General features: G+C 32.1%; 2 protein-coding genes and 1 pseudogene across 2 annotated transcripts; 2 read left to right on the top strand and 1 right to left on the bottom strand.

Annotated features, from left to right (window-relative positions):
* Window positions 1-14,555: 14,555 nt before the first annotated feature.
* LOC120189832 (putative uncharacterized protein DDB_G0271982) lies at window positions 14,556-22,106 on the top strand. Its single transcript, XM_039193001.1, has 2 exons — window positions 14,556-14,568; window positions 21,681-22,106. The coding sequence occupies exon 2, from the start codon at window positions 21,717-21,719 to the stop codon at window positions 22,104-22,106; it is 390 nt and encodes a 129-aa protein (XP_039048932.1). The 5' UTR covers window positions 14,556-14,568; window positions 21,681-21,716.
* A 120-nt stretch (window positions 22,107-22,226) lies between these two features.
* LOC120189834 (protein PXR1-like) lies at window positions 22,227-23,115 on the top strand. Its single transcript, XM_039193002.1, has 3 exons — window positions 22,227-22,275; window positions 22,475-22,687; window positions 22,805-23,115. Exons 1-3 carry the CDS (start codon window positions 22,227-22,229, stop codon window positions 23,113-23,115), a joined length of 573 nt encoding a protein of 190 aa, XP_039048933.1.
* A 1,868-nt stretch (window positions 23,116-24,983) lies between these two features.
* Window positions 24,984-28,232, bottom strand: LOC120189780 (annotated as a pseudogene).
* Window positions 28,233-72,089: the final 43,857 nt, after the last annotated feature.

Below are 72,089 nucleotides of genomic sequence, written 5' to 3' on the forward strand. Positions count from 1 at the left end.
CCAAGGGGCTCTCCAGACAATGTCCCTATCCTGAAGGTGTGAATACTTTTATCCATTTTTCTTTTGGGATGCCTTTTTTCCATTTCAATGTAAGGAATTCTCCCAAAGGAGAATAAGTGGTGCTGAATCGGCGGTAAGAGATCATGTTAGTCTTTTAGAAGTGACTATGGATCTAGACCTGAAGAAGCCGTGTGCATCCTATAAATCTTCCTCCGTCAGTCTTTCTACGATGGTTGAGTGAGTGAAAAGTTTTAGCTAATATTGATGGTGCAGGGTTTACTCGCTTCGGTAATTATTTGAACAATTCCACCATAGTTGCCTCCTCAATGTATCCCAACGTCTTTGGAAAGATAACCAAACCATAAAGGCCCAACGCAAAAAGGTACATCGCCTTCCATTCTTCGGGATGATTCTTCATTAGTTGCTTGACATGGGTCCAAGTAATTCATTCCCATTACCTTTGTGTTGAATTCAGTTAGTTACCCACTTCTCATCTACCCCCACAACTTTCGCCAACCCATTCTTGAAAGACTGACTTTTGATGTACTTGGTGTAAAACCGGTGCATTCTGATTCCTTTTAGTAGAAATATAACAGTCAGTGTCACGACATTTCAGCAGTTGAATAGGAACCAGATGCCCCAAGACTTGACAGAGTAAGTCGGTGGGTGCATGTTTCGATGCAGAATTTCGGATCTCACCTAGGACTACTCGATGGTAATTCTGTAGTACTAGAGGGATGCGCGAGCTCTGAGATGCAGAATCCCTCAGCTACACCATGATGTCAACCATAGATTAACAGCCCAATAGTTTTATACTCAGACATGTGCCACTTGTAGTTTCATTTAATGAATGCATATAGTATAGTACAGTTATTAGTGAGGCACTGAGCTTGTAAGCTCAGTATTCGGAATATGTTTCCATGCGCAGGTTCGTAGGGAGCATATCGTGGGGAGCTATCGTCATCAGACAATCTAGTGTAGCAGATCTGATTCCCAGAGGCCTTTCAGAGTACGTCTTGAGTCATTTTTAGAGGGCATGTGTTGTTATGGACTCATATTATGTTTTCAGTCGTAATTCTTTTTGGAACTCAATATTTTGTATTATTTTTGTGGATGTATTTTGGGAACTCCCCATTATTTGTAAACACAGTTTATTACTATGTTTTTATATTACATTTTGGATGTCTAAATTTCAAAGATTTACAAGAAGTTTTAAAAGAAGATTTTTGGGTTACTATTTCGGTAGCCTCGTGTAACATTGTAATCCATGGATCTTCTGTTTTAACTAGACTAGGGTGTTACAAAAAGATAATTAGAGGTAAATATATAAAAATCGTGCAAGATGAACAAGTTCATGTTTATATAAATAAAAGTTAGGTTAAATTTGACATAATAGTAATATAATAATAATAATAATAATAATATATTTTTAATTTTTAGCAATTTAATTTGTATTTTTGATATATGTATATATACTTTTTTGAATATTTTATATTTAAAATTTAAAATAATTTTTTATTTTTTCTAAAAATTCAAATTAGTTTTTTAAACTTTAAAAACCCAAAAAAATCAATTTAGTCCATTTGGAACATTAACCGGTATAAATGTTATATTTAACAGGCTAATTAACCAAACTGCTAATACTAAATAGTTTTGATTAACCGAACTACTAAAATTTATGGTTAATCGTTAATAAATTAAAAAAATTATAATTTATTATATTTTTACACAAATAACTTAATATAATTTTCTATTACTTATAAATTCTATATATTTTAAATAAAATTTGTATACAAATAACTTAAGATATTTTCATTATTTTTAATTTTTATTTATTTAAAAATATAGAAACATATTTATACTAATATAATTATGTGTTTATTGTTAGGTACTAAAATATTGGGAGATGTACATACTTACACCGGTGTAAGTATGCGTTAAGTGTTACACTTATTTTATTTTATTCACTAACATGAATTATGAATTTTTTTTATAAATAACTGTAATAGGTTAGCCGTAGGTTGCCCTGTAACCAAATTGTTAATAACGGTTAACCGTTAGAGGTTACCCGTGTCTTAATGGTTAGGTTAGGTTAGGTTAGGTTACGATTAAAAAAATCTTGTAATTTTGGTTAATCGACTGTTTAGGCTAAACGGTATGGTTAACAGTCCATGAACAGTCCCACCATCTGCCATGTCATTAGTCACCATAGATTGTCACATCAATACTGTAACTAATACATCAATATTGTAACTAATACATCAACACCGTGAAGTGTCATGTCAGCATCATAATAACCAACGACAAAAAATGTTGGTCAATGGATCACATTAAGTTCTTTTCTTAAGTTTGAGGAGAATATTGAGTGCAAAAATACTTTAAGGATTACATTAATTTTAAAAAAAAATACAAAAGCGTCAAGTTTTTTTCCTTTTTAATTTTAGGGTCAATTTGACATTGCTTTTGATAAGTCATTTTTAAAAGTGTTGTAGAAAAATACTTTTAAAAGTGGATTTTAAAAAGTGCAGTTTAAAATTTAATTCTTTCAGATAGATGTTAAAAAGTGATTTTGAAAAGATAAAATGTTCATTTTTGACATTATATTGTAAATTTAAAATAAAATATTTAAATTATATTTATATTTATTAATATTATGATATGTAAAATATATCAACTTAAACTATAATAAAAATATAAAAAACTATTTTAAGATTATTCATTAATAATATTTTGTATATAAAATATTTTATTAAGAAAACATATATTATCAATACTTTTCAATATTTATATTATTTATATTATTTTGATTTTAGTATGACTACTCTTTTAAATTTTAAAATAAAATAATTTAAATGATATATTTATCTTTTTAACTATTCTAAAATAAAAAGTAAAAAAGATATATATTACAAATAAATTTAAAAGAAATTATTGTTATATATGAAATATATCTATTTAAACTATAATAAAATATAAAAATAAAAATAAAAAATATAATTAAAATAAAAATATATTTTTTTAATAACTCGTTTTTAATATTTTAATATATGAATCATATTTTATTTACATTTAAGTAATTAAAATAAATTATTAAGCAATAAGTTATTTTTAAGAATGTTAGTATTAAATTATTGAAATAAAAATAAATACATAATTAATATAATAAATTGTTGAGTCAATCGAATCAGTAGAATGGCCAAGAGGGCGTGAATTGGCAATTAGAAAAATGATGGACGTTTTTTGCAAGAAAATGAAAAATTGACACAAGCAATTTTAGAGTGGTTCAACCTCTTCAATGAAGTCTACACCCACCACCTTAGCTTCCACACTAAGGATTTCAACAAATCCACTAATTTGTTCTAACCTTTTAGGACAAGGTGTGACCTTACAACACACTTAGACTTATACCCTAAAGTCTCAAGTGTACAACCTTTCCTAAGAAGAAATTACAAAGAAGCAAACTTTTTGAATATCCTCACAAGATAAAATATTTGCAAATTGAAACTCTCACGCACACCTAAGAACACTTAGAATGAAAAATACAAAGAATGGAATAATGTTCTATGTAAGAAAGACAAAATGGATTACAAATTTGGCTCTAAATGCTCTTTGATTGTTGGAATAACTTTTTTTTGGATGTTTGAATACCCCTTTTATATACCTTCATTGATTTCTAGTCGTTTGGAGTTGTTGGATAGAGTTTGGAGCAATAAATTTGCGCATTGAATGCAATCTTGCATAAAGTTTTCGAAACCATACAACGGGTTTCGAAACCTACCTTTGAAAAATCTGACCGTTGGGCAAGGGGTTTTGAAACTAGGCCCAAAAATTGCTTTAAATGACCTTGTTTCATATTTAAAAAGTTTTTTAAAACTTTAAAAAATTCATAAACACTTTTAAATTTATTTTTGACATTTTGAACATCAAATTTTTTTTACAAGCTTGAAAATTCTTAAATCGAATAAAAATATTAATTTTAAATAAATTTCAATTTAGTCTTTTGCTATATCAAAATCATTTAATTAAATTTATCAATCTCCCCCTTTTTGATATATCAAACCCATTTTGTAAAAATTTGTCAAAAATAAATTTTGAAGAGGTCAAAATTTTTATAAAGTAAAATTTTTCATTTTCTCCCCCTTTGAAAAGGAATTTAAGAGTGAATTTTGAAAATGAAAATTTTGGAATTTTATAAAACAAATTTGACTCGAATTTCCTCCCCTTTTTTGGATAAAAATCAATTACATACAGGAGAGAAACCAAGGTTATAGCAGAATAACAAATATCCAGCAATTATTAATATAACTAATAATCACCAAATTTATCAGTGCAATGTATTTAGCAAGTACTAGCAAACATCCAACAAAATATCCAAAGTATTAGCAACATAAAATATCCATCATTTCATAAAATATAAAATCATCCTAAAAGTCCAATAAACGATGCAAATGATCAATCCTCAAGGTCCGGATGAGAGGAGGAAGAAGGATTCGAACGATGATACAAGCCCGAAAAGTGATCTTCCAAAGCATGAATACTCGCTCTCATATCATCAATACTAGCTCTCATATCAACAACATTAGCTTTCATGGCATCAAAACGACGATCGACAAGATCAAGAAAAGTGGCCATGAAGTCATAGAGAGAGTCCAATGTGACGGAGGGCGAGGAGGAATGGCATCGGTGGGTGCATCCTCGACAAGGGTAGTTGGATCATCAACCGGATGAGCACCATCAAAGTTTTTAACCCAATTCCCATTTTCAAATTTTAACCCTATTTTCTTAACAGAGGTAAAATCGAGCGGGCTCGAAAGGGGCAAAGGAGGATCAAAAGAGGTATTGATGGAGTGGGCACGAAAAATGAGGCTTAAGACACAAGCATAAGGCAAATAAAAAGTGGAATTTGAGCCTTCAGTGATGGTGTACACCAATTCAAAAAATTGTGCAATATTAAGACGTTCCTTGGTGCGAAAATGATAAACTACCTAATATCTAAGGAACACATACGAGTGGTGCGACCACCTGAAGACGGAGGAACCAAGTGATGAAGAGTTGTAAAGACATTCCTCAAAAGCAAGATGATTGGGATAAATTTTCATTATCTTCAAAGGGAACTTTTTTATTCTCATTGATAGGGCCATCAAAAGGAATTTCTAAATCTTTGGCAATGGATTTTGGAGTAAGTTCAATTTCGACACCCATGAGAAATGATTTAATAGCAAAAAACTTAGTAGAGGGAATTTCCCTATGAAATGTATCATTGCAATAGAATGCTCGAACAAGTTGAAGGTGATAAGATTGCTCAATTGAGAGGAACTGAATTCATTTCCAATCAAGAAGAGCATGATAAAAACTAAATTGATATTCCAATGAATTTCGTTTAGGAATTTTCACAAACAGTTTATGGGTAAGGTTGAGTGTTGGGTTTTCAATGAAAATGGATGAGTGAATAAACCTCTTGCATCAAAACATATATATAAGATTCCAAATAACAACCTAATTTCAATAAATTGAAGCAATTTTCGCATAATTAAAAAAATTGAAACCCTAAATTTGAATAATTTTCAAAACCTAAAAACAAAGTCTTGATGAACATATAAAATCTTCACAATATTCAAGTTAAAGGATTTGCATGTGAAATAAACTTGAAATATGGTATAAAATTGAATGAAATTAAAGAAATTTCGAAAATTTAGGCATTTAGGGAAATTACCGTTAAAAGTGAAAATGGGAAGCAAAGAGGAACAATGATGGACTGAAGATGACTGCAGAGCAACGATGACAGTCGGAGGGCGGTGTTGACTTCCTTAGGACGGCGGACAGACGAAAGGGAAAAAGGAGGGTTTGGGTTTTTTATATTTGGATGGAGGGAATAAAGGAAATAAGAAATTTTTAGGTTTTAAAACACAAATCCTTGAATTTTAAAGATAGTTTTGAAACCTAAATGGGGGTAACACCCCAAAATTTAGGTTGGGACCAAAATGTAAATTTTTAATGTTTAGTAGCCAAAAAGATAATTTTCAAAAGTTTAAGAACCATAAGTGTAATTTTATAAAGTTAGATGTTTTTATCCCATAAATGAATATTTCACCCCAAAGAATGATGTTTTGGTGGGAATCAAATCTTTGATTCGAAATTATATTAAAAACTATAAAGTGTTAAAGTCTGATAAAAATTCAGTAATCGGATCGAATAAAAAATTGAGAAATTTGAAGGACATTAATTAAGCTTAAAATAGTATTTCATATTTAAAATAATGGAAAATAATATGGATCATTGGATATGAGAAATTATTTCCATGTTCAATTTGGGGTTGTTGGATGAAAATGGCATATGAAATTTTTGGAAAAGTGCATGGGCAAAGTTGTAAAGGGCAAAATATTGTTCATTTGACTTTGGAAATATGATAAGTAAAATGTGTCTTGGCATAGATGTATTATCAAGTTTCATTAATGGTAAAATTGTCATTTCCCATTAAATTAATTTTAAATTAATTTAAGCTTAAAAATGACAAATTAACATAAAATTAACTAGAAATTTCAAGAAAATAAGGCCTTCTTCAATCTCCATTTCGTTCTCCTTCATACCCTAGATGAGAAATTTTATTTTTTCATATTTGAGTAATTTTCTTTGGATTTTGGATCGAATCGTGAAACAGAAAATTGTTCTATTCGAAAAATGCTATCATTTGGTACCATTGTTGCATGCTAATATTTCTTGTATGTTAGTTATCGAATTTAGTTTTTATGTTCATGTTAGGGTTTCATAAATTGATGATGGATTTGAGGTTATTGAGGTTATAAAATCATTTCCAAGCTTGTTTGATGATCAAAACTCCTAAAAATGCTATATGATATTCGACCTAACCTTAAGATTAGGAGAAGTTTGTGATTTGATGAAATTGAATTAGGGTTTAATTGTAGATGTTTTGAAATGTTGAATAGAGGTTGATTTCATGCTTGAATCAATTGAATCAAGTGAAAAATCAAGGAACCCTGCTTTATGACTTTCGGCCTAAGCTTGTGAAGGTAAGAAAATTATGGAAAAATTATGTAATGGTTGAAAATGATGTATGAAGGGTTATACAAGCCCTAGAAAGTTATAGGACCCTTGTGTAATTTTTTAAAAGTTAGGGACATGTTAGGTAAGTATGGAAAATTATGGGATCAATGTATAATTGTTAATAGTTGTTGTACTATGATATAATTAATGTTAGAGTGTTGCGATAGGTGTTATAATGTGAAATGGTTTATTTGGAAAGTTGGAAAAGTTGAGGTTCAAATCACAAATATGGAAAAGTTGTAACTTAAGTGAAAATGTTATGTAAGTTTGGATAAATTGGATATAAGGAACTTTAATGGTCATTTGAAGTGTAAGGTCAACCTAGATTTTGGTGACGTGAAATTAGTATCGAATGAGCATCAGAAGATTTTTAATAATTTATTTTCTAATGTGGCCTATGTTAGTAAGATTCTAACATGTGGTTGAATTTTTATATGTTTTTGTAATGATGCTCATTTAGATTGTGTTCTTGAAATCAATCAAAAATTATTAAAGCTAAAGAGAAGCTAAGGATGAATGTGAATTTTTAAGGAAGGTTGCAAGACACCAGGTGAGCGCAAATTTAATTTGTACTTATGTTATTGAACAAACATTGGCTTATGATGAACCAATGGTATAAGTGACTCCTAATTGCTATGTGATTTATGGTTTATGCATATATGTGCATTTGGTGAGCTAATGGAATTAGTGGATAATCTGAAAATGTATATTGATGAAATCTACCTAGATTTGTGATATGAAATATAAGTTTAGAAAATGACCTTAAATTCTAAAGAAATGAACAAATGAACTAGAAGAATAACCTTATATATTTAGATTCATATTCAAGTATATTTTCTACTGGTATAAACATAAAAAATTTGAGTGTATATATTAATAAATAATAATTTTCTTTGAAGGTAGTGCAAACTACCAGAATATGAAATTGTGATAAATTTTGGGATCGAACCAAATTGAAAGCAAAGGATAAGGTTAAAGCTTAGTGAGGATTATATTTTGAATTATATACAGAGAGGAAAGTGAGTGCAATGCATGCATGACATTATACATGGATGTTTTATATATCATTAGGAAGACTTGCTATAAGTCCACCTTATTTATGTTGGCATGATATTTATGTCATTTATCATATACTTGACATAACCTAAATATGTCAAAGGTTGAATATAAAATGCACTGATCACTGGTTATTATATATGATGTTTATCATGAATATATATATATATATATATATATAATTTTTATTACGAATGTTATTTCTGGTATGAACTTCCCAAATGTTAAATTATTGATATACATTGCCAAAGAATGGATAAAATAGACTATACGCCCAAGTAAGTCATTGAGGGACAGGGTATAGTTGGCATGCCATAGAGTTCATTAGCAGCTACATAATCGGTAGTACTAGAGTGTCTAGCAAAGGCACATAGTACATGATTAGAGTGTCTAGCAAAGACACATGATGCAAAACACTATAGCATATACCCAAGACATTTAGTGGGTGGGACACGACCTTATGTGGAAGCACTACGGTGCATATATTTGACTCGAATACCTAGGGTCCTTAGGGTTTAAGTTGGACTATGGTTTATTGGTTAATAAATTATAAACATGTGAATAAGCTTATGAGCTTATGGAATAAATGACAAGTATATTTGTAAGAAATTTATATGTGATTCATATCATGTTAATATTAGTAGCATGATTGAAAATACATGTAAACTTATCATAATGCATTTAACATTGTTACTTATTTACATTTATGTGTTCATTGCCTTGAATATTTCTATGATTACCTTACTAAGTGTATACTTAGTGTGTGATAATTTTCACGTGTTAGTAAAAGAAAGCGAGAGGTAAGGAGTTGAGCTTGGCATCAATCCTTGAAGAATTTTAACAGGTAAAAGTAATGACATCCTATTATTGTTTTGGATTTCTAGCTAGCATGTATACAAGTAAGAAAAGTCTGTAAACTATTAATATAGTTAGTATCAAATAATTTAGTGTGAACAAAGATACTAAACTATGTTTTAAATATTACTTTAAATAATATTTTAAACTAGACAGTTTTATTTATTACATAAACATAGTAGAATTCACGTTTACTGCTTGAAACCATATTTGAAATAGAAGTCGGAACATTATATTTTGATTTTCTATGATTAATTATTTTATAATAAATGTGAAATTTGAAAAATTTTCAAAGAAACAAAATTTTACCCAATTAGGTTAAGAAATGTTTTGAATATTTGATGTGACATCTTTGACCCAGAATAGTACACATATACGGGTTAAAGGTGTTACAAGGGGTTTCAAAACCAACACCTTAGTTTTGCATTCATCTTGAGTGGTATCGAACCACTATGAAGGGGTTCAAAACCTTTAGCCCAAAATGCACTCTACCTGAATGGTTTCAAAACCACCTATAGGGGGTTTCAAAACCTTTACTCTAAAAGGTAGGATTTAATTGAATTTGAGTAATAATTTCATCCTGAATAAGAATATCATGCATGAATATTAAAATGACTTTATAATCATGCTAAAGTGTAATTAAGGATGTATGGGAATTAAAAAATTCAAAATAATTTATGAATAATTTGGTTTTGACATACAACATGAATTTTTGAAATGTTCAAAAATTAATCCAAAAGGTAATGAAATGACATGCATATCTCTCCTTTAATTTATGCATTGGATAACCATATAAAATCACTCAAACATGTATAATAATCAATTTTAAGCCAAACAATCAAATGAAAGCATAAAAATTCAAAAAATTTGGACTAATTTCGGGAATGTTATATAGTTCTAACTCTCTCCTAAGTGTCCAAAATATTTCTTTACCTAAAGGCTTGGTAAAAATACCAATTATTCAATGCAAATTTTCAACATATTCTAGAACCACATCTTCCTTAAGGACATGATTTCTAATGAAATGATGTCTAATTTCAATGTGTTTAGTTCTAGAGTGTTGGATGGGATTCTTAGTGAGACAAATTGCACTAGTATTTTCACACTTAATTGGGACAATACCAAGATCAATTCCATAGTCTAAAAGTTGTTGTTTCATCCATAAAACTTGTGCACAACAACTATCGGCTAAAATGTATTTTGCCTTGGTGGTTGATAATGCAACACTATTTTGTTTCTTAGAAAACCATGGAATTAGCATATTTCCTAAGAATGGACATGTACCGGAGGTGCTTTTGTATCCAAATTACAACCTCTAAAATTCATATTCGAGAAGGCCTACAAGCTAAAGTTTGAGTCTCTATGATACTAAAGTCCTAAACTAGGAGTATCTCTAAGGTATCTAAAGATCCTCTTAATGGCATGTAAATGATATTCCTTAGGACAAGATTGATATCTAGCACAAAAGTAAACACTAAACATTATATACGGTCTACTTGCAGTAAGATAAATCAAAGAACCAATCATTGACCTATATAATTTAACATCTACACATTTATCTTCTTCATCTTTGTCAAGCTTTGTTGAAGTTCTCATGAGAGTGACTTGAGGTTTCACATTCTCCAATCCAAACTTCTTGAGCATGTCCCTTATGTACTTAGCTTGATTGATGAAGATGTCATCCTTCATTTTCTTGATTTCAAGTCCCAAAAAGAATGAGAGCTCCCACATCATGCTCATGTCAAATTCACCTTACATTAACTTATATAATTATTGGCAAAGAAGATCATTAATAGCACCAAATATAATATCATCAACATAAATGTGTACTATTAACATGTCATTCTCCTTTATTTAATGAAAAGTGTAGTATCAAACTTCCCTTTAGAAAAACCTTTTTCAATTAAAAAAATTGATAATCTTTCATACTAAACTCTATGAGCTTGTTTCAAACCATATAAAGCTTTTGAAAGTTTGAAAACATAGTTTGTAAATTTTGAATCTTCAAAACTGGGAGGTTGTTCAACATACACTTCTTCATTAATAAATCCATTTATAAAATCACTTTTGACATCCATTTGATAAAGCTTAAAATCATTAAAACATGCAAGAAGCAAGTAATAATCTAATGGCTTCCATTCCATTCTAGCTACGGGAGCATATGTCTCATCAAAATGAATTCCCTCTTCTTGAGTGTAACCTTGAGCAACTAGTCTAGCTTTATTTCTCACTATGTTACCACTTTCATCTAGTTTGTTTCTATAAACCCATTTAGTACCTATAGTAGACTTATTACTAGGCCTTTCAACTTCATACTTTTACTTCTCTCAATTTGATGTAACACATCTTGCATAGCCATAATCCAATGCTCATCATTTAATTCTTTATTAACATTCTTAGGCTCTATGCATGAGATAAATGCAACATATTTACTAATATTCTTAAGAGAAGATCTACTGGTTACCCCTTTAGATGGATCACCCAAAATTTTACCACCTTTGACATAGTTGTACTCCCTTGGGTATGAGACCTCTCTTTCCTCTAGAGTTAGATTCTTGAGGGCATCTTGAGTTTCTTCATTCTTTATTTCTTTCAATGATGATTCACCAACTTTACTTGAATTTAGGATACCTACATCATCATCAATAAAAAAATCCTTCCCATAAGGGGATTATCATAGAAAACAACATGTATAGACTCTTTACCACTAGAGTTCTTTTATTAAAGACTTGACAAGCTTTAGAGTTTGAAGAATAACCAAGAAAATTCCTTCATCACTTTTTGCATCACATTTGCCAAGATTATCTTTTCCATTATTTAAAACAAAAACACTTGCATCCAAAAGGATGAAAATAACTAATGTTAGGCTTTTTATTTTTGAAAAGTTCATATGGATTTTTCTTTAAATAGCCTAATCATTACTCTATTAATCACATAACAAGTGGTATTTGTGGCTTCCACCCAAATCTAATTTGGCAGATTGTTTTCACAAAGCTTGGTCATACCCATTTCCTCTAAAGTTCTATTTTTCCTCTCAACAACTCCATATTTTAGGGGTTCTAAAGGATGAAAATTATGACTGATTTTATTAGAAATTACAAAAATACTGAAACAATATTTTTAAATTCGGTTCCATGGTCACTCCTAACACTTGAAATTAAGTAACCTTTTTATTTTGGTTTATTTTAGAGAAAGTGATGAAATTCTCCAAAGCTTCATCTTAGTACTTAAGAAAAGAACCCATGTGTATTTAGAATAATAATCTACCAAGACAAATGCATATGTTTTCCACCCAATCTAGTAGTTCTAATAGGCTCAAAAAGATCTATATGGATCAATTGTAATACTCTAGATGATACATCATTAATAGGTTTAAAATAAGTTCTTTTGTGTTTTCCCTTAGCACATGCATCACAAGTTTTATCAAGATCTAATTTTATCTTAGGCAAACCTCTTACTAGATTACCTTGAACAAGTTTTGTAAAACACTCATACTAGCATGTAAAAGTTTCCTATGCCATAACCAACAATCATGCTCATCCTTAGCAACCAAACAAACATTTAAAATATCATTATTATCTAAATGCATCATGTAGATATTTCCTGTCCTATGACCAACAAGCATAATCTTATTATGCAATATCAATAATTTTGCAACCATTAGACTCAAATAAGACACTGTAACCCTTATCACATAATTGGCTAATACTAAATATTATGCTTTAACTCATTAGCATACAAAACAATTTAGTAAGTATGGAAGAGTTGTTACCAATAGCACCAGTTCTTTCAATGTGACCTTTTGAGTTGTCACCAAAGCTTACTATTCCTCCACTTTTAGCTTTAAGCTCTAATAACTGGCTCTTATCACCGGTTATGTGTCTTAAGCATCCACTATCAATGTACCATGAATTTGAACTTTTGATTTGTCCTTGTAGCAATGCTCCACCTACAAACATAGATCAAGTATTGATTTTTGGTACCCAAATTATTTTGGGTCCATTGACATTAGTTCCCAATTAATCTTGTCCCCTTTTGTATTCATTTTCAAGGATATTTTATCATTAGTAGTAATGAGACCTTTGGGGACCCATATGCTTCTAATAATTTTTCTATATAATGTTCTTCGGGGACTTATGTTTGTAATAATTAAAGTTATTTTTAACACAATTGGGCTTTGAATTTTCACTTTTTTCAAATCTTTTTGTCCCAATGTGGTTAAAGAAAGCTTTAAGATCATCAAGCTTCTTTTGATGATCATCATGAACTATTGAAAGTAAATTATATAAATCTTGATTTTTCTTTGCAAACTCTTCAAGTTTGACTTGTATCCTTGACTTGACTTTTAAGTTCAAGATTAGTCTTAGAAATGAGAACATTTTCATCTTTTAATTTTGAAATATTTTTATGATTTGAAATCATGTTCTCCAATTCTAAAACTAATTCATCATAAGCCTCTTGTAATTCATCAATGGAATAATCATTTGAAATAGATGAATTAGAGGTTACCTTAGAGTCATCTTATATGAACATGAGACATATGTTGGCTACTTTTTCCTCTTCATCATTGGAGGACTCATCATCACTCCATGTAGTTACATGTGCCTTGTATTTCTTCTTGGAGGATCCATTATTCTTCAATTGCTGGCATTCAAACTTGGCATGCCTGGACGTTTTGTACTCATAGCAAATAATAGGATCCTTTTCCTTGGATTCATTTTTGAAGCCCTTATTTCTTTGAAATCTCTTTCCTATCTAAGACCTCATGAATCTCATGAATCTTTTGGCAAACATTGTCATTTATCCATCTTCATCATCTTAATTTGAGTTACTCTCTTTTTTTTGTAGAGTTTAGCAACACCAATCTTTTTCTTCTATTCAACTTCCTTCTTTCTTCATCTTTCTTCTCTTTTTCTCTTATTCCTTCACTATCAGTTCATGAGTGAGCAAAGACCCAATGAGCTCATCTAGATTGAGTGTCTTTAAATTATTTGCTTCAAGAATAGCAGTCTTCTTGGATTGTCATGACTTGATAAGACTATAGATCATCTTCCTAACAAGCTTTTCATTAGAAATGACATCTCCAAAGCCTTTGAGACCATTTACAAACTGAAAATCGATCGGTCTCTTGCTTTTATCCTCATTTGGTCTCATCTTGAAGTTTTCATAATTATGATTGAGAAGACTAATCTTACTTTATCTTACCTCATTAGTTCCTTCATGAGTAACTTCAAGTTTCTCCTAAATATCCTTGGTATTGGAACAAGATAAAACTCTCTCATATTCATCGGGGCCAAGTGCACAAAATAGAATGCATTGCCTTTGCATTGAGTTGGAACAATCTCCTCTCTACTTCATTCATTTCATCATCGGTATTGTTGGAGTAGAATGTCCACTTAAAAGATACTCCAAGCTCCCAAATCACTAGCTTGGATAGAAAGCATCATCATATTCTTCCAATAGACATAGTTGGATCAATTGAAGAAAGAATGTTTGTTGATAGGTTGGGAATCATTGATATTGTCGAAGCTTGGTGTAAAGGCCATGTATGACTTGAACAATGATTTGACTTTTCTAGGATCTTCTTAAAAGGTGGTAAAACCTTTCAATGATTCTAGCTTTGATACCAATTTTTGAGTCAATCACATCAATTCAATGGCCAAAAGGGGGTGAATTGACAATTAGAAAAATGATGGGAGCTTTTTGCAAGAAAAGAAAATTTTGACACAAGCAATTTTAGAGTGGTTTAACTTCTTCAATGAAGTCTAGATCCACTACCTTAGCTTCCACACTAAGGATTTCAACAAATCCTCTAATTTGTTCTAACCTTCTAGGATAAGGTGTAACCTTACAACACACTTAAACTTATATCCCAAAGTCTCAAGTGTACAACCTTCCTAAGAAGAAATTACAAAGAAACAAACTTTTGAATATCGTCACAAGATAAGATGTTTGCAAATTGAAGCTCTCACACACACTTAAGAAACACTTAGAATGAAATATACAAAGAATGGAATAGTGTCCCATGTAAGAAAGACAAAATGGATTACAAATTTGGCTCTAAATGTTATTTGATTGTTGGAATAGATTTCTTGTCTTTTATTGGCTGTTTGAAGACCCCTATATGCCCTCATTGATTTCTAGTTATTTGGGGTTGTTAGAGGAGTCTAGAATCGTTTGGACAATAAATTCGTGCATTGAACGCAATCCTGCACAAAGGTTTAGAAATCATATAGGGGTTTTTGAAACCTGCCTTTGAAAAATCTGACCGTTGGGTAGGGGTTTCAAAACCAGACCCAAAAACTGCTTAAAATGGCTTTGTTTCATATTTAAAAATGTATTTTAAAACTTTATAGAATTCATAAACCTTTTAAATTTATTTTTGACATTTTGAACATCAAAATTTAATTTTACAAACTTGAAAATTCATGAATCAAATAAAAATATTAATTTTACAAAATTTTCAATTTAGTCATTTGTTGTATCAAATCATTTAATTACATTTATTAGAAATTAAATTTTAATTTTTTCCAGGGAAAAAGAGTGAAGCCCATGTATCGGTAAGGTTAAAAATATAAATTGTTTCTAAACTTAAAGTTTAAAATGAAAAAGCTAGAAATCCTAGTTTTTACGGTGGTTTGAAACCATCGTTTCTATCATATTTTTCTTTAAATTTTACATGTTGACATTGCTTTTGCGGTCAAAATGAACTTTTTAACTAAAAGTACTTTTAGACAGTATTATCAAACGGACCCTTAATCTAAAATATGATTTAACTTGAAATTTAGGGTTTGCTTAGATCTAAATTATTTTCAAAAAATTAATTTTAGTTTTTAAAAAAATTAGAAAACATGTTTGGTTAATATAAATGAATAATGTAATTCAAAAATAAATAATGAAAACATATTTGTTATCTAATTTTTAAAATAAAGATGGACAAATAGTTATTAATAATTAAAATATAATTATTAAAAAAATTCATTATATAACCAACAGGGGTTGGTTCAAGTGGTAAGTAACTTGATATCGCTTAAGAAAAGTCTCAAGTTCGAGTCCATGCACAAAATCCCCGATAGGAGACTCACCCACCAAAACCATGTGTGTGACCCGAGTCGGTCCAGATTAGTCAAGGCAAAGCCTTGAAACTAGAGGACAAAACATTGAAACCAGAGGGCAACCAAAAAAGAAATTCATTACATAAGTTTAATGTGTGAGTTATGAAAATATAAATGATTAAATAAAGAATTTCAAAATAAAAATTGTTTTAGTTTATACTAAAATATAATGTCAATGCAAATTAAACATCAAAATTAAAAAATACATAAATATGTATGCAAGTACAAATATATGTTTGATACAGACCTCAAAATTTGAAAAAAATAATGTAGTTTTTATTTTTTTTCACTCAATGTAATCTTTAAATTGAGAAAAATCAATCCAATGCTTTGATCAACGAAATCCAATGTTAACTGTTACAATGCTTACATGATAGTTCACAGAACTTACTTGACAATCTTATGTTGAAGTGATAGTTCACGATATTGTTGTAACAGTATACGATTGATGATGATGTAATGGACGAACTTAATTGATTTTTTAGTTATGTTCAAGGACCTAATTGATTTTTAGTTATGTTCAAGGACCTAATTGATTTTTAGAATATCGCAATCGTCTTCGGTTGGATCCCGGAATTGGGTTTCGACTTGAATTGATTGGGTTAGAGTCGCCACCGATCATTTTAAAGCGATATTATGTAGATCGGACACCATCTTACCTGATCTGTGTTGTACCAGAAACGTGTCGGGTTTGGGAGTCGGTTACGGTCAAGGATGGATTAGCACCCTTGAACCGCCCTTTCGGTACCAATTAATTTGTTGGTTGTCTTAATTGCAAAAATTAGAAATTTAAATTAAAATTTGAAATACCCGATTCGAATTACTTACCTTTGATTCGTTGAAAACTTCTAAAATAAGGGATCGAAAATGTTAGACAAAAAAATAATAATAAATGAATAAGAATAATAAAATAAAAAAATAATATAAATATAAAATAATTAAACAAAATATATGTAAAATAATTTAAAAATAAAAAAGAATAAGTCGAAAAAATGAAGAAAAAAATATTAAAGAAATCAAAAATAAAATAAAAAAATAAAGTTAATATATATATATATATGAACGAAAAAAATATAAAAATAAATAGTAATAAAAAATAAAAAATATATGTATGTGTTTATATATATGTATATATATAATAAAGTGGAATATTAAATAGTAATAAAGAAATAAAATAAGTAATAATAATAATATATACTAAAATAAAAAGAACATAAAATAACAAGCATAACTAAAATGTAAATTCTGAATATTAAGGCTCGAAATGAAATAAGGTGAAAGTCCATTGAGTGACTGAAACATAACTTTCGAAAGATACAGGCCAGAAATAGGACATTAAAACTTCATTTGGTGACTAAACGAAGACCTTACAGAGGAGGAAGGATCAAACCTAAGATTTTCCCAAGTATTTCTGGAAAACACGGGTAAGGGATAGCTAAAACGACGTAGTTTCGTTTGATGGATATAAAGCCCAACCATAGGCCAAGCTTCACCCTACTCTCTCATTTTCTCCCATTTCACTCACACAGACATCTTCTCCCCTCTCCCAACTCTCTCAACATCACTCTCGGGCAAACCCCGGCCACCTCGCCGCCGAGCGCGGCCGGAAAAATTGAAACTCACCTACCCGACTCTTCTCAACCCCGTAAACATCGTTCCATAGTCCGTTTTCTCAAAAAACAACCGAATCAGCGTAGATCTACAGAAATGTCCTCGGGTTTTTTACCTTCGCCGATGGTGACTCCTCGGTTCTCCGGCGTTCTCGTTTTCGTGTTTGCTTCTTGGTGGACGTTTGTGTTGTGGTTTTGTTCTATTGATTTTTGTTTCGTGGGTATTTTTCGGTCTAGTCGTGGTTAATGGCAGCTTGTTCACTGTTGGTTTCTCTCGTTGTCGATCTTGGTTTCTGTTGTGTAATGTGATGGTTGTGGTTCTTTTGTGTACTCGATTGTGGTCTGTTTTTTCTTGATGTACTGTGGTTTTGTGATGATGGTTGATGTTCCGTCCGTTGTTCCTTTTTCCTCCCTTTCTGTATGGCCTCACCGAGGCTTTTATAGTTCGGTTATGGCTGTTTCTTAGCCCGAAATGATTGGGGTTATAGCCGTTGTGGGTTAACCGAGAACCCCGAGATGGTTCAGTCCGGAAATTTCGGCCGGAGGTTCTGGTCGTTTGGCACGTAACCTTCACGTGCACAATTTGTTCCTTTTACTGTGCGGCGCTGTTTGAATGATATCATTTTAGGATTTTTAAACCCTGAACCTTACTGGGCTAGATCAGCCCCAAACCGCTGGACTACTATCGGACCCTCTGGACCTGAAATAAATGAAAAAAATGATAAATTAAAACGTAAAATAAAAATAAACGGAAAAATAATGAATTTATTAATTTTTTTAAAAACTATACAATATATTTTCCAAAAAAAATTTTTTAAAAATTATATAATTTCAAAAGCATTTCAAACTATATATATATGTTTAAAAATGTTTTCAAAATATATATATTTTCAAAAAAATAATTTTTTTAAAAAAAACTATATAGTATATATATGTTTTCAAAAAAAGGTTTTTTCAAAACTATATATATATTTTCAAAATATTTCAAAACTATATATATATGTTTTCAAAAATATTTTTAAAAAACTATATATTATATTTTCAAAATGATTTCAAAAATTATATATATTATATTTTCTAAAATGTTTTAAAATATATTATATAATTTTCAAAAATCATTTGCAAACTATATATATATATATATATGTAAAAAAATGTGGACGAAAATTAGTGTCTACAAGAAAGTTTGAGGACTTATTTATATTATAAAAAATATTAAATTTAAAATATGAATATAAATAATTAGTAAGTTGCTCGATATATAAATATAAAAAGTACTAAAAATAAATTATTAAAAATTTGTTTTAAGGATCATATTAAATGTCAAAAATTGTTATAGGGACTATACTAATTTTTTTAGAAATTAGAGGGTTTCATATACCATTAAATCAAAGATTTGTTGTAGAATGACTTGAATTTTTATAAATTAAGTTAAAAATCTAGATATTATGTTTTTTCATTTAAATTTTTAAAATAATATTAATGAAAAATATTAAAGATATTTTTTTGGTACAATAAAGTCTAGGTCAAGGTGGCTATCCCAATCCGTCGAGGGTATACCCAGACCTAATTGAAATTTACATAGAAATTTATAGATTATCTACCAAGTATCGATGATAAGATTAAAGATATATTTTTTATGTTTTATATTTTTAATTATTTTTATTTTTTCCGATGAATCACTTATTTTTATTTTCATTCTCTAAAGATCATTTTTAATTTTAAAATTAACATTTATAATATTTTTTATTTTTCAAAAAATAAAATGCTTATGTTTTTTATAAGATTTTGACTTGTAAACTTACCCAAGTCTCAGCGTGCCATGCGTGTCAACTTTGGATCCTTGGCGGTTGATACAATCAATACCCCAACTCACCGCTATAAGTAAGCAAGTGAACCTTCCCCATTTCCCTACACAATTCCAGTCCCTTTGTTTCACAACTCAAGGTACATTCCTTTCCTTATCTTGGTTTTAGGTTTTTCCAGGTCTTTTCCTTTCTCTGACAGCTTTTTCAATATAAAAAAAGGTTCCCTTTTATTGATTTGCTGTTTCTGATCATTTTTTTAATGTTCTCTTAGAGCAAATGGGAGCTTAGATTTCAGGGATCATTTGTCTCATTCCTTGTAAATCATCATCATAATTGGCCAGCAGGAAGTTCTTTGTTTTTACTTACAATTTTCAAATTATATCACCGAGAAATAAGGAAAGTAGGGAGTTTCTGGGAGGAAAAAGTGTCTAGAATGGAACTCTTGTCTTTCAAAGGTAATTTACTGGTGGGGTTTGCATTAGTTAAGCTTGTTATAGGAAGAATTCTTTGGCCTACCGTCTACCATGTTAATCTTGTTTTCGATCGTTTCGATCTTCTTACAGGTTGAATAGATAATAAACAGAGACTTTGAAACATGTGTGTCTGTGTCTGGTGTGTTTTCATTACCTTTTTTGTGATGTATATAGATTGAATAGATCTGGACCGATTAGTATCATGCGGGTGAATGTCTATGTCTGCTGGTTTAATTCTTGTTGATGTATACAGATTGAATAAGATCTGGACCGATTAGTATCATGCGGGTGAATATCTATATCTTCTGGTTTGATTCTTCTTGATGTATACAGATTGATAAGATCTGGACCGATTAGTATCATGCGGGTGAATATCTATGTTGCTGTTTTGATTCTTGGTGGTGTATTTTGGGGTGGGGGTGTTCATTGTAGAGTTGTCTCCATATTTTTTGTGTTCGGATATGGCATCATTCATGCGGGTAATTATCTATGTCTGCCGTCTTGATTCTTGTGGTGGTGTTTTTTTTTTTGTGTGGGGGGGTGTTCATTGAAGAGTCGTATCTCCATATTTTGTGTTCAGATGTGCATCATTCATAAGCGCCGAGCATGGGTGCTTTAGGAAAACTGAAAAGTTAAAGAATAAACTTAGATGGCAACATGCTTAGTTAAGGTTTTCAATTGCGGTTAGTGGTGAGGTAGTAGTTAACCTCAATGATGGAAATAGGGAGGTTGAGTGTATTGTGACATTGTTGATATTGAGGGTAGTGGCATAGGGTTTGTAATGACTTGTCCTCTCATTCGGGTGTTCGTGATGATTAGTGTGGCTGGGGATGGCTGCATCTGATAGAATAAGTGTAATGGAAGCAATGGAGAGTGGAGGTTGAGTGTATTGTTACATTGTTGATCTTGAGGGTAGTGCCATAAGGTTTGTAATGGCTTTCCCTCTTCGTTTTGGGAGTTATCGTGATGATAAGTGAGTGGGCCGGATGGCTGCATTGATAGCAGAAGTGTCTCCGCTCTCTGTACTAGTATAGTTGCTATTAGTTGTGCCAGTTCACATTGTGGACGGATTCGACAGATGTTTATGACATGTAAAAGCCATTTCTATACATATCGTATGTCAACGTCTATAATAACCTTATTCTTGGAAGTGAAATAGGGATATTGAATAGAAATGCTAATGGTATTGAAAAAAGCTCTGTTGGTTTATCATGAACCATTATATAATACGGATACGCTTTGTTTTTGAGTAATTGTAGCTTGAAATGCAAGTCTTTCATTCGGTTGAACTAATTTAGTACGGCTTTCTAGGCTTTTGTTCTGGTGAGAAATATGAAACATCATGCCTTTACTATCTCAAGATCTGTGTTAGAATTTCTATCATGCGTAATGCCAGCAGTTGTTTATACCCCAACAAATGTTCTGTGTTTTTTAATGAATTCTATATAGTCCAAAATTCGATTGTATTTCTCCTTGCTATTTATATGCAATTTCTTTCAGGGAATTTGCAAAAAACTCGGGAAGGTTTTACGTTCGTATAGTCCAAAATTCGATTGTATTTCGTCCTTGCTTATTTATATGCAATATTTCTTTCAGGGAATTTGCAAAAAACTCGGGAAGGTTTTACGTTCGAGTTCGTGGCAAAGGGTTCACAGTCGCAGATACATCTAAATCGATTGTCAGTGGAGAAGAAAGGCGAAGAAGGACGGACTGCATTTCAAAGTCAAGGCGAAGGATATGGAGGCAAAACGTGAGCAGGAAGGCAAGATTGAGGTCGAACTTGAACTGAAGATCAAATCGGCAGAGAAGGAGAAGTCCAAGCATAAGGAGGAACATAAAGAAAAAGATAAGGATAAATCAAAGGAGAAGGAAAAGAAGACAGAAGATGATCTAGGGGGAAAACTCAAGGATAGTGAAGTTGGGGAGACGAAGAAAATGGAGAAGGAGAAGATGCACAATTATGAAGAACATGATGAAATGAAAGATAAAAAGAGAAAACAGATAAGGAAACGGACGGTAGAACAAGATGAAGAGAAAGAAAGAGAGAAAAAAGACAAGGATGAGAAGGAGAAGAAAAAGAAAAGAAGCACAAGAAAAAGGAGGTCGAGGGAGAAGGAGATGAAGTGAAAGATGAGAAGAAAAAAGAAAAAGAACATGGGAAGGATAAGAAAAAGGAAAATACGCACAAGGAAAAAGAGGTCGAGGTAGAAGAAGATGAAGATGAAGAAGAGAAGAAGAAAAACAAGGATGAGAAGGAGAAGAAAAAGGATGAGAAGCATAAGGAAAAGAGGTCGAGGTAAAAGAAGAAGAAATGAGAAGAAAAAAGAAGATAGACAAGGATGATAAGGAGAAAAGAAAGGAAAGAAGTTTGAAAGATGAAGAGGAAGAGGAGAAGAGAAAGTGAAAAAGACGAAAAAAAGAGATAGACAAGGATGAAAGGAGGAGAGAAGAAAGAAAAGAAAAAGAGGATGAGGTGAAAGAAGATGAAGAAATAGAAGAGAAAAAAGAGGAGACGAAGAAAGATGAGAAGAAAGAAAAACATGAGAAGGAGAAGAAGAAAGATAAGAAGGATAAAGAGGTAGAAGAAGATGACGATGATGAAATAAAAGAGAGGAAGAAAGATAAGAAGAAAGACAAAGAGGAGAAGGAGAAGGAGAAGAAGAAAGAAAATATGAAGGATAAAGAGGAAGAGGTAGAAAAAGATGACGGTGAAATGAAAGAGAAAAAGAAAGATAAGAAGAAAGATAAACAAGAGAAGGAGAAGAAGAAAGAAAAGGAGGATAATGAGGAAGAGGTAGATGAAGATGAGGCTGACGAAATTGAAGATGGAAAGAAAGAGAAGAAGAAGAAGAAAGACAAAGAGGTGAAGGAAAGAAGAAAGAAAAGAAGATCAAAGATGGAGAAGGTGAAGAGAAAGAAGAGACAAAGAAGAAGAGACAAAGAAGATAGAGATAAGAAGGAGAAGAAGCACAAGGATAAAGTGGAAGAGGAAGTAGATGAAGAGCTAGAAGATAAAAAGAAAGAGAAAGCAGAGAAGAAGGATAAGAAGAAAGGCAAAGAAGATAAAGATAAGAAGCACAAGAACGAAAAAAGAAGAAGAACAAGAAGAAAGATGAAGCTGGAGAAAATGTTGTGAAGGATGAGACTGGCATAGCCTCCAGGAAATATATAGAAGATACTGGGAAAGAATCAGTAGGCGAAGAAGAGAAAACAAAAGGGTAAAGCAAAGAGACAACGAGAAAAAAAGAAAGTTTGAGAGGAAGGAAAAAGCAAGATCTTAGTAAGCTGAAAAAAAGTTGGAGAAAATTAATAGCAAAATATGCCCTAGTGAGAAGAAGGCAGACATCCTGAGGCAGATTAAAGAAGCTGAGACAGACCAGTGAAGTTGCCATGTATTACAGACTATGGACTGACCTTGGTTTACACTATATTGTGTGTTACATTTTCAGTTTTTCTTTGTATGCATAAAATGTTCTCATAGATCATGGTTGCCCCCAAAGTTCATATATCCATCATGATGTGAGAATGACAGAAATTACTGTATACTTTGTGTAACTTTAGAATTACGAGAATGCGAAAATAAAGAATAGTTCCGTTAAATTAAAGGAACTGTAGATGTGAAGACAATCGTTTTGATGTATCCTTCTGTAGATGTGAAGACAATCGTTTTGATGTATCCTTGGAAGAAAACTTCATGAGATCAATATTGGAAAGTTTTGTACTTTTATTACAATATTGAAGCATGTCTTTCAAAACTGAACTGGAAAGTATCATCGTGGCCACTTGGCAAATTTCCAAACAAAACGAGATTCAGATAACCACGCACTTATATACGAGGGTTATTGCAGTTGCAAAACAGCATTGGTGGACTCCTAAATATTGTTACCATCTAATACTAGTTAACATCCTAGATTTCCATGATATGTCCTGTAGAATCAAAGTATATTTGTTTGGTCTAGTGGTCAGGGCAACCCTAGTCGGGGAGGGGATCATAATGTGATCTCCAACATGCATTGGCACTGATTAACAGTCTTGACCAGGTGAATGAAAGCTTGCGGTAAATTCATAATCACCAAACAATGCATCACGAATGCCTTGACACTCACTTCCCGGCAGCCATGCGGCAACATGAGGGTCTACGGACAGGATGACAGGATACAGCGACGACAGTTCATTTCACGTTCCACAAACATTGTGATTGTTCTTGGCCCTGGTACATGAATGGCCAGATGGGAATTGTGTCAAATAGACCCACCACAAACTTAATTAGCAAAATTCTATTCACTGCGTAGTCAATACGGCTATTGGAAAATAAATTCTTCACCGGCAGGTTAGTCTATCAATGAACTCTGTGTAGTTGTATGGACCATTACCATGTCAAGGTCAATCCGAGATGGTAAAGCCCTGAAACAATGTCAAACATTAAACAACCGTAAAAGAATGCTTCGAGTTCTTCAGTGTGGTAAACCAGAGGCGAAGATCACGAGATCGGTACCCTGGAACGAAGTGGTTTCTTAAGAAAAGCTCGAATAGGAGACCATGATTGTTGAAACACCTTTGGTACTTGAACTGTAATAGCCTGGCATATGAATCCAAGAAAACCATGCCTGTCGATCACTGTGTTGTTCTTATTGATACCGTTGGTTGTTCTAGCATGTTGGTTTAAAAGAAATATTCCTCTCACATGCCTATCTTCACCGAACTCATTATATTGTGGATTTTTTCGAGTCGAGTTTTGTTTACCTTTAAATGTAATAGGATATATTTTTTTAAAATTTTTTATGTGAGAATGTTGTGTAATAGTAGATCCTTGTATTTTCAAGTCAGTGTACGATAAGAAAGCTGGATAATCTTAGTTTCCTCATGTTGTGCACCTAGACAAGCATAATCTGGAAAGCATTAATATTCTTGTTTTTCAACTATATATACATATATTCTGAAATGCACGAGCAAAGTGTGAATTTCATACAATGCTAATTTATTAGTTAATCCATAACACCATATGTATAACTTGCAGCTGTAACTAACAAAAAGATCCAAGGGAAAAGAACTCCAATACCATCAAACCTACATGATCCTGTCCGACAAAGATGGAAGCCTTCGGAAGAAGTTAAGCAACGGAGACGGCATTTGGTCACGGAACAGGGGATGCCGGAAATAGTAGAACCCTAATGCCATTGCTACCATCTTTGGTGGCACCAGGTACAGCACGAATGCCACCATTAAACATAATCCCAAAAAGATGGCAGTAGCACGCGGATCTCGCCATGTCACTAATGCTTGTACGCGTTCACCTTGCGTGGCGAAAGTGCCTAATGTGCTTTGCACTTGAGCTCCGATTGCACGTAGCTTATCGTACCTTGTGCGTATAACGTCCGGTGATCGGGTGCTCGGCATTGTATCGAACTCTTCATCAAGTTCATCACGGTCGACATTGTCTGCCAATGAGATCTTAGGACAAAAGTGGGGTAATGTGTCTTTTGATCTGAACCTATAGTTCCAAATCCCAATCACGAACACATAAAATGCTAACGTTGGAATGATCAAATCAGGGAACCACACCAACATCACTATCAATGCATGCACAAGTATTGTAGCCGTCGGATTCTTCCATCCACGTGTATTCTCTATCCATCGTACGATGTCGATCAGACAAGATAACACATTGACTATCCTTGACCAATTCGCACGTACCTTTCGCATGCTGAACGTGTGTGAGTCCGCGTCGAGCATGTAACGTACCACTTCACTCCTCAGTGGCGGTTCGGATCGTGACAAGTGTGCGGCCAAGATCTTCACGGCCGTGCTCCTCAGCATCTCTTGTTGGGCCATTCCTAAAGGCTTGATGTGGTGCATCAACGGCAGCAAAGGTTGGGAGTACACGTGTAAGAAATCAAGTGTCGGAGCTGCACGAACAAACCTTACGGCTACCTCCAGCTCACCCATTTTTTGTACCCCGCTATTACCCAACATCACCAACGGATACGTATTTTTGTACACTTTACCCGTTTCTAATGTAGATACACGTACACGTACTTTCCCCATACGAAAATCAGGACGCGTGGCTTCTTTTCCGCCGTCGATGTCTAACGTTCCCCAGCCATCGAACACTCCAATTGTCAACACCGTACATGGATCGTACACCTTCCACGTGTACTGCTCATTCCATTTTGGATCCAAAGTATCCGACACCGTACGGGTTCGGATCCACTTCGACCCGTATTTTGCCACGCTGTATGCATCCGTGGACCCTTTGCCATTTATAGTTTTCATCGGCAACAAATTTTTACAACCAATAATCCCAAGCTCAAGTGTCCCGACCGGCGGCTTCCAAAGTTGTCTTGCCGTCGGCCGGTAGTCGCTACACATGTGCGCCGCCTCATCCATCACGTGATATCCGCCGTCGAAACATAGGCTCAGATGCACTCTGCCTTTGTAGCCTTTCTTATCACTTTTTGGGTCCTCGAGATTGAACCATCGAGATATCACTTTCCGATCGTCGACACGGCGTTCGATGGAGGTTAACGGGACTCCGACGACTCCCAACGTCACCGATCCTTTTTGTTGACGGTACTCGAGATAGAATAGTAAGTGTTCGCTAAATGGCTCGGCGGCTACAAACATGAGATCTTCATTCCATGACGGATTGCCGTTACGGGAAAGTGAAACTTTGGTTTTCTGAACTTGGAATCCCAACTGCGCTTTCATCTGAAACGAGCCTTCTTTTAACGCCGTTAATGGCAAAATGTCTTGCGCTTCGAGGATGGAAGCTCGAAGGTACCAAAGCTTAGGAGACAGATAAATTTTGGCGCGAGAATTGATAAGGTTACCGGCGGTGTCCGATTTCCACGAATCGGGAAATGCCTCGTCAGCTTGGGTCCCGATCCACGTGGCAAGCATTAGATCACCTCTATGAGCTCCACCTCCTTCCAGCCGATACCATTGCGGCGCCAATGGACTGTCTGGTGGGTCTCGTAAAGGAATCTCCGTTGCGTCGAAGCAAACTCCGCCTAAGAAATTGGCGCCACCCCCATCGCTCCAAACGGAAACTTCAAGAAACGAGGAAGTTTCCGGCGTGTCGCGGGCGAAGGCAAATGTCTGGTCCCACTCGAAATACTTGGCTTTTCGAGCTGGTTTTGATGTGACGTGACTACCGGCGACGGCGATTTTAACGACGGGGTTTCCATTGGTGGGTAAGCTTCCTGCTTTCACTACTTTGACGAAAACGTAATGCATTTTGTCGACGAGATCAAACGAAGACCGTTCAACTCGGGAGTGGTCCGGTGAGTCCACGGAGGAAGAAGCATAACTGGCCGGGGTTGCTGGCCTTTTGAGTGGGGGCGGAGCAGAGATGGTTCGGGCAACTTTTATTTCCGGAATGGAACCCGATGTAGTTGATGCCAAGACATCCGTTTGCATCGGTGGAGCCCAATTTTCCGATGTAGGGTCGAGCACAAAGTCATCATCATGATCATCTGCTTCTGGCTCCACTTGGTCAGCCCCTTCTGCTGGCTTTTCACCTTCAGCTTCATCAGCCTTCTCGCCCTCACCATCCGCCGGCGGATCCGCCGTCGCTTCCACTGGACTTGCAGCATTGTTGTCATCAGGCTTCTCCTCAGCTAGCGTATGTTGTTGGTCAGACGACGCAGGGGCGGCTGCTTCATTATTTGCGGGAGTCTCCTCCGCTTTCTTCTCCTCCACATGCGTCGGAGGTGGCAAGACTTCATCAACATAATAAATCTTCAAACCGATCTCACCTCGAATCCAACTAAGCAAATATTTCCTCTCCAAAGGATAATAAATCAAAGCTTCTTCACCCTTCTTAACAAACTGTCCCGAACTCAACCTCAATCTCCCCAGAGAATTGTTCCGACTGGTCGGCCCAAGATTCTTATCATGGTAAACATCAAGCTCAAGCATGTCACTGAAAACATCCGAGGGTTTTTCGATGTTGAACTGAAGAGCCTCGTTCCACGTAGGGTTTATATCCCTCGTAACCGTCTTCGTCCGCTTCCTCTGCCCATATAATCTACCACAACGTAAGGACTCGACGTCCCGTGACCATCTTTGGGCACGAGATTACGTGCATCAACCACTTCTACGACCAGTTTCTGAGTTGTTGCCGCCATGACTGAAACAAAAACAAGGTTCTTTCTTTGTATAATTTTTTTGTATATTACAATTTGGAAGTGAAAAAATAGGGTTTTCTGGTTTTATAGAGAGGTGATATATAGTATCGTGTGAAAGAAAGTGAAGTAAAGACATTTAAAGGTGCATTGCCGAGTGAGAAAAAGAGAGGGTCTTCTTTTCTGGGTTTATAGAGAGGGGTTAATATACAGCGATTTAAATAGCGAGTTATGACTGCAATAATAGCATATTATCGTCTAGTCTAATATTATTATTGCATGATTATCATAATAACATATATAATCTATAATAATAAATACAATACAATAAAAAAACACAATCGCTATCATAACTTAAATTTATTGTTACATGGTGCGAAATAAAGTGAAGTAAAGACGATTAAAGGTGCATTAACTTAACCTAGAAGGAGAAAAACAGCTTTTCCTTTTATATCACTATGACAATGAAGATTCTTAAAGCTTTTGCTTTTGACCGTCCTTTAGGTTTAGTTTTCAATTATAACATTAATTTTATAGGCTATTTTGATTGATTATCAAGCCTTATTTAATATTTTAAATATATTTTTAATATATAATCTATAAAATTAAATTCAAATCGATTCATCATCCATTTCTTAAGTTTTTTACTCAAAAATAGAATATTTCTTCTTCTGACATTTATTTCAAGTATTCTTTGGATTAGTATTTTTGTTTTTTTTTATCATGGATGGTAAAGACACATTACGTGAAACAATACTATTGAAACGCACCTTTTAGACATACATTTACCTATGTGATGACAATACGATCATGCATTGAACTAAAATGAAAGAACTAGAAAAGAAGACCAAAATTATGAAAAGAAATATGAATTTTATCTAAAAAATAAATATGTATAGTGTATGTTGATACTAGTTATTTATACACAAGTCGGACAATAACAACAACATGCCGTATTAGTTTATGTTCAATTCTCGATAAATTCATGTTTAAAAGATGAATTTTAATCACCTGAAAAATTTATATATAAACGAAATAAGATTTAAAAAGTTCAGGTTAAAAAATCCATATCTAAACAACGTGAAGGTTTAAAACTATGATGAGCTTTTGAAATCTCACATTGTTTAGAGGCTTAAAGGTCACCTTTCCCTGTAGTAGATCAAATTTATCATTCGTCCTATCGTATTTTACATCGATTTAACCTCAAAGTTATTTAATTAGATCATTCATACCTTACCCTAATTAAAACCCTAAATATAAACCCCAAGTTAGTATTTAGAGGTAATAGGGTTATTGTTTAGGGTTTAAGTATTATAATTTAGGATTTTAAGTTAGGGGTAGGGTTATAGAATGATGCGATCGAACAACTTCGATGGCTAAATTGATGCGAAAATACGATGGGGCGAAAATGATAAATTAGGTCTACTACAGGGGAAAGATGACCCTTAAGCCTCTAAACAATGTGAGATTTCAAAAGCTCATAGTTTTAAAATTTCACCTTGTTTAGTATGGATTTTTCAACGTGAGCTTTTCAAATCTGATATTGTTTAATGCGAAAATAGGCGAAAGTGATAAATTGGGTCTACTACAGAGGTAAAAGGTATCCTTTTACCTTGTTTCGATATAAGTTTTTTTAAGTATATTAAATATAATCTTTTAACATAGTTGATTCAATATGAACATAAAATCATACATGTGTGTTGTCATGGATGATTGAAGAGTAGTGGGGCGGTCGCCCTATAAAATTTTAAATTCTTAATATTTTAGATTTTTTATATTTTTAATAAAAATCTTTTTTTCTCTTAAAATTATATAAATTGTTTTTTTCAAAAAAATTATAAATTATTCACTAACATGTTATGCAATTATCTTGTGCGTTTGTTATCGCTCTACTCACGTTTGTATAAATGCACTTCTTTGAGACACACACATATATATACACATGTTTATTTACTGAAAAAGATCTAATTTTCAGATACAAGAATTATTACCATATTAAATTAAATATATGTTAAATTATATTAATTGATTAGGTTATTTTATTAATAATCAATCGGTAAGATTTTTTAATCGAAAAATGAAAGAAGTTATGATTACTCATCTCTTGATGGGGAGGTTACTTTGATTCGGTTAAAATAGTTAAAAAATGGTGACTGATTAAATAGGTGATTAAAAGCGTATCATAAATTTTGTTTTCATCGAAATATTATTTGTGTTGGTAATAATAATTGTAATAACCGGCAATATCATTGTTGTATGTAAAATACGCCAAATTTTTTTTACTTTAACATAATCGGTTAATTACTGGAAATATTATCAACTATAATATATAATGTAGCTCTTATTTAACTAGGTAACTTTTTTAACATAATCGGTTAATTACTGGAAAATTATCATTATAATAATTAGCAGGTAGCTTTTAACGTAATAGGTGTCTTTTTAAAGTTGATGGGACCTTAGAAATCCGACGATAACAAAATGGTTAATTACATAATTTGTTATCATATTATAAACATATTAGGTAATGCCTAAAATGTTACCAAAGTTTAAGCTGATGGAGCCTTGCATTTATTTAACGTAATATGTAGTGTCTTTTTAAAGTTGATGGGACCTTAGAAATCCGACGATAACAAAATAGGTTAATTACATAATTTGTTATCAATATTATAAACATATTAGGTAATGCCTAAAATGTTACCAAAGTTTAAGCTGATGGAGCCTTAGAAATCTGATAATAACAAAATAGGTTAATTACTAGAAACATTATTAACCATAATAACATAACAAGTAATGCTTATTTAATGTAATAGGTAGCACATGTTTAAAGCTGATGGGACCTTAGAAATCCGACGATAACAAAATAGGTTAATTACTTAATTTGTTTTCAATATTATCAACATATTACTGTGTACATTGTTAATTTACATATTACTTTAAAGTAATATGTTTCGAAATTATAAGTATCGATACTTATATGACAGTATCAATACTTATACATTTACGCCTATTTTCATTATACCGATAGAAATATTTAACGTGTACATTTATTAATTTACCTATTACTTTAAAGTAATAGGTTTCGATATTATAAGTATCGATACTTTATATATGAGTATCGATACTTAGACATTTATGGCTATTTTCATTATACCGGTAAAAACGTTTATCGTATACATTGTTAATTTACATATTACTTTAAAGTAATAGGTTTCAAAATTATAAGTATCGATACATTGTATATGAGCATCGATACTTGGACATTTACGCCTATTTTCATTATACCGATAGAAACGTTTACCGTGTACATTGTTAATTTACCTATTACTTTAAAGTAATAGGTTTCGAAATTATAAGTATTGATACTTTATATATGTGTATCGATATATTTTGTGTGCAAATTGTTTGAGAATCATACCAGAATAAAAGTATTGATACTTGGTATTTACACCTATTATCAATATAACGGTAGACTTTTATCGTTTAAATTGTTAATTTATCAATTACTTTAAAGTAATATGTTTCGAAATTCCAAGTATCAATGCTTTATATATGTGTATCAATACATTTTGCGTGCAAATTGTTTGAGAAGCATTCTGGAATAAAAGTATCCATACATATATAAAAGTATCGATACTTGGTATTTACGCCTATTATCATTATACCGGTAGACTTTTACCATTTACATTATTAATCTACCTATTACATTAAAGTAATAGGTTTCAAAATTTTCAAGTATCGATACTTTATATATATGTATCGATACATTTTGAGTGCAAATTGTCTGAGAATGATACTGAAATAAAAGCATTGATACCTATATAAAAGTATGTCTATTATCATTATACTGGTAGACTTTTACCATTTATATTGTTAATTTACCTATTACTTTAAAGTAATAGGTTTCGAAATTCCAAGTATCGATACTTTATACATGTATCAGTACGTTTTGCGTGCAAATTGTTTGAGAAGCATACTGGAATAAAAGTATACATACCTATATAAAGAGTATCGGTACTTGGTATTTACACCTATTATCATTATACCGGTAGATTTTTATCGTTTACATTGTTAATTTACCTATTATTTTAAACTAATAGGTTTCGGAATTTCAAGTATCGATACTTTATATATGTATATGTGCAAATTGTTTGAGAATCATACCGGAAGAAAATTATTCATACCGACATAATAAGTATCGATACTTGGACATTTTCATACTTTGCATACATTGTTTCGAAATTATAAATATTGATACTTTAATAATGTATATCGATACATTTCGCGTGCAAATTTTTTACATGCATACTGGAATAAAAGAATCCATACCGGCATAAGAAGTATCGATACATGGACATTTCCATACTTTGCATACATTTTTTTTGAAATTATAAATATCAATACTTTATTAATATGTATCGATACATTTGGCGTGCAAATATTGATACTTTAATAATACCATCTTTCTTCTTCCTTTGACATTCAATCATACTGTCAAGATTTGAAATTTGTAATCAATTTCAAGTTTTTGAATACTTTAATTCAATTATCATTTCAACATCAATTACACAAATACATTAATACTTACTAGAAGTACATATATCCACCCAGTGGTTGCTTTCAATTTTTTCATTGTTGATACTCTCAGGCTCCATTTCAATGTCATCTTTGTGAAGAACAATTGTGAGATCTATTAACTTCATTTTTCATTCATATCTAACGTTTATATTTTGTTTCATTTTAGTACCCACCGTAAAAAAACTTTTAAAATAAAATAAAATTGATAGTTTATGTACTAAACATGTAATTTACTCAAAACCTAAAAAAAGAGAAACAAAAATAGATGGGTAAACAACAAGTACAAGTGAAGGCAAACCTGCAAGTACAACTAATACCTTCTCTATTTCGCAGCAACTAAAGTATCGATACTTTTATGCATATACTTATAAATATATTGATAAACGTCTACTTTTAATTAATTTTCTTCACTTTATTATATATTACTATATATATTGATATTTCTGTGTACGGTATCGATACCTACCAATAAGTAAAATTTTCCAATTATCAAATTTTTTAAGTATCTTATTAAATTTTTAATTACATCACTTTTTAACCGTATATTAGTATGTCTATCTTTATACATTCTCCCTCGATGAGCTGAGTAGCATAAAAGAAAGAGGAAAATGTTGATGGAAACTTTTTTCTTTATGGAAGTCGGTGCCAGGCTGCTGCAAATCTTTGTTTGTTTTGATAGAATTAGCAGCACAGCACTGCGAGGAGTCAGCACCGCCCCTTTGCTTTCTCACATTCCAAGGAAACCCTGTGGCCTGTGGGGATCTACCATCGCCACTTTTCGGTTACTTTTTTGACACCTTGTAGTGGAAGGAGAATTTACGTTCCAAAGAAATGATGGATTCTTGAAAACAACTATAAAGTTAACATGATTTGAATAAAAAAATTAATTTTAAATTTGATTCAATGTTAAAAACTTAATTTGAACTCAACCGGTTCGAAATTTAATAAATTCAATTTCATTAGAATTTTTTAAAATTTTTAATATTAATTAATCGATTTTTAAGTTTAAGTCGGATCTCTCAACTTTTCATTATATATATATATATAAACCGTTTAAAATGAAATCAGTTAGTATCATAATATTAAAAATATTTTAACTGAATTTAAATAAAACTTGAACAATTCGATTTAAAAAAGTAATTACAAATAAAATTGAGTTATAAAATAGATCTCACTACTTTGAATAACTCAAAAAAATTTTAACTACTTGATTTAGCTCTATTGAATACTCATCCTTATATAAAGCCATTCCTTCCAGTAGCCCATTGATGTGTGAAATTGCTTAGGGTTTGTTTGACCAAAAAGGTTTTTGCTTCAATTAGTATGATTATTTAGAAGACTGCAGCTGTTAATCTAGTGTATTGATGAGTAATGGAGGAAAAGTGGGGATTGTATGGGAATGATTTTTGATAAATGGGGAAATCTTTATATTTGAAAAGCAAGTGGTTTTTATTTTAATATTGGATTTGGATGGTTTTGATAAATCTGAAGAAATTTTTTTCTTCAATCCTAAGCATTTTGTTTTCAGTTATTATGGTGAGATTTGAAGAAGCATGGAGGTGTAGACCAATGAGGGAATATTTACTTTGGCCCTTTTCTTCCTTTTAAGATGGGGTTTTTAGGTGAATTGCACATTTAGTACCTAGACTATTACTTTTGTTTCATTTTGATATCTAAACTTTATTTCTTTTCAAAATCATACTTAACGTTTAGTTTAAGTTTCAAAATGGTATCCCGGTGCTAAAATATTAATAGAACTGTTGGAGTGGTATTTTTTATAAAAAAAATTCAATGATGACGTAACAATACATTATGGTGACACATCAACATCATGGTTAGTTTTTAACGACGAGTACAAAAATTAAACCTAAACTAAACGTTAGGTATTGTTTTGGAAAAAAATAAAGTTTAGGTACCAAAATGAAACGAAAGTAATAATTTTAGATACTAAACTTGTAGTTTTCCCTTTTATGTTCAAAAACATTTTTAATTAATTGATAACATATAAACTTCCTACATAGGTAGATACTCAGGCTCAAGATCCCAGAAGAACATATTCCCTTTTAATAATAATATCACTTGATAGAGACGAATCCAAAAATATCTTTGAGAGTGAGCTCACATACGGTAAAAACATAAAACTTTTATACATGGAGGATACTTTTTTGATATAAATATGCTGCTATCACTTGATCGGTTTGAAATGATCATGATTTAAATATACTAAAGATGGAAAATATATACTAAAATTAGATGTATAATTCGGATCGATCCAAATTAATCTGAGTGAAACCTTAAAATCAGAGGAAAAAAATGCTAAAGATGGAAAATACCTGAAAACCGATGAAACCTAAGCATTTGTTGTTTAAAGTTACCGGCATTTTATGAATGGGAGAATTGTGGTCTGCATCGCTCCTTTGCAGCACGAGGAATCTATAGTTTTAGAGTGGAGCTTAGTTTGCAGAAAACTTATGAAAGGTAATAAATATTTTAAAATTTTATTAACAACAATAATATTTTTTTGACAAGAATTTTTAATTTCATTTCTATTCATTTCTTATATATTTTTTCAAATTTTGTCATTTTAGATAAAAAAAAAATATTTTTATATTAGTCCATTTGTTATATATATATTCAAGTATACAGTTAATTCGTTAAGTTTATAGAATATTTAATTAATATTTAATGATGCTATATATTTAAATAACAATTCCAATAATAATTTATATTTAACATATTTATTATATTATGTTTATAACATCTTGATATTACTTTAAAATGTATTATTTAAATATCAGTTCACAATATAAATTTAATTAAAAATACTTGATTTTTTTGGTACAAAAGGTTAAAACGACGGCGTTTAAACTACCATCTTAAAATTTCTATTCCAGCTCTATCTGCCTGAAGCAAAGATAGAAGTTCATCGGGTGGTTCTTGAAGGGTATGTATTCCTTCCTCTTCCTCAAGCGTCTTCTTCACCAAGAGATCACACCTATTTCCTTCTCTCCATGTATGTCTGATCTCAGTAATCCAATTCTCCTCAACGATTTTCGCGCAATCTTTGAATATTATTTCCATTTGAGATTCATCAAATCGCTTCTGTTTTAGGGCATCCATAGCCCACTTCGCGTCTGCTTCGATTATTAGAAATAGTTGATTGAGATAATGTAAATTTTTTAATTCGAGTTTGAGCTTTACTTTTTTATACAAGATTTTAAGTTACAAGCTTATGACAATGAATGTCATAACTTATTCAAATTCATTTGAATTTGATTCGATAATAAACATGCTAAAATTCAAATTATCTTACTTTTAGGTTCTTCGGGAGCTAAAGAGAAATTATTTCTAAGGGCAAATTTCTAACTCTAAATGAACTTTTAGTAACTTAAATAATTATTTTTAATCACTATCAATTTAAATTCCTATTATATATTATAATAAATATAAATATAAATTATAAATTGTTTATTTATATGATTTTTTTTAAAATATAGTAATTATATTAGTAATATGTTAAATTTAATATTTTTATAAATTTCAGATAATGTAACAGATTAGTTGAATGAAATTATATGTAAACCAACAACCAGTTGGTCTAGTGGGATGAGACACTAGGTCCCTTGAGCAAGGTCAGGGGTTCAAATCCTGGCGTTTACGAATGAAGCAAACTGGGTTGAGAGTGTCGCCCTCGCCTTTGCATGCACCCGATCTAGATTAGTCGGTCAATAGATCAAATACTAATTATTAATTCAAAAAAATTATATGTAAATATTTTTAGTTTAATGTTAAGAGTTTAAATTTATAAAAGTAAATATATTATATAAATAGTTTAATAAAATTTATTTTTAATATAATTTTTATTATTCAAACTAATATTATCATCTTATATTCTTGTTAAATAAATCAAACAAAATAATATACTATTGCTAATTTTTAGCACATTTATTTCTTATCAAGTATTTTTTAAGGAAAACAATTAGTCTATATTACATTAAAACACCTCATTCAAAATTGAAGAATGAAATGATCCGGAATCTATCATACGTTTTATATTGCTACTCCTACCTGTTTTAAACCACCGACTCCAAACTTACATGAGAATCTAGACACTTCCCCAACATGATATTCGATACGCTTAAAGAGCTCGAGATAAGTTCAATCGGTTGATTAAACTATCCATCTTTATTTTTCATTTATTTAAGTTATGATTTTAAAGCTTAAGAGTATTTTTTTTGGATAAATTATGAATTTAGTCATCTATTTATTTTCATGATTCTATTTTAACGTACTATTTTGCTATAGGCTTAAATTATGCATTTGCTTGTGGGGCTAATTTTTTCTTAATTTTATTCTGGGACTAAATTGAATTTGGATAATTTGAGGATTAAAATAAAATTTTCACTAAATTTAGACCCAAATAAGAAAATTTTAAAAATTAAAGGACCTATGACATGATTTTGCTATTATCTAATTTTGGAAGTTTAAAAGCTTCCCAAACCAGCAAGTTTCCATTTTTGGAAACCCAAATTCACTCTCTCAAACTTTCCGAATTTAGAAACTTTTCCAAGGAAAACTTTAAACAACATTTTGTCACCGTTTGTAGCTCTATTTTTGAAACTTCCCATACCATTGTGTTTCTCGTGTCGTCTTGAGTTCATCGATGTCCTTTTCTAGTCACTGTTGTCGGCGTGTGGAGAGATGAACACATCAAGTTGTTCACTATTATGAACCAAGTCTGGTAAGTGCCTTAAAATGCTTCAAATAATTTTAGACTTTTCTTTTTAATTTTTCCGATGTTCTGAAGCCTCGCAAGTGCCTCTACATGTCGTTGCTACAGGTAGGGATTGTTCACCTCCTGCTAAACCTTTTAGAAGCAGGTTAACCCAACTTGTTGACCTGATCCGACTTTTTATCCGACCCGACCCGTTGACCTATGCAGCTCAAAATCTGAATCAGCCCAAATCCCAAACAAGACCAGTCAAACTGGTTTAGCGGAACTAGATCGGTCTAACTGGATCAGATCGTTGACTATTGATCATTTACAATTGATTAACGTTGATTTTGATCGTTGACCGGCGTTAATTTTTTTTTGAAAAACTCATTCTTGACGTTTTTCGACATCCTAGATCTGATTTTACGATCCATTTTGCTAAATTCTAAGCTGAAGAGCCCAAAATAAACTCGTTAATCTGAAAATGCGTGTTTTAGCATTTCTGCATACTTATTTGGGATTTGATTTTGGATTTGATCTCACACTATTTTTATGAAGATACTCGTGATACCCCTAATCGAGGGATGTCTAGGTCCGACGCTTCTCGTCCAGTAGATCCATACAATATGAATTATTCGAGAGCTACTCGTAGATTTCTGTAAATTGCTTAATTAAAACTTATGATTTATATTATGTTAGAATTTTGAGATAGTTCTTTCTGATTTTTAGGGTCTAATGTTGCTAATCATGATAGGTACACCCGAGAGTATATACCATCCCAAACTACTCAGATCGATACAGGTGTGTTCCTATTGGTGTACAGTACTATTTTGAACTATATATCTACACTATTTTAAATTCTGATGATAGGACTGCATGATATCTGTTTTACCGCATGTTTTGACTTTTGATATATGATTTATCGTATATTTTTGGCTTGATCTCTGGTTATTGTATTTATGTCTCTAATTCTGAAAAATGGAATGTTTTCATGTTTAAAAAAAATTAAACCACTGCATTCACTCAAATTCATGTATATTTATTATATTTGGGGGGTTTGATTGGATGGAGTATCCCAGACTTAGTTTATGACTTGTAAGATCTTACTGTAGGATTCTCTGCTTTGTGCACAAGGTAAGACCTTACCGCAGGCCCTTATACTATCATAAGGTCCTTATTGGGCGTACAGGTGGATGTATAGTTCAGGGGAACCTACACATTCTGGTGTTCGGATGAGGGTAGTGTTCATGTTTTAAAGAGCCCGTTTTTTAAAATAATTTTATTGAAGTATTTATCTAAATGTTTTATACACCGCAAAGAGCACATTGGGCTTTTTAGCTCACTCTTTAATTTTTATTTTTCAGATATTATCTGATAGTAGGCTAGCATACTTGGCATCAGGAGGATCGACTATTCTCCATTTTTGTACTACTGTACATTTTCTTATGATCATCTGTTATATTTTAGTGACACATGTTTTTACTTATCCTCACGTATCTGTATTACCATATTTTATTCTGAACATGTTTTCAAACAAACCTATAATGAAATATATTTACCCTTACGTATTTCTCTATTTTACTGTTACTATTGTTTATTCACCGAATGGATTTCAAGTGCGTTTTGAATCTGAAAACGATTTTTGTATACGACATATGATTGCCTAGATTCGAGCATACCGTGTAGGCCATGTATAAGGAGTTACACTAGGTGGTATCAGAACCTTCGATTTTAAATACTTGGACTGTGGATGAGTCCTAAATACCATATTATTTTCAAAAGATATTTTCTGATTTTACAAACATGATCGCCTTATTTTATGAGTTTAAATAGACTTGAGAATTTTTAATGCTAGTCTAACTTTGATTTATATTATTTATAATGACAGTCTAATTTAGAGTCTCGTAGATCTGATCCAATGAGTGCTCAAGGTCGTAGGGTTGGTCATGGCTATGGTCATGGGTGAGTAACCCAACCTTCAATTACTTTTGAGGATCCAACGTTAGCCAAAGATCCTCCTTCTCCGCATGTCTATCTGTCTACTTCTCGAGAGGTTCCAGTTACAACTGCTGGAGATCCTCATGTTACTGAGAATGAGTATACTGATTTGGATGAGAATTCCATTGATAAAGTTGTCTATCACATGTCAGAGAGTGGCTAGAGCTCCTACTGATATGACCACTATAGATATATCGATGTCTCTGGTGGCTGCTAGAGTAGTTTTATTTAAGGGCATTACTGGAGAACCCCCAACTAATGATGAGTACTGTTTGGAGGACACATGGAGGATTATGGATGAGATGGAGTTGATGCCCGAGAAAAAGTTAAAGGGAGCATTAGCCTTGCTTAAGAATGAATGGTCTAGATGGTGGTATTCGATTTTCAAATTATCCCAGTGAATCAGTTGATTGGGATCTTTTCAAGAAATTTTCAGAGTCACTACATCATATAGAGGTACCTACAGGAGTGATATCAAGAGTTCCAGAACTTGGAGCAAGGTGATATGTTTTTCATGGATTATGAGATTGAGTTCATCAGACCGAGCTGCTAAGCTACTGGGCTTGTGGATACCGAGCTAGATAGATGCTTAAGATTCGAGAATGGACTCAGATATGAGATCAAGATTCAGTTTTTACCCACCTAGATAAGAATTTTTATGATTTAGTTGAGATATCCAAGACCGTTGAAGAGGTTGAGTGAGTTGGTATAGAGCATAGGAGGTATAGAGATCGAGATAGAAACAGAGACCGATTTAGAAGAGATTCTGGCACTGGTGATGTTTTTGCACATCACAGTAAGAGAGATAGGGGTGAGTCTTTTTAGACAGGTAGTATGAGTTATAGGTCTAAATCATCAGCCACTCTGACAATTCCAGTTTCTAGTTAGGGTGCTTTTTCTAGAGTATCACCGATGGCCACTTGTGAGTATTATGGGAGATGTCACTTCGATGAGTACAGGAGAAATATGGGTACTTGTTTCAGGTGTAGATCCGACGACCATTTCTTGAAGGATTGTTAGAAGCCATCTTCCACCGCTCATACATCAGTTCAGATACTTTCTCATACTCAGAGTATAGTTCAGATACCAGTTCGGGGTCATAGCCATCAAAGAGAATTTAGGTCTAACAGTAGAGGTTTACATTCTTAGAGTAATGGTACAACTCAGATTAAGGTTAGATAGTCTAGTTTGGTGTATGATGTTAGACGTTAATAGGTCTGTGATGAGCCTAATGTGATTGTAGGTACTGTTACCATTTATTTAGTCTCATACTTTGTCTTATTTGATCCTAGCTCTACCTATTCCTATGTATCACGTTTTGTATCTGGGGGTATTAATATCCCGGTCAAGATATCGAGAGTCTGTGATAGTTTAGAGTCTCGTAGGCCAGTTCATTTGCTTGGACTAAATTTTTAGAGAGTGTCCTACAGAGTTCCATGAGGAGATAGTTGCCCTTAGAAAAGTTTGACTTGATTCTTGGCATGGATTGGATGAACAAGCATCGAGTTAATATCAATTTTGAGACCAAGAGAGCCATTCTAAAGACTCATGATAATAGAAAGATATTGATAATCGGTGAATACCAAGGGTTTCTAACGAATGTTGTATTTGCTTTGGTAGCTGAAAGGATGATTGGGAAGGGTTTGAGGAATTTCTTGCTGTTGAGATAATCGATTGACGGATTCAGCCAAGAGGGGGGTGAATTGGCAATAAAAATTTGATGGAAGCTTTGCAGAAAATTGAAAGAAATTGCACAGCGATTTAGAGTGGTTCGACTTTCTCAACCAAAGTCTACATCCACCTTAGCTATCCACACTAAGGATTTTCAACAAATTCACTAATTTGTCTTTCTTTTGAGGACAAAGAGTAACCTTACAAAACCCATCAAGAATTATACCCCAAATTCTTGAGAACACTCTCTCCGAAAGAGAACAATACAAATTTGCAAACTTACAAGGAAATCCTCACAAGGTAGATTGTTTGCACAATTCTAGAACAAGAAAATAACACTCAAGAATGAATACAATTGAGCACAATAAGTGTTCTTGAAAGCAAATGAATATTGAATGAAAAATAGGCTTGAAATGCTCAAACTTGAGGTTTGATGCTTTCTCTTTGATTCTCTCTTGATTCTAGTTGCTTGATGTTTCTTGTATTGATCAATGGCTTCTAAGCTTGCTTAAATACCCTTAATCACTTGAATGTTGGGGATCATTAATGAATAATATAGTCGTTTTAGTGTGAAATCAATTAATAAAACAGTTTGGAGCGTGGGGGGAATCGGTACCCCCTTAAAGGGAATCGGTTCCCTAAGCTAAAATTCAAATATTTCGGCCGTTAAACAGGGGGAATCGGTACCCCCTGGGGGGGGGGAATCGGTTCCCTCTGAGCATACTGGAATTCGGAGCCAAACCATTCAGGGGGGAATCGGTACCCCTTGGGGGGGAATCGGTTCCCTCTGAGCAATCTGGAATTTTTGGCTTTGAGATGGTTCGAAATATTTTGTAAATCATTTTGAAATTATTTTTAAGATTAAAACTTAATTTTACACTTGAGTAAGGATTAAAAATGAGATTTGAAAGATTTGAGTAATATTTTGATATTCGATAATTATATCGAATATACTTAGAAATCTTTTTGGAAAATCTTAAAATTCATTTAACTTAATTTGTTTATCGAAATATCAAAATGTTTTCAACAATCTCCCTTTTTGATATAACAAAATATTTAGTAATTTTAAGATTTTGAAATCAAGTTTTGAAATTACTCCCCCTTACTTTAACACTTCCCATTTAAACACTTAACACTAACTTCTCGCATTTAAAAAACTTAACACTTCTCCCCCTTTTTGTTAAATCAAAAGACATTTTAAAAGAATTTAAACAAGGTTTTCAAATCATTTAGCCAATTATATAGTTTAAGCTGCTAAGATCAAGCAAGAGAAACGTTAGCCATTAGTTTCATAATCAAATTCATAATTAGTGTGACATGGCAAAATTGGTCATAATCTAACATGATGTAAATGATGCAATAATGAATAAATTTAACCACACAAATATAAGTTCAAACATCCAAACAAATCCAAAGTCTAACATCCACAAAATCAAACATTCCAAAATATTCAAAATGTTGAAACAATAATCTTTTAGTTCAATGTGGATAAATGGGATAGAAGTAAAGCGTGAATCCATGGTAGCATATCGGAAATCGAATGTCTCCATAAAGATTGAAAATGGAGGCATTTGATGCGTTTATGTGCTTGCCCTCGGACTGTTCAGGCTCATTTTCGGCTTCATTGATGTCTCACATTAATTGTTCAAGCTCGGGATCGTCGTCAGCTTCTGGTGGAGCTCGTGAAGAACTAGCTCACGGAGTATTTTCAGAAGATCGAACCCATTCACCGGTTTTCCTTATCCTTTATCCATCCCGCTCTCGTTAAGGAAGAGATTAATTTGTTTCTTTAGAGGAAAGGAGGCATCTAGACCTACTCTAAGCCCGGCTTTAGAAAATAGATTACTCAAAATGCAACCGTAAACTAGAGATGAACAAAGTTTCTTGTTAGGAACAAGATTTACAGTTTCAACAATTTCAGCAAAAATGATCTAAGGTAGGTTAATTTTAATACTGTTTTCGAAACAATGCAACCACCAAAGATCCAAGGCTCTAAGAGTAGAATAATGACCTCCGGATGGTCGAAACCACCAAGAAATCATTAGGTGAAGAAAACGTTCATGAAGGTCTAAGACACTCGCACTATCCCTTCTTTTATAACGAGAACCTAAAATTTGTTTTTCATTTGAAATACCATCGTTATCTAATCCTAATGCCTTGGCTATGTAAGCCGAGTTAATATGTAAGAATTGTCCTATGAGGTAGGAACGAACTTCTATGGTCTTAGTTTGAGCTCGGTTTTTGACACAAACGGCATTAGAATAAAAGATTCGAACAAGTTGATGGTAAACTATAGGTTCAAGGTCACAAAGTTTATCGAATTTCCACTCTTGTAAAAGAGGAAGATATTTAAAATTAATATCTAACATAGCTTGACGAGAAGGGATATGTTCTTCTCTAATTTTGTAAGAGTCAAAATATTGATAATCCAAAAAATGATGATTTCTGGACCAGGATGATTGAAGCATGATTTTGGATAGTTAAATTGGGATCAACTGGATTAGGATTAGGAATTGGAATTTCAGGAATAGGAGGAGGATTTGGAGGTGGATTGGATGACGATGTGAGCGACTAGATGATGACCTAGCACGTTTAGGATTGGATATGGTTTAGGAAATCGAATAGATGGATAACCTGCAATTTAGAAAAACATGTATGCAATTCATCATCCCAAAACTCAATAGAGTCCTCAATATTTCAAGGTTCTCTAAATCAATCCTAATGGGCAAAGTTTTTGAAAACTATTGAAAAATAAGATTTTGAAAAACAATATATGTATGTTTTCATAACAACAACATAATCAATTAAACACAATAATTTGAAAACACATTTTTTTTATTTCGAAATTTTCATTTTTTTGGAAAATTCTTGTGTTTTTGATGAAATTAGTTGTAATATCTAGTTTCTAATCACTAAACAATCAATTCCCGATCACTATTTCTATCTAGAACTAATTAAAACTAGTCCTATGTTTAAAATCAATGAAATAGAGAGTTTAGAAAATTTACCTTGAAGATAAGATTGAGTGGATTTTTATGTTGTTTGCATGATTTAATGATGCTAGCAGGTTTAGAAAATGATATTTGAAGTGAATTCTGATTAAAATTGTTGATTTGAGGCAAAATAAAGATATAGGGTGATAGTGGAGAGGAAACGGTGTGAATAAGGAGATAAGAGAGTTTGAGGAAAAGAAGAGTTCTGGGCGTGATATAACCAGAACCCTCAGGGGTATCGATTACCCTAGGGGAATCGGTTCCCCTTCAAAGGGGGAATTGGTTCCCTTATGGGGTATCGATTCCCTCTGCACCAAAATGCTAAAATCCAATTTTAAACACACAAAATGCTAAATTAATTTTCTCTAGTGGTATTGGCAACTCATATATTGAAAATTAATCATGTTCAAACAATTAAATTAATCCTTGAACGATATTTGAACATAAAATTAATTTTTCATCAAGAATCATAAACTTCCCCTAACTAATAGCAATGAATGCAATCAAAATTACTATTCTAAGCATTTTTCATTTTGGTTTTTAAAAGTGCTAAAATTATTTTAAACACTAAGTGAAGATAGGTTGGTCAAACCTAATTCTCTCCTAAGTGTCCCAAAATCTTTCCTTGTCTAAAGGTTTTGTAAGATATCCGCTAATTGGTGCAAAGTATCAACAAAAGATAGGTTGGTCAAACCTAATTCTCTCCTAAGTGTCCAAAATCTTTCCTTGTCTAAAGGTTTGTAAAGATATCCGCTAATTGGTGCAAAGTATCAACAAATTCTAGAACTACATCTTCCTTAGTGACATGGTCTCTAATAAAGTGATGTTTATTTCAATGTTCTTAGTTCTAGAGTGTTGAATGGGATTTTTAGTGAGACAAATAGCACTAGTATTGTCACACTGATAGGAATGGTACCAACTTCAATTCCATAATCAAAAAATTGTTGTTTCATCATCTAAAAATTGTGCACAACAACTACCGGCTGAAATGTATTCGGCTTCAGTGGTATATAATGCAGCACAATTTTGTTTCTTTGAAAACCAAGAAATCAGCATATTTCCAAGGATTTGGCAAGTACCGGATGTGCTTTTTCTATCTAATTTGTATCCTCCATAATCCGCATCAGAAAAAGCATGCAGGCTAAAGCTAGAGTCTCTAGGATACCAAAGTCCTAAACTAGGAGTGTCCTTAAGGTATCTAAAGATTCTCTTAACAGCTAGTAAATGTGATTCCTTAGGGCATGATTGAAATCTAGCACATAACACTAAACATAATGTCCGTCTACTTGCAGTTAGATAAAGTAGAGATCCAATCATTGACCTATATAATTTAACATCTACACATTTACCTTCTTCATCTAAGTCAAGCTTTGTTGAAGAGCTCATTGGAGTGTCATGCGTTTGCCATTTTCCAGTCCAAACTTTTTGAGCATGTCTTTGACATATTTAGCTTGATTGATGAAGATGCCATCTTTTCTTTGCTTGATTTGGAGTCCCAAGAAAAATGAGAGCTCCCCCATCATGCTCATTTCGAATTCACTTTGCATTAGCTTAGAAAATTCTTGGCAAAGAACATCATTAGTAGAACAAGCTCTAGGAGCTTGTTTTAAACCATAAAGTGCTTTTGTCAATTTAAGAACTTGATCCAGAAATTTTGAATCTTCAAAACCTGGAGGTTGTTCCACATACACTTCTCCTTTATAAAACCATTTAAAAATGCACTTTTAACATCCATTTGATATAATTTAATTCATGAAAACATGCAAATGCTAATAACATTCTAATTGTTTCCATCCTAGCTACTGGAGCGTGTGTTTCATCATAGTATATGCCCTCTTCTTGAGTATACCCTGAGCACAAGTCTATCCTTGTTTCTCACTATATACCACTCTCATCAAGCTTATTCCTAACACCCATCTAGTACCTACAATAGATTTTACTAGGCCTTTCAACTAATGTCCATACTTTACTTCTCAAATTGATTTAATTTTTCTTGCATAGCCATAATCCACTGTTCATCATTTAATGCTTCTTTAATATTCTTAGGCTCTATGCATGAAATGAATGCAACATAATTACAAATATTTCTAAGAGAAGATCGAGTTGTTACCCCTTTGGATGGATCACCTATAATCTCACAATCCTTGACATAGTTGTACTCTCTTGGATAAGATACTTCCCTTTCTTCAATGGTTAGATTCTCGAGGGGATCATGAGTTTCCTCATCTTTCGTTTCTTTTCTTTGATGATGATTCTCCAACGTCATGTCTAACGTCATTTATATTTATAATCCCTACATCATCGTTAACACAAGAATCCTTCCTCGGAAGGGGATTATCATTGAAAACAACATGTATAGACTCTTCTATAACTAAAGTTCTTTTATTAAATACTTGATAAGCTTTAGAATTTAAAAAATAACCCAGAAAAATTCCTTCATCACTTTTAGCATCAAATTTGCCAAGGTTTTCTTTACCGTTGTTCAAAACAAAACATTTACATCCAAAAGAATAAAAATAGCTAATGTTAGGTTTTTTATTTTTGAAAATTTCATATGGAGTTTTCTTTAAAATTGGCCTAATCATTACTCGATTTATAACATAACAAGCGGTATTTGTGGCTTCCGCCAAAAAATATTTTGGCAAATTATTTTCACAAAGCATGGTTCTAGCCATTTTCTTCTAAAGTTCAATTTTTCCTCTCAACAACTCCATTTTGTGAGGGTTCTAGGTGCTGAAAAGTGTGACTAATACCATTAGAATTAAAAAACTCAGTAAATCCAAGATTTTCAAATTTAGTGCCATGATCACTCCTAACACTAGTTATAGAGTAACCTTTATCGTTTTGGATTACTTTTGAAAATGTGATGAATTTTTCTAATGCTTCATCTTTAGTACATAAGAATATAACCCAAGTATATCTAGAAGTCATCTACCAAGACAAATGCATATTGTTTCCACCAAAGCTAGTAGTCCTAGTTGGCCCAAAAGATCTATATGGATCAATTGTAATACTACTAGTTGATACGTCATTAATGGATTTAAAAGAAACTCGCTTTTGTTTTCCTTTAGCACAAGCATCACAGATTTTATCATTATCAAATTTAAGCTTAGGCAACCCTCGAACTAAATCACACTGAATAGCCGTTGCAAAACACTCATACTAGCATGTCCTAGTCTCCTATGCCATAACCAACTATCATGTTCATCCTTAGCAACTAGGCACAAATCATACTAGCATGTCCTAGTCTCCTATGCCATAAAACTATCATGTTCATCCTTAGCAACTAGGCACAAATTAGTATATCATAGAATCTAAGTGCAAATGTATAGCTTCTATTCTATGACCAACAAGCATAATCCGATTAGATGCAATGTCAATGACTTTACAACCATTAATATCAAACATGACATTGAATCCCTTATCACAAAATTGACTAATACTCATAGATATGCTTTAATCCATTCATATAAAACATTCTTAATTTGTATGGAGAGGTATTACCAATAGTACCAATACCTTCAATGTGACCTTTGAATCATCACCAAAAGTCACTTCTCCTCCATTTTGGTGTTAAGCTCAATGAACCGGGTTTTGTCTCGGTCATGTGTCTTGAGCATCCACTATCAAGGTACCATGAATTGGATTTGTTTCCCATGCCTTGTAGCAATACTCTTTTCTATAAATAGATTAATTTCTAATTTTGGTACCCAAATCTTTTGGGTCCATATTCATTAGTTTCCAAAATCCTAGTCCCCTTAGGTATCCATTTGTGTAGGATATCCTTATCTTTAGTAGTAATGAGCTCTTTAGAAACCCATATACTTCTAACGATTTTTCCATTAGAGGTTCTTTGGGGACCTCTATGATTGTAGTTTTTAAACTTTTTCTAACAAAGTTGGATTTTGAATTTTCTCCATTTTCAAAACGTTTTGTTCAAACTTTATCAAAAGAAGTTTTAAGATCATCAATTTTTTTGGTGATCATCATTGACCTTTGAAAGTAAATTTTGCAAATCCAAATTTTCTTTTCAAACTCTTCTAGTTGATTTGCAAATCTTTGATTTACTTTCAAGATCGTTGTTGGTTTTGGATATGAGTTTATTTTCATTTTTCAATTTTGAAACATCATTTTTATATTTTAAAAACAATTTCTCATAATCTGTAGCCAACCCATATTCCTCTAAAACTCATCATAGGATAAATCATCAAAATCAGATGAGTTAGAGGTTACCTTAGATCTTCCCCGAATGCCATCAAGCACAAGTTTGCTACTTCTTGTTCTTCTCGGAACCTTCTTCATCGCTCCATGTAGCCACATGAGCCTTGTGCTTATTCTTTGATTGACCCTTTCTCTTCAGTTGTGGGCAATCATATTTGACATGCCCAAACTTTTGCATTCATAGGCAATGAGGGTCATCACTTTGGTTCATTTTTGTGGCCTTTCATTTCGTTTGAATTTTCTCCTCGGTAAGGTCTCATCATTTTTCTGAACCGTTGGCAAACAATGCATTTTCTCGTCATCGTCATCGTCATCTTCATCCAAATCACTCTCATTTTTTGTGGATTGAGAGCAACTCCAATGTTTTTCTTCTCCTTCTCCTTTGGTGTCTCTTCAATCTTATCAAGGTCCACCTCATCTTCAAGCATCATTTCATGAGTGAGGAGTGAACCGATTAGCTCTTCAAGAGTTAAGGATGTTAGATCCTTAGACTCGATGATTGTTGTCTTCTTTGATTGCCACGATTTTGGGAGGGAGTAGACTAACTTCCTCACAAGCTTTTCATTTAAATTAATCTCTCATATGATTTGAGAACATTGAAAATCATGAGAATCTATCCGTCATAGCTTGATATCTTTATTTGGTTTCATCCTGAATTTTCATAACTATGCGTTAGAATACTAATTTTAGATTCTTTACTCATCGGTACCTTCATGAGTGACTTGAAGTTTGTCCCATATTTCTTTGGCGGTTGTACAAGATGAAACTCTTCCGTATTCATCTGGTCCAAGAGCACAAAATGATATGGATGGCTTTGGAGTTGAGCTGGAACATTTTGTCTCTCCTTCACTCCATAATCTTGGATGAATGAGAGGCTTGAAGTATCCTTCTTCTACGACATTCCATGCTCTCATGTACTTGCTTGAATGAATTACATCATCCTATTTTTCCAATAGGCATAATTATCCCCATTGAAGAAAGGAGGCTTGTTGACGGGAATCGAATCGAGATCGGAGTCGAAGTTTGAAGTAGAGGCCATTGATGACTTTGATTATCGATATAACTCTTCTCGAATCGACTCAAGAGGCGATTAAACCTTCAAGAATTATACCCCAAATTCTTGAGAACACTCTCTCCCAAAGAGAACAATACAAATTTGCAAACTTCACAAGGTACAAGTTTGATTGTTTGCACAATTCTAGAACAAAGAAAAGAACACTCAAGAATGAATACAATTGAGCACAATAAGTTTTCTTGAAAGAAAAATGAATATTGAATGAAAAATAGGCTTGAAATGCTCAAACTTGAGGTTTGATGCTTTCTCTTTGATTCTCTCTTGATTCTAGTTGCTTGATGTTTCTTGTTATTTATCAATGGCTTCTAAGCTTGCTTAAATACACCTTGAATCACTTCTGAATGTTGGGGATCATTAATGAAGATAATATAGTCGTTTTAGTGTGAAATCAATTAATAAAACAGTTTGGAGTGTGGGGGAATCGATACCCCTTAAGTGGAATCGGTTCCCTAAGTGTAAAATTCAAATATTTCAACCGTAAAACAAGGGGAATCGATACCCCCTGGGGGGGAATTGGTTCCCTCCGAGCATACTGGAATTCTCGGAGCCAAACCATTCAGGGGGGAATCGGTACCCCCTTGGGGGGAATCGGTTCCCTCTGAGCAATCTGGAATTTTTGGCTTTGAGATGGTTCGAAATATTTTGTAAAATTGTTTTGAAATTATTTTAAGATTAAAACTTAATTTTACACTTGATTAAGGATTAAAAATGAGATTTGAAAGATTTGGAGTAATATTTTGATATTCGAATAATTATATCGAATATACTTAGAAAAACTTTTTGGAAAATCTTAAAATTCATTTAACTTAATTTGTTATATCGAAATATCAAAATGTTTTCAACACTTGCTTATATTCTGGATGCCAGGGGTTCCTAATCTTCCATAGAGAGAATCTAGACTGTTACGAAATTTCCTGATGTTTTCCTAGAGGAGTTGTCTGGTTTACCATATGATAGAGAAGTTAAGTTTGAGATTGAAGTCTATACGGTTTGATGCTAGTTTCTATGGCTCTTTACCATATGACCCCTAAGGAGCTTAAAGAACTAAAAGTCCAACTACATAAGTTGATGGATAGAAGATTCATTCGACCAAGTGTTTTACCATACGGAGCTCAAATTCTATTTGTCAATAAGAAAGATCGAAAATTGAGACTCTATATTGATTACCATAAGTTAAACAAGCTCACGGTAAAAACCAATATCCCCTACCCAGGATCAATGATATGTTGAATAGTTTCATCAGGCTAACATCTTTTGAAGATAGACTTGATGTCTGATTATTACCAACTCAAGGTGAAAGATTTTGATGTCCTAAAGACTGCTTTCTGTACTCGATATGGGAATAACGAGTTTCTAGTGATGCTATTCGGGTTAACTAATGCCCCTGTTACCTTTATGGATCTAATGAACATGGTGTTTTGACCCTATCTAGACCAGTTTGTTGTGCATTCATTGATGACATATTGGTGATTCTTGGATTGAAGTAAGTATGATAAGTATTTGAGGATTGTTTTGTAGACTTTGAGGGAGCACAAGTTGTATACCAAGCTGAGCAAGTGTGAGTTATGGCTTAGTGAGGTGGTTTTTCTGGGATATATGATATATGTTGAAGGTATTCAAGTATATCCGAGTAAGGTGGAGACTATTTTGAACTGGAAGTAACCTAAGAATATCTCGGAGATCCGTAGCTTTTTAGACTTGAGCCGTAAGACGATATCTGATCTGAGAGCGTTGTTTGCCAGGTTGAGTTTGTATGATGATGGTTGTTTGTTAGCAGAGTTATAAGTTAAGCTTTCCATAGCTAAAGAGATCAAGGCTAAGAAACTCCTAGATAGCTCATTGCTTTCCTTTATCGAGCAAGTTGAGCAGAGATCGAGTTTGGATTTTACTCTTGATCAGGATGGTATTATATACTTCCATGGCCATTATTGTGTTCCTAAGGATAATGAGTTAAGACAGACTATTCTTCAGGAGCCCATAGTATCCTTTATGCTATGCACCCAGGTGGAAACAAAATATACAAAAATATCAATGAGCAATATTTTTGGGTTGGTATGTTGAAATATATTTTTGATTATGTAGGTGGTTCCTAATTTTTCAACATGTCAAGGTAGAGCATCAACATTCATCTGGTATGCTATAGCTTATCAAGATTCAAGAGCAGAAATGAGTGCAAATTACAGTGGGTTTTGTGACTGGTTTGCCTCTGACTCCTTCAAAAAAGGATTTTGTCTGGGTGATTATCGATCGACTTACCAAGTAAGCTCATTTTATTCTTGTTTCAGTTAATTATTCTTTTGGGTACTCGTTTGAACTTTAGTACATCTTTCCATCCGCAAACTGATGGTCAGTTTTAGATAGTGATTCATATTTTGGAGGACATGTTACGGGGTTGTGTGATTAAGTTCAGTGGTAGTTGGGAAGATTTTTTGCCTTAAGCTGAGTTTGCATATAATAACAGTTATCATGCTAGTTTCCGTATGACACCATATGAGGGTTTGTGTGGACATAAACATTGTCCTCCTATCTTTTAGATTGAGTTGCATAATAGGAGGACATTGAGTCCAAACTTAGTCAGGAGACCAAGGATACTGCCGGATTGATTTGTGATCGGTTGAGAGAGGCATTTGATAGACATAATTCTTATGTTGATCAGAAGAGGAAGGATATCGAGTTTAAGGTTCGAGATCATGTTTTGCTGAAGGTATCTCAGTGGAAGAAGGTAGAGTAAGCTGAGTCCGAGATTAATTAGGCCATATTATATCTTAAAAAAAGTTAGACATGTTGCTTATCAGCTAGATTTGCCTCCTCAGCTTAGTCGTATTCATGATGTTTTTTATGTTTCTATGCTGAGACGATACCATCTGAATCTTGGTCATGTCATTTAGTTTGAAGATGTAGTGTTGAGACTAGATATGTCTTATGAATAGAAACTAGTTCATATTTTAGATCGAGATGAAAGAGTTCTTTAGAAAAGATGGATTTCAATAGTCAAAGTTCAGTGGAGCAACCGCAGTCCTATAGAGGCTACCTAGGAGACGTTAGAGTCAATTTTGGATAAATTTAGAGACTAAAATGAAATTTTCACTAAATTAAGACCCAAATGAAAATATTTAAAAAATAAAGGACCTATGTCATGATTTTTTTAATTTTCAATTTTATAAGTTTAAAAACTTCTCGAACCGGCAAGTTTCCATTTCGGAACCCAAATTCTCTCTCTCAAACTTTGCTATTTTAGAAACTTTTCTGGGTAAAACTTTAAACGACGTTTCTTCACCATTCGTAGTTATATTTTTTACAACTCTCGTACCATTGTGTTCCTCATGTCATTCCAAGTTCACTGGTGTCCTTTTGGTAGTCACCATCATCCCCGTGTGGGAGGGTAAATAATATCAAGTTTTTGACATAGCATAATCGAGCTCTCTGCCATTCACCATTGTGAACCAAGGCTGGTAAGTACCTTAAAATGGTTCAGAATAATTTTAGAAAAAATTTCATAATTTATTTATGTTTTGAGGATCCCCACACGCTGTCGCTACATGTGGGTATTATCCACTGCTTGGTGGACCTTCTAGAAGTGGGTCAACCTAACTCGTTGACCCTATCTGACTCACCATCAAACCGACCCATTGACCCGTTCAACCCAAATCCAAACCGACCCAGTCAGACCGATCGAACCAAATTGGATTGGATCGATCTAACCAATCCTAACCATTCCAGCTGAGCTAAACCAATCTAATCAAATCAGACCTTTGACTATTGATCGTTATTGATCCTTGACTACCATTGATCGTTGATCAATGTTAACTTTGACCATTAATCAACATTGACTTTTTATCAAATTCTTACTTGAAGGCCTCAAAATAAGCTCGTTAATAAAAATGCTTAGTTTTTTTAGTATTTTTGCATACTTATTTGGGATTTGATTATGGAATTGATCTGAGATTATATTTTTATGAAGGTACCCATGATACCCCTGATCGAAGGCCGTATAGGTCTGACACTTCCCGTCCAACAGATCCGTACGGTCTGAGTTCTTTGAGAGCAACTCGTAGGTTTCCATAAATTGTTTAATTAAAACTTATGATTTATTTTATGTTAAGATTTTGAGATAGTTCTTCTGATTCATAGGGTCTAACTCTGCCACTGATCGTGATAGGTAGACCTGAGAGTAGGCTACCATCCCAAATGTCTCAGATTAATACAAGTGTTTTCCTATTGGTGTTACAATACTGTTGTGAACTATCTGTCTAAAATATTTAAAATTTATGATGATATTAAATATTTGAAATGTATGATATCTGTTTTATCGCATTCTTTGACTTCTGATATATGTTATGTATCTGATTTTGTAAAATGGAATGTTTTCATGTTTTAAAAAATTAACCATTACTTCACTCAAATTCACACATATTTATTATCATTGGTGTATGATTGGAGGAAGTATCTCATGCTTAGTTTATGAATTGTAAGACCTTACTGCAGACTCTTCTGCTTTATGAATAGGGTAAGACCTTACCTCAAGCCCTTATGCTATCAGTATAAGGTCCTTATCGAGCTTACATGTAGGAGTATGGTTCAGAGGAACCTACACATGCTTATGTTCAAATGGGGGCAGTGTTCATGCTTTTACAAAATATATTTTTACTGAAGTATTTATTTGAGTATTTTATACATCGCAAGGAGCACACTAGGCTTTTAGACCACTTTTTAATTTTTACTTTTCAGATATTATTCGACAGTAAGCTAGCAGACTTGTCATTAGAAGGATTAACTATTTCCATTTTTGTACCACTGTACATTTCTTACACCCATCTGTTATATTTTTGTGACATGTTTTTTTAGTATTATTCATACATATATGTATTACCGATGTTTTATTCTGAACATATGTTAAAACAAACCTCTGATGATATGTATATATTTACCTTTATGCATTTTTGTATTTTATCGAAACGGATTTCAAGTATGTTTTTAATCTGAAAATGATTTTTGTATACGACATGTGACCGCCTAGATTCGAGTGTACCGTCTAGGCCGGGTCTAGGGGGTTACATTTGTACTAAGCTTTCTCTTAATGCATTTTTTTGAAATATTTGTTCCTTAAAGTTTAAAAAATTACCTCATTTGCTTCAGATTGTTAATTCCATTGAAAACCACAAGGGTAAACTACATATTTAGCCACTTAACTATTCAGGCGGTTCTGTTTTGATCATCTAACCATTTATTTTCCAAAATAATCACTAAACTTAAGTTATTGTTTTGTTTTGGTTATGCGATTTAGTTGTAAAATTTTTAGTATATAAGAATTCATTTATTTTTTACTCGACACATAAATATAATTTATAATAATAAATAATAATATGTCATGAATGATAAACAATATATTAAGTTATCCATATTTTAAATTTTAATAAAAGAAATATTAAATATTAAATTAAAGTGTAAAGTACACAAGTGATCCCCTAACTGTAGGGTATTAATTATTAAGTCTCTCGACTATTAAAACTTTAAAAATAATCCTTCGATTATAGAGTGTTGCTTTGTTAAGTCACTCGACTATTAAAAGTTATAAAATGATCATTCGACTATTCATTATGTTCCAAACTCATCTTTTTCTATTAAAAATTGATGGTGTTCTGAGCTGAATGTTAACATGTTTGACTGTGATATGATGAATCTGATCCTAGAATCTTAAACGACTATCATATCTAGTCATCATGTTAATGTCAAACTTAAACAACCATAATTTTTTTAATGAAAAATAATGATTTTAAAACATAGTGAATAATCGAGTTACCATTTTGTAACCTTTAATAGCCGAGTAACGCAACAAAGTAACACTTTATAGTTGGAGGATTATTTTGTAACTTTTAGTAATTGAGAGACTTAATAAAGTAATACCTTAAAATATTTTAAATGTTTTAAAAATAATAAAATGAATGGATCATTATTCATATGTAAATTGGGGGTGATAAAACTTGATTCGACTCGAAAACCTTTTTTTACTCTATTTGACTAAAACAAATTTGACTCGAATTGATTTCGAGTTGCAAGAAAATTTTAAAGTTCAAATGAGTTGTAAAATACAACTCTAATAACTAGAATTTTTAGTAACTAGTAGATTTATTTTCAAGTATAAGTTGAGTCTTTCGACTTTGTATGATATATGTATATCATATATGAATAAATATATTGTATTGTATATATGGTTATAGAAAGCTACTTAAATTGGAATCAAATAATATTATAATATATAAATATTTACAATTAAATTTAAAAAAAAACTCAAAAAATTGACTCACCTCAACTCAACTTGTAACACCCGCAGACCGATACGGGTGACCCAATCCAATCTGCTCTGAGGTGTCACTTTAGGGCCATCGGAGCAATCCAAAGTAAAACGACAGGAAAATTTAAAATTTTTGTCAAACCTTTCAAAATATAAACAATTATAATTAAAAATAAAAATATAGAAAAACATTCATATATTAAAACCATCAGACTCATTAAAATAATCAAATGTGACCTATATGCCCCCTAATTACACTTGTACCGTACTCCGCAAGCAACACCGAATGTACTCTCATTTAGATGTTGATATTGCACAAGATAAATTCTTTTAACCTGAAAATGTGAATAACAGAGTGAGCTTTGGAAAAACTCAGTAATACGAACTACCAAATGATGCTAATGACAAGGAGAAAAATGGTAAAACGTAAATTTTCCTTATTGATTTAGTCATCTACAGGTTTTTCATGATGAGTTGAAGTTCCACGGATATTTATTCGGGTAATAGACATGTAGCATATAATTTAGAGGAAACATTCAGAGGACCATGTTCAGGTGATTGAAAACAGAAGTCTAGTGTGTTCCCACGAAACTAGAAAGAAATGTAAACATAGTTTTAAAAACAACATCATTAATTTATTTCAGAAAAAAATTTTTAAAATCAATGTAATACCCGCCAATCGTACACATAAGAAAACCCCATAACAAACATCAATAAGAACTTACTTTAGACCCTAGAATCTAGGAGTCTATTATAGAAGATACGTACATCCATAAGGACTTACCCTAGACCCTTAGGATATAGGAGTCCATTATGGATGATACATGCATCCATATGTACTTACTCTAGACCCTTAGGATCTATGAGTCTACATGAAAGATACATGCATTCATTTAGACTTACCCTAGACCCTTAGGATCTAGGGGTCCAATATGGAAGATCAGAACATGCAGAAATTACTAGCTAGCTGAACCTCAGAGTTTACAGACACCTAACTAGGTAGTACCCCAATAAAACAGATCAAATAGAATACAATAATATCAAAAATCAAAAAAAGAGATCAGAAACTAGTAATCATAAACCAAATATAAGAAATCATACTTTATATAAATCAAAAAAACATTTCCGTCCATAGGGAACACACTAGAAGATCCAAGTATTTTTCGAAGGCACTTGGAAATTGTTAGGAATTGAAAATATGAACTTACACAAATTGATTAGATTTCAGGATCAAGGTTCATATTAAAAGGTTTTAATTGCTAACGAAGCTAATCAAACTTTTATATATTGATGCTTCAGGACCAAAAATGTTTCGAGTGTATCAGGAAGGTTTTCAGTAATCCTTTACATCAATATAATCTAAAATTTCAGATATAACCAAACCGATTCTATTATTTATGTCATCAAGGGTATTTCAAACATTTTGGTTTATGGTGGATTCTTAGTAACTTAATCTAATCATGATAATATGATGATTTACGATATCCAAGATTCATATCGAATTATTCGAATTTTGTGTCAGATCGGACTAATCAGATCTCAATAGTGATATTTACCAATAATTCAGACTGAGATCCTGCACGAATAAACTCTTCTTAGTGCTGACTGCACTAGTTGAATTGATCATATTCAGAATCATCATTGAACTGATCTTAAAGAGGTGAGCATGTATTTCGATGATATTTATTTCATTTTTGAATTGCAACGATATTAAGAATGGTTGACATGCTTGGTTCGTGGTTCATAACCTTTAGGGATGATATAACATATAAGTTCATTGGTGTTTCCAAAATGATCCAAGTCATCCATGTAAGTCTAGCTCAAGAGGGTATTTTGGTCAATCAATACTTGGGTTATTCTTGTCAATTTAGAATTTCATACTAATTTGGTCCTTTCCACCTATTCAGTTATACAAAGTCTTTTAACAAATTGGTCTTCATATATTTATTTAGAACTCAAAAAATCCATGTATGATGCAATCTTGAAGGTTAGGAATTGATTATTAGGGTTTCTAGACAATTCAGGTGTTCAATCAATACATCTATAGTTCTATTAAGTCCAAAAAAAATGATTCCTCAGATCAATTCCATTATTCGAGCCAATTCATATTCTTTTTACTTCACAAGGATATTTTCGTTATTTCCTATCCATGTAATTTTGGCATTCTCATTCCTTAAACGGGTCATCTAAGTCTTATTCAGTTTACTATTTTTACCTTAATTCTACTCGAGTCAAGAATTAATTAATTATACCTAAATAACTAATCTTTTTCATCCATACATTTACCAATTATCAACGAGTTTCGAAAATCATACAAAAGGTAATAGAGTTTTACCTCGACTTTCAAGCTACATTGATTGATCATTTAATCTCCATTCAATCGCCCTTAATCTTGAATCCAACGTCTCACAATACCTTGAAGTCATAGCGAAAGAAAATACGTTAGAAACGAAACTTAATCAAAAAATCGGGTTGAATCCGAAGATAAAACACCGAAAACATCTTACTGGGTTTGAATTTGGCTAAATAGACCACAAAATCAAACTTAGGACGTCAAAAAACATAAAATAGGGCTCTTTTGAAAAAGATGATTTTTTGGTCAAAATCAACATTTAATGCGGTCAATGTCAAAGTCAAAGTCAACATCAACAGGTCTGGTCAACGGTTAACAGTCGGGTATAAATCAAGGGGTTGACTCAATATATGTTGACTTGGCATAAGTTGACTCGGTGGGTTGACTCACGAGTTGACTTGATTTTTGGAAGATTCGACTATACGACAAGCCCCACGCATGGCAGCGAAAAATGGGGGCGGTTAGGGTGGTCCAATCACTCCAAGTGTTGCCAAACATGATAATAAGTCCAAAATTAATCAAAATCCTCTATTTTCTGATCTGAAATTTTGTAAGGGAGGTGCTGACCTGTCTTACTCTTCTTCTCTTCTCTTCTTGCTTCTGTAACCTACGTGTGAAACAATCACACGCTAAGTCGAAGACTTAGTGAGGCAATAAATATATAAGGTAAACGGTAACTAATAATCATACATAAACAATTACTACTATCATTTCATACAACTCATACTTTTACATGTAACAAATATATATACATACATATATGTCATTATCATTCATATCTCTTATCTCATGTTTCTATGATCTCTTATGTTCATAACATATATCTTATAAACTTATTATTATATCATCATTTCAATCAATTATACTTATTCACATATACCTTAACATGTACTCATGTATATCATATAACATATACCATATATACTATCATAAAACACGTACACCCCAGACAACTATAATTTCATCTTCATTTTTATTAATATTATCTATTTAATAGCCCATGATACACATGTGAGAACTAAAGATATGCGAGTACATAGAGGTTGTGCACTAATGCTGTCACCACAACTCATATAATTGCACCGAAGTGCCACATATAATTGCACCGGAGTGCCGCATAGAATTGCACCGTAGTGCCATATAATAATGTCCATAAGGACCACATATCATTCCTTAAGAATCATATACATATACTAGGGATCAAGTATGTGTCTCACCAGACTTCACACATGTTCCAAAGAATACATATATACCCCGAAGGACCACATATCATTCCTTAAGAATCATATACATATGCCAAGGATCAAGTATGTGTCTCACCAGACTTCACATATGTTCCAAAGAATACATATATGTCCCGAAGGACCACATAGACCCTCGACTCTTGGCATGCCAACTATACCCCTAGCTCTCATGACACATAACATGGGCATTAATATTTATGTTAACATACATTCACATATACACATAGTCATGTAATCCTTTCACATAGCTCATTGTCATATAAATCACATATCCCATATACATATAAACACATGGTTTACCTACGCGTAGAACATTTTCATATAATCACGTAGTCATATAATATTTCATACAACATATATATATATCTCATATCATGTATCATATCTTGTGATCATATAATCATGTTACTTATAATCACATAACTTCTACTCATAAGGTTCAACATCATTAAACTTAGTTCACTTTTTCATATCATCATACATTTATATATTCTTATATGTCCTATCAATAACCTATAAACTCACTCATATTCTCATATATTCACATATGTAATATCATAGGACTTATATCTTTTTCATATGATTTATGTTCTATTCTCTTATATTCACATACATGTAATACATATCAAACATGTTTACATAAATCATTTCTAATTTACATAATTTATGGTCATATAGTTCCTATTACAAGTCATTTATCTTATCTCGTCTTCTCATATGTTCATATTTATCATACACCACATAAGTTTTCTTACATACTTATATCACATTCATATATCACTAATTCATAATATAATTTACATCACATCATCTATCTTATTCTTTATTCCTTGGTATGCACTTATATTACATAACCTATTTTATACTGATAAACATATATATATTACTTCTATTATTTCTTTTATATACAAATTAATCAATTTACTTAATTCAATTTCATATAACTCCTATAATTTTCTCATATCATTCCATATTCAAGTTTCCTAATTGATACATCATTCTCATTTCATTATATAATTCAATCTTATTTAGTTTCTTTCAATTCACATTAAATCATATAACGTTATTATATTAAATTCTCATAATTAATTATACCACTATGTACAACTCATAATCATATTATTCATATAACCTTTCCACATAATTACCTAGTTTCTATCGTTTCTCGTGGATTCACTTTCATCATATTCTTTTATTTTTACATATTTTATTTTATAATCCTATACTCCCTTTATCATATGAATTATGTAGATTCTCTTATAACTCTTCATAGACATATATTTCAATTCTATATATCATGTAGATCTATCATATGACATATTCTTTATACTTACATAAATTATATAACACATACAAACATATCAGCTCATATAATCAATCATACATACATTTCATGTCATTCACCTACTTATAATCAACACTTCATGCATAATAAAATAACTATCGGAAATAGACTTATCACAAGTCCAATTTCCTTATAATCCTATAAAATAAGATGCACTCACCTGGGCCTCACTAAGTTAATACCTATCTCTCATATTTCCCCTTGATCAATCTTATTTGCCAAATATTATGGAACTGATTTAGGCTCGGTATCTACACAAATATACAATTTAAGGCAATCTATCAAAATCTAACCTTATAACTTGATATTAATAGCTTAAACGACTTTAAGAAATCAAAATTTTCATTTTCCTTTAACGGGGTATCGGTTCCCCTCTGGCATCCTGGAATTCCATGTTCGTTTGAGGGGGTATCGATTCCCCTTGAATGGGTATCGATTCCCCTAGCCTAGAAATCCCATTTTGAGCTCGAAATTCCCTTCATTTCAGCTTAAACCTTCATATTTTACTTCCTTTAATATTCCTAACTTCCATACACATATTTAAACTCATTTCTATTCCATAATCACTTCTTTAAACCCAAAATTCCATTATTTACATGGCATTCAAGAATCACACTAAATTTTCAATGTGTTCTAATTCCAATTCTAACACTTCATACTTCTTAATTAGATTGATGACACGTCAAATTCATCCATAAAACTTCAACAACCATATCATATCAAAATTTCATCTTAAAACTCATATTACAAATTCCTTCTTATTTCCTTTATCTTATTGTTTAAATCCAATATAAGCTGTCCTTAAGCTTATTTAATACCCAAAGAATCAAAATCCACTTAATATTTAAAGTAATTAACTATAAAAACCCAACTTACCTATTGTAGCTAAGCCCCACGTGAAGAAGAGAAAGCAAGAAGAAGAAAGCTTCCAGATAGCTCTCTTCCCACGTTTTCACTCTTATAAAAGGGGAGAAAATATATTTTAAAGGAAAAAGACCATAATACCCTTCCACTCTTTTCATATTTACCAGATAATCCTCTTAAATAACATTCTCAATTAAGTCCTTGAACTTTTAACTTATTTCAAAATTGAGCACATAATTTTTAAAATTTGCAATTTAGTCACTGACCCTGATTTGGGATGTTACAGGTTAGGATGGTCCAATAACTCCAAGTGTTGCCAAACATGATAATAAGTCCAAAATTAATCAAAATCTAGCCAGAACAGAAACAAAACAAACGGAAAAGGCTGTCGGAGAGCTTACCCTCAACGATTAGAGAACTGACGACGGCGCGATGACAATGTTGACTGAGTTTTGATCGGAATCACATGTGGAGTCCAATCCTGGCGATGGTGAGTCGAACGGATGTCAAACACGGACGAAAATACAAAAATCAGTGATAGTGGTAAGGTTTTTCGACGAGCCTTCTAATTTATCTCTACGAAAAATGGTGGCGAGGCTCATTGAGGAGGTTGATGGGCTATGACCGGACGAGGGCAGGGCTTCCTTGGGTGAGGGCGGTGACGGTCACCTCACAATGGTGACAGAGATCGTCGACTGGTCTTCGTACACTCTTCTCACAATTATGACAAAAAACAACGATTGACGATGATCCATCGGTTAAGGTTAGCTCGCAATGTACTAGGGAAGCAGTTGGTAGTTGTGGTGCACTCCACTATTGGCCGGAGGTGGCTAAGCGGAAAAGGGACGGTGGTTTCGGTAATTGGAGTTTATGGAACCTCTATTTTCTTCTTCTTTAGATTACACGGGGAATGGATTGGAGGAGAGAAACAAAATCAAATTGAGAAATTAAATCTAACAAGATTTGGTGAAATAAAATAAACTATACATCAAATTAGTAAGGCAACCTAGCCTAAATGGTAATGGAATAGGTTTGGTTATTAATGGGACATGGGTTCAAGCCTGGAATACGACACTTATTTAATTTAACAACTGAAGGGTGACGGGAAAAATTATGGCTCAAGCCCTTGGATATTGAAAGCTTACTAAACAAACCCCAAGTTTCCAATATTTCACATTTTAGTTCCTCGAAAAGAATCCAAGAAATTTTTTTTTTTTATTTTGAAAATATTAGGGTGTGACACAACTCGGAAAAAAATTAAGTCAACTTTAAATTGTAAAATAAGACTCATCAACTCAATCGAACGCTCACCCCATTGTAAATATATGTTTGATGAAGTTTAAATCTCATATTTTAAATCAAATTACTTCCATCCAAACGTTTCTTTTCAGTTCCTCGTCAAGATCTCTCTTTTGGAACTTCATAGTGCTTAGCCCAGGATCCTTTTCTAACGCTAAGGTGTCGTTTAGTTCGCTAGAATGTTTATGATGGAATTGAAATCTGTGAAGGAATTGGAATCTGAATCTGAAACCTGTTTGGTTGGCAGGATATTGAATTGGAATCCAATTACATATTCTGTTTGGTTCGCAGACATGTCAGATGAATTTGATTTCAGTAATGTAAAATGACAGAATTGCCCTTCTTGTTTTTTGCTTAATTTTAGTTTGTTTTATAACTTACATGTAGCAATATATTATAAAAAATTAAAAAATATTAAATTTTTATTTTATTGATTGATTATTAATTTCAATAAATTATAAAAATCATGCTAATAAATATCATAAGTTAAAATCATCCCTATTAGGGATGGCCATAGGTCTGGTTGGGTCGGGTTTTTGGTCCACTCGACCCGACCCGACCCGAGAACAAGGGAACCTCCACCCGAGACCCGAATATATGAATTAGATACCCGACCCAAATAATAAAAAATTTTATTTTTATTCAATAAAAATAATGACTTAATTGAAAAAAATTATATATAGAGGGGTATTATTGTAATTATTCCTAAATATATAAGGTAAAATTATATTTTTTTTTCGGGTCGGATATTTTTCACCCGACCCGAATATCACACTTTAAAAAATCCGACCCGAATATCACACTTAAAAAAACCCGACCGACCCGAATATCAAACTTAAAAAAACCCGACCCGAACCCGATTTTTTTTAAAAAAAATCCGACCCGATCCTGAATTTTTTTTTGAAAAAATATGACCCGACCCGAACCCGAATTTTTTTAAAAAAAATCCGTCCCGATCCTGAATTTTTAAAAAAAAAATCCGACCTGAATACCAAAAGATTGATGAGGGTAGTATAATCAAATTTCACATTCCCTCTTCTAAAGTATTTCAATTCCATCATGTTATGGATGAAAATTACTTTCCCTCCCTTGATGGAATTGTATTCCAATTCCCCCTTTGAAAACTTGAACCAAACATGGGAAAGTGGTGGAATTAAATTCCAATTCTCCCTAATTCCAAGGATCCCAGCGAAACAAAAGCCACCTAAGTCTTTGATTTTTCTCCACATTTTCGGTTGCATCTCGTTGTCTCTCTGTTACATAAATTTTCAAAAACTTAATGGGCATCGACTTTTAATTTGATTTGATTTAAGATACGAGATTTAAATTTTTAACAAGTGCATACATTTACAAATGAATAATAATATGTTCATATTTTTATTTCTTAAAATGTTTATGATATTTTAATTTAACATTTAATACTTCTTTTATTAAAATTTCAAATACATACAATTTAATATTTTATTTATTATTTAGGGTGAACTATATGGGTAACTACCCAACTATGGTTAAAATCATTTTGACCACCGACGTTTCAATTTGATCAAAAAGACCATCGACCATCCTACTATCTAAATACTTCAATCAAGCCACCCGTTGTTAATAGTTAAGGAATAAGTGACATGGCAGTTTAAACATTTTGGTATAATTACATATTCGTTCCATGTTACTTATATTCTTTCAATTTAGTACTTATTTTAATAAATTAATATAATGACACGTGTCACCCTTTAGATGAAGAAAAAAAACAACACTTAGAAGGGGCTGGAGGGATTCAAACCATAGAACCCTTAGATGGGGTAGAAAGGACCAAACCATTAGCTAAGGAATGCATTTGGTTACATTTGTACAACAAATAATATCTATTTTGCATCTGAGTAAATTTTTATTTATACAATAATAATAAAATTAATAAATAAAAAATTAAGAATATTTTTTTATATTAATAAAAAATACAAATACAGAACATTAATATTTTTTTAATATTTTATATTATATTATATTTATTAATATAATAAGAATATAAATAAAATATTATTCACATATTTATTAATATAATGCGAATATTAAATTTTTGTTAATATAAAATATTATTTGTATTTTTATTAATGTAAAAAATATTCTTAATTATTTATTTATTATTTATATTATTTGTTGTACAAAGAAAAATTTACTAAGATGTAAAATATATATTATTTGTTGTACAAATGTAATCAAGTGCATGCCTTGGTCTAATGGTTATGTGCTTTCTACCTCAACTGAAGGGTCTATGGTTTGAATCTCTCCAGCTCCTTTAAGTGTTGGTTTATTTTCTTTCTGATCAGAGAAAAGTAAATCAATTAAATTAAAAAAAATTAGTCCTCCAATCGAATGATGACACATGTCATTGTTTTTAATTTATTAAAATGAGGACCAAATTGAAAGAATATGTAAGTAACTGGACCAATTGTGTAATTATACCAAAATATTTTTAACTGTCAGTCACATATCTTGTTAACACGGGTGGCTTGTTTGAAGCATTTAGATAGTTGGATGATCTTTTTGATCAAATTGAAACATCGGTGCTCAAAATGATTTTTGACCTTTGTTGGGTGGTAACCCGTGTAGTTTACCCTATTGTTATGTTATAAGTATTATAAACTAAATTTATGTGTCGGTAAAAAAATATGTTTTGTAAATGAACTCTTATATATTATTTAAAAAAAAAATCTATTCGAATTGAGTTATCACAATAAAATAAAAACTTAAGTTTAGTGATGATTTTGAAAAAAAAAATAGAGAAGTGTCCAAAACGAAATCACATGTTTAGTTGAGTAACTAGATATATAATTTACTCTTGTTTAATAATTTGATGCAAATGAGTTAACGATTTATATTTTAGGGGCAAAATATTTCAAGAGTTGAGAGTCTAATGGTGCATTTAAGCCTTTCAAATATTGCTCCAAACTATTAGTCCAGCTAACTTAAAGACATTACCTGAAACTGCAAATTGCATTGGCCTTGATAGAGGCCATATGTAGTCAACTATGCACCATGTTTTATTGAATGGACCAAAAATTCAGAAGCCAAGCCGTATCTGCAGCCACGTCAATTATATCTCTCTCACACACATATAATCTCTGAAATGACTTCATAGTAAAAGAGAATGTTATTCTCGTAATTCTGAATTCAAGCAGTTACGTCTGTATGGTCTGGACGCGTTGTTAATAGGTTAAGAAAATTATAAACATATACTATCTTGTAATAACTCATACTATTAAAAAATACATTTATAAAAAATAGAATATTTAGAAACAAAACCAACATGTTCGTACTCTTTAAAAAATAGCAAAGAAGCAGCATCTAAATGGAAGAGAAATACATTATTAAAAACCATCTCCACAGTTTTTTCCGCATAACAAATATTTTATTTATTACAAAATTACATTTAATAGATATAAAATGATTTAAAAGAATCAATACAAGGTCTATACCTAAATCAAACAAATAAGACACAAATATAACTCCAAAAATTCTCCGTACTAGAACAATTATTACTATTTAACATTCTACTGATCATCCCTCAAATTCGAACTGACATTCACCATAACTAACACGAGAATGTCATCAATCATCTTAAATGTTATAGAAATATTATTTTACAATTGCATACAGTTAATCCTAAATTTTAATGCCTATCATACAGCATATGTGAAAGATATATGTTATTAACAAATGGTATTACGTGAGAGTAATTAACTCTTATTTTATTAGCAAATGTTGATGTAGTTAGTAATATGATACATTGTACCCCGAATATTGATTCAGTGGTTAAAAGAATCGTTGTTGTTTCTAGAGGTCACTGGTTCGAGCACCACCAGTTGCAGCAAGGTGATTGAGTGTTCATTGTCAAATGGTTGGAATTATTTAGAATAGATGCTACTTTGTAATCACCTTATCTTAATAAATAAATTAAAGATAAAAAAACGAATTCATAGACTCCTATAGTGCTTATACTGTTAAACTTGAATAATACCGTTAGGGTTTATGTAATTTTCTCTAACACGCATGCGCAAGTGTTTATAATAAGAATACAAAGAGAAACATTACTTCTAACATTATTTTAGGTTTTTTGTTCTGAAATAAATAAGTATTGAAAGACAAATATTTCATGAATCCATAAATTAATGTACAGGACAAATGTTTCATTTGTCCTATACCATGTGTCTTGGAATATTCCATAGGAGGAAAATGGGAAACATTCATATGAAACAAAAGCAATAATTCATCTCAAAGAAAACACTATATATCATATCATATATTTATTATATGCATGCCAATTGGACAATCATTTAACACCTTATCAACAAGAGGAACACACATGGTCATTGTTAATTCTGCAAAATATCAAAGAAATTAAATATGCACAATCAGATCTATGAAAAAAATGGCAAAAACAAAAAAAAAAAAGGATTATTTTCTTATATATATATAGTGTCCAGTTACAAAACATAAAATTAGAGTTTTATATTGGTTTTGATTAGTGAAAATAGATTACTGAGATTAATAGTAAGAAATGAGAAGATATTAACTGAAAAACAAAACAATGAGTTAATCTCAGTTGTCTATTTTCATTTATCCAACGATTTTAAAACAGTATAAAATTAAAATTCTTTTTACATCAAACAATCCTAAATCAGTGTAAAATTAAATTTTTTTACATCGTGTAACTAAATCGTAACCCATATTATATATATTCAAACCTGGATTAAAGATGGATGATAGAGGCTTGGCTTGATGTGCTTAGTGCTGTTGAGTGGCGAAGTAATGGAAAAGCATGGTGTGAGGAATGAAGCCTGGTCCGAGATCCATTGATATCATCAAAACCCCACGAGTTATAGCTATTAATTACAACTTAATAAATTGCAAAGATATGATTGATCTTGGATCAAACTTCATTCCATACACCCTCTTTTCTTCTTCGACAGAACACCCTCTTATTATAGTGTCATATACTCAAACAGCTAGAATACAGAACAATCAAAACAAGGCTGCCAAAAAGAGAACACTTGTGAACCTTTGCCTATACATGAAGATCATGATCTCTCACCATTTCTATTTTTTTCTCTTGTTCTCATGACCAAAGAAACAAGTGGAATGAATGAATGATGGTTATAGTTATATCCAAGAATGGGGATACAAGGAAAGTAAGAGAGAAATAAAAGCAAAGAAAAAGAGGACATGAAATGTGGAAAAAGCACATGTTGGACAGGTCATTGTAAGCTTAAAATAATGGAAAAGGCTGTTGGTTTTTGGAAGTATGGTGTTGTCTTCTTCTAAGGTTTCTCTTTTATGAGAGATCAAAGGGCATGGGAACCTCAAGAGGTCACGAATATGGGCCTCCACTATAATTGGCATTTCATATATTAACCCTTTAAGCATCAAATTTTTTTATATATTATGTATACATGAATATTATTGAAATTAGGGTAAACTATGTATTTAGTCATCCAACTATTCATGTAGTTATGTTTGGTCACCCAACTATATCTTTTCAAAGCATGCCTAATGTTACATTTGTTTTCATTTTGGTGTCCCGCCGTTAAAAAATTATTAGTATTGCTGATGTGTCACCATAATAAGATAATGCCACATAAGCATTGATAAAAATAAAAAATGAAACTATCAACAGTTTTGTTTCAACGACAAGTGACCAAATAAAATAAAAACGTAACGTTAAGTATACTTTAAAAAATAATTAAGTGACCAAAATAGAATCACACAAATAGTTGAATGAATAATCAGTTTACTGTTGAAATTATTAAGCGATTAAGTTTAATTTAATTGACATTATTTTTATTACAATAATTTGAAAGAGATTTTATATTTATTTAAATACATATTTTTCAATTTAAAAGTTTGAAAGTGATTACATTTAATATTTTTTATTAAGCTAACGTAATTACAAAGTAGTATATGTTCTAAATACTCTCAACCATTTGACATTGAACACTCAATCACCCTGTTGAAGTCAATGATGCTCGAACTCGTGACCTCTAGAAACAACCAGTGGCGGATGCACTCATGGCTGAAGGTGGACACGTGCCCACCCTGAAAACTATATTTTATTTCGATTAGTCATCTATTTTATTGATCGTGCCAATCTTGAAATTTTATTCTGCTCGCGCTGAAATATGAATTTTCTTCGATTAGTGACCCATTTTATTGATGGTTTCCACACTAAAATTTTATTTATACTTACCTATTTCAAAAATTTTATATTGTTAACATATATGTGCCCAACTTCAAAAATATTTTTGAATATGTCATTAGAAACAATAACGATTCCTTTAACCACTGAAGTAAGTTTGTTCGCGAGGTTACGTTTAATTTATACATTAAGTGTGGAAATGAAATAATTTTGGTAACATCTATATATACCTAATCAAAAAAATAATGGATAGTTAATTGACGAAAAGAATTAGGGATGGAGGAAAATATATGATAAAGTATATGCTGAAGTTGAGGTGCTTTGCAACGTAAAAGAAAGGCATGATGTATGATAATATAGAAAAGCAAAGACATCTTTCTCGGTAGTAAGAAAAAGAGAGACGCATGATAGTACCATTCATTTCCTTTGTTCACTACTAAATCATTTTTTATTTATGTTTTTGCCTGTGACTGACAATGTAAAGAGATGCTTACATTTCAATTAGAATTATAATTATTTACAAAAATTTACTATTACTAGTTTCATATTTATTTATTTTATTTAAAAAATATATAGAATTATAAAGATAAAAAAATTAAAAAAATATTTACTATCATTTGATAAAAGTTATTTAATAGGTTTTGTAGACACTAATTTTCGTCTGGATTTATTTTTATTTTTATTATATATATATATATATATATATATATTAGTATAGTATAATTTTTAAAAATATTTTTTTGAAAACATTTTTGGAAATATATATAATATATGGTTTTTGAATACATTTTAAATATATATATATAATATATAGTTTTTAAAAACGTTTTAAAAATTTATATAATATATAGTTTTAAAATCATTTTGAAAAACTTATATAATATATAGTTTTAAAATCATTTTGAAAACTTATATAATATATAGTTTTGAAAACATTTTTTGAAAACCCTATATAATATATAGTTTTAAAAAAACATTTTTTTAAAATATATAATATATGGTTTTAAAATATTTTTATATAGTGTATATTATTATTATTATTCATTTTATTTTTTTTATTTTTTATTTTTTCAGGTCCAGTCTAAGGTTCAGAAACAAGGCCCAACCGGGTAGCCTGACCTAGCAGACCCGGTTAGGTGGGCCTGACCCAACCCAAGTTTTAAATTAGGGTTTTACCCTTAAGCATGGCACCGCATAGTGTAGCGCGTGAAGCCACAAGCCAGCAAAGTTACCAACCGACCGAAATTTCCGAGACTGAACCATCCCGAAGCGACCGATATCACGAACGACGAACGGCGTGCACGAGAATATCGGAACATCCCACAAATGCCAATCATTTCGGGGCTAAATACCAAGCAACCGAAGCAGAAAAGATGCACCAAAAAGGTAAAAAAACGAATATATTTTTGTAGATCTACGTTGATTTGGCGATTTGTTGAAAAATCAGGCTACGGTTTTGGGTTCACAAGGTTGGGAGGAACGATTCGGTGAGTTTAGAATTTTTCCGACCGCTGCCTCCGATGGCTTGGAGCGGCGGTCGGCCTTGTGGCCGGTTTCCCTTCGATGAGGGAATTAGAGAGAAGTCAGAGCTTCTCTCTAAGCAAAATTGAAAAATGAAGGCTTAAGGCTTTTGAAGGCCATTTTTGGGTATAAATACCCTCCCCATGTGACGTCGTTTTGGGGAGGGGGTTCCTGTGTAATTTTTGAGTGGGTAAACCCCACTTTCAATCCCTGTAATTTTGCACACTTACATTTTAATCACCAGAGTTAAGTTTCAATATTTTTAATTTGGGTTTCCAATTTTATTATGTTTATATTTTAGTCATTATTTGGTATTGAGGGTTAATTATTGTTTAGTCCTCCTAACCTTTTATTCTTTGTTTAGTCCTCCTAACTTTTTATTCTTTGTTTTTGCATCTCATTTTAGTTCCGATTTAATCTCCTAATTTTGATTTGTTTCAATTTGATCCTTTAAGCTTTTATTCTTTTTTATATTTGTTAATTTTTTTCTTTTTCTTTTATTACTTTTATGATTTAACATTTTTTTTTGATTTATTTAATGTTTTTTAAAATTTCTTATTTATTATTTTATTTCATGTGTTTTTCTTTGATTTATTTTTTTATCTATTTTTTTATTTGATTTATTTTTCTTTTTTCTTTTGATTTGTTATTATTATTATTATGTTTATTTATTTATTGTTTTTATCTAACATTTTTGACATTTTTAGAAGAATTCCAACCAATCAAATGTAAGTAATTTAAATTGGGTTTTTAAATTTTAATGTTAATTTTTGCTACTAAGACAACCGACAAATTAATTGGTATCGAAAGGGCAGTACAAGGGTACTAATCCTTCATTGACTTTAACCGACTCCCGAACCCGATACATTTCTGGTAAAACGCAGATCAGGTAAGATGGTGTCTGATCCACCTAACTATTTTTAAAATGATCGGTGGCGACTCTAACACGTTTTTAAGTCGAAGCCTAATTTCGGGCCCACCCGAAAGACGGTTGAGACAGGTTTAAATTAAAAATATATATAATTTATAAAAGTATAGATTGGTTAACAGGTTAACATTCAAATCCAAACAGAGTTAGCTTTTTATTCAACTACTACCTCTTTTATATACTACATAATGTGAAATAATATAAGATGTTCATTTCATTAAATTAACTGAAAATAATAAATATAATTTAATGTCATTTCAAAATCTAATTAAGTGCTTATATTTTGTAACAGCTAATAATGAAAATATTAGTAATGAAATAAATATAAATATTTTATATTAATAATTTGTTACATAGCGTGGACAAACATTCTAACGGTTATAACAGCCCGACTGCCTAACAACCCCGACGTTAAACCTTTCCTTAATGCTCTAGCAATCCCGACGTTTAATACTTCAGGTGATATTGGCATCGTCTTATTCTCAGTTGGTTATAACAATCCAACTGCCTAACAAACATTCTGACGGTTCAACCGTTCCTTTATACTCTAACAACCCTGGAGTTAAAAACTATGGATAAATTAATCAATACGTGTAGTAAGTTTACCCTAAAATAATTAATCAGTACGTATTGTACAAACATTCTAACAGTTCAACCTTTCCTTTATACCATGACGTTAAGTACTAAACGTGTAGTTTACC

The sequence above is a fragment of the Hibiscus syriacus genome, unplaced genomic scaffold, assembly GCF_006381635.1.
Source record: "Hibiscus syriacus cultivar Baekdansim isolate YM2019G1 unplaced genomic scaffold, ASM638163v2 tig00116959_pilon, whole genome shotgun sequence".
NCBI lineage: Eukaryota > Viridiplantae > Streptophyta > Magnoliopsida > Malvales > Malvaceae > Hibiscus > Hibiscus syriacus.

Excerpts from the sequence above, each read along its gene's own strand:
- LOC120189832 (XM_039193001.1), top strand. The coding sequence starts at position 21,717 with ATGGAGGCAAAACGTGAGCAGGAAGGCAAGATTGAGGTCGAACTTGAA.
- LOC120189834 (XM_039193002.1), top strand. The coding sequence starts at position 22,227 with ATGAGAAGGAGAAGAAAAAGGATGAGAAGCATAAGGAAAAGAGGTCGA. Across the intron at positions 22,276-22,474 it reads CATAAGGAAAAGAGGTCGAG|AAGAGAAAAAAGAGGAGACG; the intron begins GTAAAAGAAGAA and ends ATGAAGAAATAG. Across the intron at positions 22,688-22,804 it reads AGAGGTAGAAAAAGATGACG|ATGGAAAGAAAGAGAAGAAG; the intron begins GTGAAATGAAAG and ends ACGAAATTGAAG.